Source organism: Populus alba, chromosome 17, assembly GCF_005239225.2.
Source record: "Populus alba chromosome 17, ASM523922v2, whole genome shotgun sequence".
Lineage (NCBI taxonomy): Eukaryota > Viridiplantae > Streptophyta > Magnoliopsida > Malpighiales > Salicaceae > Populus > Populus alba.
This window is the reverse complement of record NC_133300.1, coordinates 17,179,966-17,251,211: the sequence shown is the minus strand read 5'-3', so window position 1 is coordinate 17,251,211 and position 71,246 is coordinate 17,179,966. Positions and strand designations below refer to the sequence as shown.

General features: G+C 33.5%; 6 protein-coding genes, 1 long non-coding RNA gene and 2 pseudogenes across 9 annotated transcripts in view; 7 read left to right on the top strand and 2 right to left on the bottom strand.

Moving 5' to 3' along the window:
* LOC118029671 (uncharacterized) overlaps positions 1–3,352 on the top strand; it is a 3,956-nt gene extending 604 nt beyond the window's left edge. Inside the window, exons 1-5 of one of the 2 annotated variants that reach the window (XM_035033570.2) lie at positions 1–57; positions 1,084–1,120; positions 1,510–1,746; positions 1,828–1,875; positions 2,717–3,352. The exon at positions 1–57 is cut by the window's left edge and continues 604 nt beyond it. In XM_035033570.2, the coding sequence (XP_034889461.1) occupies positions 1–57; positions 1,084–1,120; positions 1,510–1,746; positions 1,828–1,875; positions 2,717–3,112 (775 nt within the window). In that variant the 3' untranslated portion in view covers positions 3,113–3,352. The remainder of the gene's footprint in view (positions 58–1,083; positions 1,121–1,509; positions 1,747–1,827; positions 1,876–2,716) is intronic. The other variant, XM_073405864.1, reaches the window with a different exon arrangement.
* Positions 3,353–10,752: 7,400 nt separating this feature from the next.
* LOC118029784 (LEAF RUST 10 DISEASE-RESISTANCE LOCUS RECEPTOR-LIKE PROTEIN KINASE-like 2.1) lies at positions 10,753–15,121 on the top strand. The gene is made up of 3 exons (XM_073405561.1): positions 10,753–11,473; positions 13,750–13,785; positions 13,863–15,121. Exons 1-3 carry the CDS (start codon positions 10,753–10,755, stop codon positions 14,837–14,839), a joined length of 1,734 nt encoding a protein of 577 aa, XP_073261662.1. The 3' UTR covers positions 14,840–15,121.
* A 5,323-nt stretch (positions 15,122–20,444) lies between these two features.
* LOC118029717 (LEAF RUST 10 DISEASE-RESISTANCE LOCUS RECEPTOR-LIKE PROTEIN KINASE-like 2.3) lies at positions 20,445–24,936 on the top strand. The gene is made up of 3 exons (XM_035033633.2): positions 20,445–21,307; positions 23,480–23,518; positions 23,595–24,936. The coding sequence occupies exons 1-3, from the start codon at positions 20,524–20,526 to the stop codon at positions 24,782–24,784; spliced, it is 2,013 nt and encodes a 670-aa protein (XP_034889524.1). The 5' UTR covers positions 20,445–20,523; the 3' UTR covers positions 24,785–24,936.
* A 7,024-nt stretch (positions 24,937–31,960) lies between these two features.
* Positions 31,961–34,225, top strand: LOC118029718 (uncharacterized). Its single transcript, XR_004684218.2, has 3 exons — positions 31,961–32,880; positions 33,215–33,333; positions 33,426–34,225. It is a non-coding gene; the product is annotated as an uncharacterized lncRNA (long non-coding RNA).
* Positions 34,226–34,797: 572 nt separating this feature from the next.
* Positions 34,798–36,004, top strand: LOC118029768 (PR5-like receptor kinase; annotated as a pseudogene).
* Positions 36,005–37,820: 1,816 nt separating this feature from the next.
* LOC118029720 (LEAF RUST 10 DISEASE-RESISTANCE LOCUS RECEPTOR-LIKE PROTEIN KINASE-like 2.4) lies at positions 37,821–41,637 on the top strand. The gene is made up of 3 exons (XM_035033635.2): positions 37,821–38,688; positions 40,065–40,103; positions 40,180–41,637. The coding sequence occupies exons 1-3, from the start codon at positions 37,827–37,829 to the stop codon at positions 41,367–41,369; spliced, it is 2,091 nt and encodes a 696-aa protein (XP_034889526.2). The 5' UTR covers positions 37,821–37,826; the 3' UTR covers positions 41,370–41,637.
* Positions 41,638–48,914: 7,277 nt separating this feature from the next.
* Positions 48,915–52,119, top strand: LOC118029770 (LEAF RUST 10 DISEASE-RESISTANCE LOCUS RECEPTOR-LIKE PROTEIN KINASE-like 2.5; annotated as a pseudogene).
* A 1,038-nt stretch (positions 52,120–53,157) lies between these two features.
* On the bottom strand, positions 53,158–59,016 carry LOC118029719 (chloroplastic group IIA intron splicing facilitator CRS1, chloroplastic). The gene is made up of 9 exons (XM_035033634.2): positions 58,017–59,016; positions 57,005–57,431; positions 56,533–56,663; positions 55,774–56,115; positions 55,543–55,699; positions 54,594–54,886; positions 54,362–54,421; positions 54,016–54,174; positions 53,158–53,694 (listed from the first exon to the last, which is right to left on the bottom strand). Exons 1-8 carry the CDS (start codon positions 58,932–58,934, stop codon positions 54,124–54,126), a joined length of 2,379 nt encoding a protein of 792 aa, XP_034889525.1. The 5' UTR covers positions 58,935–59,016; the 3' UTR covers positions 53,158–53,694; positions 54,016–54,123.
* Positions 59,017–59,961: 945 nt separating this feature from the next.
* Positions 59,962–64,749, bottom strand: LOC118029721 (delta(7)-sterol-C5(6)-desaturase 1). 2 transcript variants are annotated; one of them, XM_035033636.2, is made up of 3 exons: positions 64,327–64,749; positions 61,941–62,246; positions 59,962–60,555 (listed from the first exon to the last, which is right to left on the bottom strand). In XM_035033636.2, the coding sequence occupies exons 1-3, from the start codon at positions 64,547–64,549 to the stop codon at positions 60,251–60,253; spliced, it is 834 nt and encodes a 277-aa protein (XP_034889527.1). In that variant the 5' UTR covers positions 64,550–64,749; the 3' UTR covers positions 59,962–60,250. The 2 variants fall into 2 exon arrangements, with proteins under 2 accessions (XP_034889527.1, XP_073261890.1); XM_073405789.1 differs by lacking the exon at positions 64,327–64,749 and adding an exon at positions 63,221–63,727.
* Positions 64,750–71,246: the final 6,497 nt, after the last annotated feature.

The following is a 71,246-nucleotide window of genomic DNA, read 5'->3' as shown; positions in this document are numbered from 1 at the left end:
TCAAATGTTTGAGCTTTTTGTTGAATTGAGCAATCGCCTTCGCATTAATCTTATGGGGTTAGATCCTTAACTCTTTACCTTTTGAAGTATTTTTCTTTTAATATTATTGTTTGGTTTGGTTTAGCTTGTTTAGTTCTACTAATTGAAAGTATGGAACTTCATGAGTGTTGGTTTGGTTGATTTGGTGGGCTGGTGCATTTTTATTGGATTTATTGCTCTTGTGTAATTTATTGATTAAGCGTACGGGAGAGGCTTTCCATGTATAGTTTTGGTGTTTGATGGAGAAAAGGTCTGGTTTTTAATGTGTATTGTTGAGTTTGAGGGTTGGCTCTTTAGTAGTGAACTTTGTGGTTGCGACAAGGAAGTAACGTATGACTGTGGTGAGGGTAACGTTTACTCAACTGGTATTGAAAGTAAGTTTGGGAACTCTAATGGTGGAAAGAGAGGTTTAGGTGTGGGTTTTTTTCCTACAAGTCTGCAATTTCCATTTTGAGTATTACCCATTTGTTGGGATTTGGGAGAGTTTGTTGAAAATTAAATGCTAGTTTTAGCAAGGATGGAAGCCAAGTTATCGTTAGGGCAGTTGCAAACCCTAAGTGAATTGGGTCAGTCTTTAATGTAGATATGGCTTTTTTCTGTCTTCTCTTGAATCCGATGATACATAATCACTGCTCTCACTGGCATATCTGAAATTGAATGATGTTCATGGCAGTAAGAATGGTCTTTAAAGGTAGATCTTAGGTTTTAACTTGACATGGTTAGTTTCAAAATCACCATTGGAATGGTTTTTACCTTTCAGGATACGCCTTACAGAAGCAATGTAGAAGTTATGGTATTTACTTGGCTACGCTACATGATAACTAGTGTACTTGTTCCTGTTGTAATATAATGGAGAAATATAGGCGAATAATAACCTCATAATCTCTTAAAAAATCAGAAGTGATGCAAAGAAAAGAAGAAAAAAAAAAGTATTCATATTCTTTATAAATCATGTTCTTTTCATTTCCTTTTCAATTTTATGTTACTGTTGTTTATTTTCAGGTTAGTTTTTAATATTGAATTTATGTTTTTTGTTTTTTCCAGATATGATTACTCTGGCTATGGGCAATCAAGCGGAAAGGTTTATACCAGCTTTCCTATTCCTGGTTGCTAATGATCAAAAGAAAGTTTTAGGCTCTGCTCGAGCTTTAACAATTTCACATGTCCTTGTGGATGTCTTCTTCTCATGCATGCTTAGATATCCTTGTTTCAGAACTTAGATATTCAAATTCAAACATGAAACATGGAGAAGTTCTCCTTATGCTTTTGATTTGCATATTTTCTACTCGTCATCCATAAAGCAAGAATTATATGTTAATTGTTTCCTTGTTCATTCTATTTTACATCTTCAAAATTGTCTATTAATCAAGGACCTACTTGGCATTATGTCTAGTTTTTCAAATGGTTAGTGTTGTTTGCTTGTAATATATGGCATTGCTCTCAACATGTGGCACCTTTCTTTTGAAACAGCCAACTGAATGTAACACATATGCGGACATAGACGCGGCATATAAATGCCTCAAGGAGCAGTATGGGGTTAAAGATGATCAACTAATATTGTATGGCCAGTCTGTTGGTAGTGGTCCCACAGTTGATCTTGCTTCGCGTTTACCAAACTTGAGAGGTGTGGTTCTGCATAGCCCAATATTGTCTGGGATGAGGGTATTGTACCCAGTCAAAAGGACTTACTGGTTTGACATTTACAAGGTATTTTTTTGTGGTGTTGATTCTATTAAATATGCCTGTTTAATTCTCTGTGCGAGCACTTAAGTTATTTTCTCCTTTCAGAACATTGACAAAATTGGTATGGTGAACTGTCGTGTTCTCATAATTCATGTAAGTATTATTTCCCCTGTCTTCAATTTCTTTTGAGCTGTTCACAGTCTCTCTTTGGGACATTATTTTATGCATTGCATGAGTTGTTGGCTAAAGTGAAATATGCAGGTCTTATGGTTTTGATATTTTTCTTGTGCTAGAATACAAATTTTCAGACTATCATTGGAAAAATTAATAGCTGTGTAACCTCTAGAGATATGAATACAGGAAATTCCTTAGCATCACAGTTTCACTGGAAGCTTTCAACAGGATGTAACTATGGTTGCAGTCATAACTCATAAACCAAGCAAATAATACGAGGAAAGAGTCTTGATAGCAACTGCTAGCCTGTATTCAGTGTCAACCTAATTCAATTTGGTTGTTAACAAATGAGCTTTTCCTATACCAGTGATAATATGATTTAATTAATAAAAAGCCCAAGACGGAGTAAAATTACAAAAAAAAAAGGTCTCTTTAAACCTTATTTTTTAATTATTCATTTGCTAAGGGCGTAAAGGTGGCCTGATTGACTTCCTTGGTATGTAGTTTGCAATAAACTGCTTTGACATTTGGGTAATCATGTAGTTGCGTAACCTGGATAGTTTTGCACATACAAGTTCAATTTATATTTTATTTTTGTTTCTATAAATCAGAAGGATAAAACAAAATGTTAATATTTGTTGATCCTCATTTGATTGCTAATTTTTTTTGTTATATTGTTCAATTTGCAGTTATCTGTATGTACACTCATAGTTAATAGTCAGAAATTTATGGCTCATCACTCTTAAAATATCGTTTGTGGAAATTAGAGATAAAATCTCATTGGATATAAGGGATTTTAATATTTTTTTTTACACTTCAGGGAACATCAGATGAAGTGGTTGATTGCTCTCACGGGAAACAACTTTGGGAGCTTTGCAAAGAGAAATACGAACCATTGTGGATCAATGGAGGTGGGCATTGCAATCTCGAGCTTTACCCAGAATTTATCAAACATCTGAAGAAGTATGTTTTGACCATAGGCAAATCAAAAACAGCTACAAATGGTCCTAAAACAACAGCAGAGTCTGAAAATCAGAACAAACCATCTGAGAGTGCAAGTTCAGACACTTTTGAACTGGGTGACCTTCCTGAAATCTCTAGAAATAGCTTAGATAGTAGGCTTGAGAAGTCTAAGAAGCCAAATAAGCCTGAAAAGTCTCGGATGAGCACTGACCGTGTTGATAGATTTAGAAGAAGAAAAGGCTTGGTCTGGTGATTATTTATGCCAAGAGCTTCATAAATAAAATACATGCATTGGTTGACTTGAGAAGGTAATTTAATTTCACCCCTGCTTTGTAATGTGCATTGAGTCTAGTACAAATTATTAGATTGAGTGTAATTTTCCATATAAATGTTGTATCTGTACGAATGCTTAGAACGTGAGTCAAATTAAGCGAAATCTTGTATTTTAACTCTGAGCTGTTCATTTGAAGATAAAATCATGTATTCGCAACTATCACCTGTAGCCATTTTTCGTTTTTCCTTCTGTGTAGATTTGAGAAAGTTTTATATGCTTATCTGGTGCTGACCATTTTCTTTCTTGGTCATGATTTACATCAACAAACTAGAAACGTTTATGTTTTTGCTTTTTGGATTCTTCAACTCAGATTTGTGAAACGTTCTGCATGTTGCTGGACATCCTGAGTGATTTTGATATCAGGGCATTTAGTACATCCAGGAAAGAATCGAAAGATTTCCTGTTTTTCTTCATCTGTGGGATATGTTTCAAGGACAGTGACATCCTTGCTCTGCAAAGCAGAGTCAAAGAATATGCTTATCAACAGTGCGTTAAACTTCTTTCACCATGTCGAGCTATGTGTCCCCGTTCTCCATTTCTCATTTCTCTTCGAACCAAAATCTTATACTGTCCTCAAAGTTTCCACTGAACATTCAAGCAGGTCAAACCTATTTTTTACTGGTAGCCATACACTTCATTTCTTGGCAGCTTGTGTTTTTGTGAAGTAATGAATTAAGTTTTTTTCCTTTTGAACTGCAATGAACACGTCCGTTGGTATGAAAGTCAGATGAAAGGAATACAAATCAGTCAAGGGAGGGTTTATTGACCAACCAATTAAAAGAACAATGCGCCTCGCAAACACTAGCTGCTCTGGTTACCAGTCTGAGGAACAATTTGCATATTGACAAATGAGGGAGACATAAGTGCATCTATGGGCTTCTGGACTAAAATGGAGGAGTCTAATTTGTAAAAATCACTGAAGATGTTCAGGCAACTGAAATAAAAACTCTAGAGGCTTCAATAAAAAAGTCTCCCGTACTCAATTCCGTAGACAATTGCTACCCATGCATATTGGTACTATGTTGAGGGCACAGAAAGATGCAACCGTGTTCATCTTGATCTTAGCTAAATGCAGAGCCTTGATTCTCTCCAAAGGCACGTGCAGCTCTCCCTGCTACGGCTCTTCTTGAGTGATGAAGGCATTACGAGATTTCAAAATCATAATCTGCCCCGCAGCATAGCAGATTAGAGTCCTCCCGCTATCGGATTGAAGCTTCTTACTTTAGACCTAGTCATGCTACATGTTCACTCAGAATTTTACTTTTCAACGGATTCACGTGTGGAATTCTATTATTCATGAGTGGAATTCAGTACGGCGTGAAAAAGAAAAAGAATTGAGATCCATTTTTCTCCAATATCTACAGATTGTCCCTGTAACCTCTCTCCATCTCCGAAATGCAATGCCATCTCTTTCCTACCAATTCTTGGTTCATCATATTCCTAATAATAATCTTTGTCCATGCTCCATCATCTGCCTTTACGGATGATGATGAGCGATATCTGAGCTGCATGAAGTCATAAGATTGCGGAAACATTAAGGGTGTTGGTTATCCTTTCTCGGGATCCGATAGGCCTGATTACTGTGGCTATCCCGGGTTTGAGCTCGGTTGCAGAAACCAAGATCCGGCGATCACAATCATGCGATCGACACTTACAAACTACTTGGCATCAATAACCAGTCGCGGACTCTCAACGTTTCTAGAACAGATTACACAGAAAATCTCTGTCCTACTCTCCTTTTCAACACCTCTTTGAATCCAAATCTCTTGAGTTCCACTTCAGATCATGCCGAGGTAACACTGTACTATGGTTGCCCTAGTCCAAGCCCGCCAGGGTTTTCAGCTCAGTTTACTTGCAACATTAACGACACTGGTATGATGGGATACTTTATAACAGTCAACCTCTCTGTCCTTAGTATGACTGCTCCCAGCTTACTCAGCTACCTGACAGCATGCAACAATAGTGTTAAAAGTTCCTGCCCATCTATCAGCTATAATGCCAATTCTACTCGATCCAACTGTAGCACAGTTGCTTGAAGCTATTAATCAAGGTTTTGAGTTGGAGTGCAAATGATTCATTATGTGATACATGCAAATCTTCCGGTGGTCAGTGTGGGTACAACCAGACCACTACAGCACAGTTAGTTGTTAATGTTTCCGTTTAAAAATAAAAAAATGATCAATAGATATATAATTATGGATAAAATGAAATTAAAGAAATAGTCTTTCCTTGTGATTAAAATACACTCTCCTACCGCTATCAGCACGAAGCTTCTTGCTCTGAACCTAGTCATACTGCATGTTCAGTCAACATTTTACTTTTCAACAGTGCTGTTCAAGAATGAAATTCAGTACGGTATCATAATGAAAACAAATCAGGTTTAGTTTTCTCCAACCTGGCATCGCGCAACGATAGCATTAAAGTTCCTGTACGTGAATCAGCTTTTCAGCAATTTTTTAGTTCTCCAAATGTAACACAGCTGCTGGAAGGTCTAAATCAAGGTTTTGGTTTGGAGTGGAATGCATCTAATAACTTCTGTGATACATGCCAATCTTCTGGCGGCAAGTGTGGGTTCAACCAGACTACTACAGCATTTACTTGTTATTGCAAGGATCAACCTCAACAATTTTCTTGCCAACAATCTCCAACTGAAGCTCAATCCCCAGGTATGTCCTCTTGCCTGTTATTATTTTTCTTCTGCTGATGTCACACTTGGAGTAAATAGGAAATTTACAAGCTGATCTGGTCTTTCTGATAATGTCATTTCTGGTTGTTAAATATTTCATTGTCTTTTTCCCTTTGTAAAATATAGCCTGAAAACTTATATAAGTCCACATAACTGATTATGAGGTTCGTATAAGTTGGTATCAGAGTTAGGCTCCGAAACAAGGTCATATCCTTTTATTATTTTTGTTTTTTTAGTGTTCTTTTAAGTTTTTCAGTGTTTACGTCCATTTTCTTGTTCTTCGTGTTTGCGTCATCTAAGCAAGAAAAAAAAGGTTATATTTTATCTTGTTACTGTCTCTAATCATATCAGTATATTAAAAAGAAAAGGAGAGAGAGAGAGAGAGAGAGAGAGAGAGATTAGTTGAATTTTGAAGGATCATTCAATTTTTACCACATAAACACAACTCTTGGTGAACCATAAGAAAATTACATTGGAATCAATTGAAACTTCATATTCAGTCTATTGGGGGTGAGATCGCTTCATATGTCAAATTTGGGCTTATTCTAATATTGTTTGCTTGAGGTTTTAATTCGAGATTCAATTCTACCGCATAAACACTATTCAATTCAAGGGGTCCATTAGGGTTAATTTTTGGCATAATGATAGTTAATTTTTGGCATAATGATACGGTTCAGCCTTATGACACGAACCAAGCAAGGTCAGATTCAGATTTTGGCGTAAACATTTCTATCGTTCAATTTTATGCTATTAAACATAACTTCAAATTCAACCATTGGATCAAGTTGAAACTTTACCAGAAGATTCTAGAGGTGTTTGTCTATGTTAAGGTACATTTTCAGGAGAATTCACGTTCGTAAAGGACTTTCAATAGAGGTCCGAATAGGCTATATGAATTCTATTATTTCCTTCCTTTTGACTTGTGGACTTCTTATTTGGCAATGATCCTTTTCCTACAAGGATGTGGGAGCTTGTTTTGGTAATTTTTTAGTTCCACAAGGATCTTTAGTGAGCTACAATATAATCTCCAACTGTGGCAAGGATTCATTAATGTTTCAGAATCATTTTCTTATAAGGATTCCTTATTCATCATACCTACACAAGGAAATGAGGGCTGGTGGTATTTAATGACAAATTAGTTATTTTTATTATTTTCTTTCATGTTTGGGCTTAATTAATACTTTGTTTTCAGTTAGGATCTAAGGCTTGTTTAAATTAAGTTACGGGCTTTTCAGTTTAGGGTTTTGCGTCAGTTTTGAGTGGACCTCATATAAGTCCACATAAGTGGTTCATTATGGTTAGTTTTTCAAGAACTATTTAAACTCATGTGAGCCAAAATTTTGGCAATTTTGATGATTATTACTTCTGGATTTTTTAGTTTTAACGTGTGAGAGTGATTCTTGCATTCTTTAGTTCTTGAACAAATTGAATTTGATTTATCGAAGATTAATTGGCTTCGTGGCGTCATTCTACTCATTCCAATAGTGTTGGTGCCTTGGGGCAGGTTTTCATTGTGTCACACTCCTATTAGACCTATTTCGGTTTTCCAGGATCAGATCTCAATCTTGATTATGGGTTGCGTGACTACGTGATCACGAGGTTCGCATCAATTGGTATTAGAGCTAGGCTCTGAAACAAGGTCATATCCTTCTGTTATTTTTGTTTTTTTAGTGTACCTTTAAGTTTTTCCGTGTTTGCGTCCATCTTCTTGTTTTTCGTGTCTGCATCATCTAAGCAAAAAAAAAAAAAGGGTTATATTTCATCTTGTTAATGTCTTTAATCATACCAGTATATTAAAAAAAAAAAAGAGGAATTAGTTGAAATTTGAAGGATCGTTCAATTTTTGCCACAAAAACACAACTCTTGGTGAACCATAAGCAAACCACCTCGGAATCAATTGAAACTTCACATTCAGTTTATTGGGGATGAGATCACATCATATGTCAAATTTGGGCTTATTATGATATTGTTTGCTTGAGATTTTAATTCGAGGTTCAATTTTTTCGTATAAACACTACTCTTAGTGAACCATAAGCAAACCACCTTAGAATCAATTGAAACTTCATATTCTGTGTATTGGGGATAAGATCGCACCATATATTAAATTCAGGCTTATTTTGATATTGGCTTTTGGAGGTTTTAATGGGAGGTTCAATTCTGCCACAAACTGATTATACAAGGGGTTTGGACACCTAAACATAATAAAACGACCTATAAACTGAGATTTGTTGTTTTCTTGGTATCCTAATACTATATATTAAATTCAAGGTCATTTGGATTACTTTTTCCTTAGGTTCCTGAATCGGGTTTTGTCTTACTGTAACGAGTTTGTTTTACGTTGTCTTTCAAAACTTGTTTTGTTTCTGTTGATTTTGTTCCTTCCAGTATATTATCATTGTATTTGGGATATTTGGTTGTTTTTTGAGTTATTCTCATCAATTTCATATTTATTTGTTTTCGATCAGTTCTGGTCCAAACAAAAGTCAGATATATGATTTCAAGTCTAAATCAGTGTTCTTTCTGTCGTAAACTCTATTCTTGTTGTGTCTTCGTCTTCTTCTATTTTTCCTACATGTGTCATGTAATCAATAAGGAAGAGGGAATGAACAAGGATTCTAGCTCAAGGATGCTAAAAACTAAGCCATGGTTTGGGGGTTTTTGAACAAGAAGTTAACAAGTGTAGAAGATTATTCTATGATCTTTAAGCTTTATGGGAAAAAGAGGTACAACACCAAAAAAATGAAAGACAAAGGAGAGTCGCTTTTGTTATCATTCAAAAGCATGTACGCAAGTTGTTAGTAAGGCCTGCTTATTTGAAATTCTTGACAGTCATTACTTCCATACAATGTTGTTGGAGAAAGGTGTTAGCAATAAGGGAATTTCAAAGGCTTAAACAAGAGGCTAATAAAGTTTCTACTGATACTATTCAAGATTCAAGGGTGAATCTTCTTGAAGAGGGAGGGAATGATACGGTTCAGTCTTGTGATACGAACCAAGCAAGGTTAGATTCGGATTTTGGCGTAAACGTTTATACTGTTCAGTTTTACGCTATTGAGCATAACTTCAAATCTAATCGTTGGATTAAGCTGAAACTTTACCAGAAGATTCTAGAAGTGTTTGTCTATATTAAGGTACATTTTCAGGAGAATTCACGTTAAAAAAAGACTTGCAATAGAGGTCCTAACAGGCTATATGAATTCTATTATTTACTTCCTTTTGACTTGTGGACTTCTTATTTGGCAATGATCCTTTTCCTATAAGGATATGAGAGCTTATTTGGAGAATTTCCTAGTTCCACAAGGATCTTTAATGAGATGTAATATAATCTCCAAGTGTGGCAATGATTCATTAATGTTTCAGAATCATTTTCTTATAAGGATTCTTTATTCATCCTACCTACACAAGGAAAGGAGGGCTGGTGGTATTTAATGACAAATTAATTATTTTTATTATTTTCTTTCATGTTTGGGCTTAATTAATACTTTGTTTTCAGTTAGGATTCAAGGCTTGTTTGGATTAAGTTATGGGCTTTTCAGCTCAGGGTTTTGCATCAGTTTTTAGTGGACCTCATATAAGTCCACATAAGGGGTCCATTAGGGTTAATTTTTCAAGAACTATTTAAACTCATGTAAGCTAAAATTTTGACAGTTTTGATGATTATTACTTTTAGATTTTTCAGTTTTAACATGTGAGAGTGATTCTTGCATTCTGTAGTTCTTGAACGAATTGAATTTAACTTATCAAAGATTAACTAGCTTTGTGACGTCATTCTTCTCATTCCAATAGTATTGGTTCTTTGGGGCAGGTTTTTATTGTGTTACATTCCTATCAGACCTATTTTGGCTTTTCAGAATCAGATCTCAATCTTAATTATGAGTTGTGTGACCACGTGATCACGAGGTTTGCATCATATGTCCTCTTGTCTGCTATTATTTTTTTTCTGCTGATATCACACTAGGAGTAAATATGAAATTTAATTACAAGTTGATCCGGTCTTTTTGATAATGTTATTTCTGGTTGTTAAATATTTCATTGTCTTTTTCCCTTGTACGATATAGTCTAAGAACTTAAATTAAAATTTCGTCCAAGTTTCTCACCTCATATTTTCTCGGATCAGGCATTAGGTGTCACATATGACATTCTGAACCATTGACAATATTTACTCTAAGAACACGAACCTAGAACGTCATAACGTCAGATGACCTTTATTTTTATCTGCATATTATACTATATTCTTTGATTTGTCTTACTATCCTGCTTGTTAGCTCGCAAACTTGTTAACTATACATCTTTTCAATATGTTCTATTGATGATTTTTTAATGGTGTTTACCGAGTCACTTGTTAATTTGCTCATTGGAGCTTCTTGGATGTATAGAAGTTCAGACAGGAAATGGGGTTTTGGTATATTCTTACAAAATCGAAAAAAAGTTGCTTCTTCGTCCAAAAAATGGGCATCGTATTGTTATCCTCAAAATTGGCTATCTTCTTGGTACAGTACACCAAGATTGCCGTAAGGCTGTAAAACAGTAATTAAGAAGGTACGAGGCCTGAAACTTGGAAGTCAAATAAACCAAATACTTGAAACAATAACAAGGTCACGGAATCTGACTATCAAAATTGCAAATACACACTAAAAATTATTTTATCTTGCTAAGAAAATGACCTGCTGATTCCCCTAGCCGCCTAAATCCGCGTTGGTGACACCCTTGCCATTCAAATAGAAGCTTCACTTTGACAAATTTGAAACCCCCACTTGGTCAATTAATACCTATTCCATTATAACGGTTGATTGAAATAGCTTCCATCTATTTTGTTTTTCCATTTATCTCAATGATAGAGCAATTTCTCCTCTGAATCCCTCTCTAAGAGAAAATGCAACCCTATGTCTTCCCAGCCATGTCTTGGTTTATCACGCTCATAGCCATGATCTTTATTTGTGGTTCGACAATTGTGTTCGCCAACGACGATGAGCGATATGTAAACTGCAGCAACTCTTTTGATTGTGGAGATATTAAGGGTGTTGGTTATCCTTTCTGGGGATCCAATAGGCCTGATTACTGTGGCTATCCGGAGTTGAAGCTCAACTGCAGTGACCAAGATCTGGAGATCACAATCGAGAAATTGACTTACAAAGTTCTTGGCATCGATAACCAGACACGGACTCTCAGTGTTGCTCGAAAAGATTATGCAGAATATATCTGTCCGACACTCATTCTCAACACCACTTGGATACCCAATCTTTTGAACTACACATCCGATGATCAGAACATAACAATCTACTATGGTTGCCCCACTCAAGGTGCACCAACTTCACTTTTTGTACCTCAGTTTCCCTGTAACATTAACGCCACCGAGATGACGGGCTACTTCACAGCATTTGCCAACTTGTCGGTTCTTGGAAGCTCTGCTTCTAGCTTGACCGGTTACCTGGCAACGTGCAAAGATAGCATTAAAGTTCCAGTACGTGAATCAGCTTTTCAGCAAATTTTAAGTACTCGAACTGCAGCACAGCTGCTGGAAGGTCTAAATGAAGGTTTTGGTTTGGAGTGGAATGCATCTAATAGCTTATGTGATACATGCCAACTTTCTGGTGGTCAGTGTGGGTACAACCAGACTACTACAGCATTTACTTGTTATTGCAAGGATCAACCTCAACAATTTTTTTTGCCAACAATCTCCACCTGAAGCTCAATCCCCAACTAATGATCAATCCTCAAGTATGTCCTCTTGCCTGCTATTATTTTTTTTCTGCTGATGTCACACTAGGAGTAAATAGGAAAACAGACAACTTATACTTGGATTCTGCCCTTTCCAGAACCCAAGATATGTCCTCCTCCAAATTAGGTAATGGTAGAAGTAGGATCTTTGCTAATAGAAAACTGACCTCTTATCGGTCGAGGAAACCAAGCATGAAGAGGATGCGATATTATTGCATCGAATCACCCCAGGAATAGGTGCGAATCACCATTCCTTTGGTTTAAGTATTGAGCCTGGGCAGCCATTAGGAATTATTCAAAGTTCCATGATCCTGAAGAAAACATCTTCCTTGACCTATTACTTCCTGTGTAACAAGGAAGCAAGGACTTCAAGTAATTCACAAAGACTTGGTAACATGGGAATTAATAAAAAAATTTTATATTTGTCGACCAATTCGTTGTCATTATAATTTTTTTGTAAAAATATTTTCTTGCACTTTAAAAAAAGCTGGGTATTTTCTTTCATTCTTTGTCTTACTGTTTCTGTGTCCTTTATTTTTTAGGAAGAATATGTTGAATCCTACAAAATGATCTTATATAAAGAAAATATCTTTAAAAACAGTATTTATACACATCTTGAGTTTTGTTTACTGTTTTTTTTCTTTGTTTCTGTTTTTCGTCATCATATTTTTACCATCAAAACATAATTTACCAAATCAGTATAGTATATAGACTTTATGCTTTATTACAAAAAAAATGAGCTTAGTTATTTTTCAAGAATTTCATTAGATTATAATTGTTTTTTGGCACACACTGAAAAGTCAACCTCTAAATAAAAAGTCACATACTGAAAAGACAACCTCTAAATAAAAAAAATATTATTTTTTATCATATGATATATAAATAAATCTTTAACAATACTATTCCACCATCATCAATCACCACCACTTTTTATATTATGACCACTATTATTATTCAAATCTCAACTCCCACTTCACCAACAATCACCTCTCAACCACCTTTATTTTTTAAACACCAACAATTATCTCACCACCACCATCATTACCACCTTTATCACCACCAAGCTTTCAAATTACTTATAAAATATTATAAATTTTGTAAATTATTTTATAGAAATGTTTTTTTTTTCAATATCATTACTAATAGTACAATAAAAAAAATATCTACTAATTTTAGAATTCATATAAATTGCAAAAAATAATTTAAATATTTTTCCTAATATATTTGTATTTAATTTTAATTAAGTTAAATTGCCCGACCAAATATATATCACACCAATTAATTTTAGAAACTAAATAAACAAACTCATATTAGGGCTATATTAACAATCACACATATTTTTTTTAATGTTACCAATACAATATAGTTACGGGAATAATAATTAATTACAAAATTTATTTTTATTTTTCTAGTTATTATTAGTCATATGCCCCCGACTGCTATGTAGCTATTTTCAGAACCTGTTTTTATTTAATTCTATGATAATTAAAATAAACATCTATAAAAATTAAAATAAATGTATTTATTCACTCAAAATTCTATTTTATTAACAATGCATTTCTCTCTTTCTTTTTGACAAAAGAATTTTTTTTTTTTTACCAATAACATAATTATTTGAATGAAACCTCAATGCAATTAAAATAAATAAATATAAGAACACAAATGATTTAAATTTAAGAAGGAAAAAATGTATTTCTTTTTGCCAAAATCCCCTTTTCTTATTTATTTATTTTTGTTATGATAAAAACCTTTTTTTTTTTTAGAAATATGATTATTTAAATAGAAACTCATCATCACCTGAAAAGAAAATTCCAATTGCAAAAAATAAAAAATCAAGCCTTGATAATTTTTACATAGCAGAATGAAAAAATAAAAATAAAAATAAAAATTGAAATGTATAAAATACCATAATTTTAAATGTTAAAGTAACAAGGATAGTATAATCTTCGCAAATGTTAACACTCGTAACAATCCTTTATCTAGTATATATAGTTAATGAGAAAACTATATATAAGAAAAATGAGTTACTTATATAAAAGATATGTACACAGAACATTAGTCTATAATTCTTGTAGGTTTGAGGTTGTGTTCATCTCGTGACCACAGTCCCAACACGAACAGCTCCCTAACATTATTTGATGTCCTGTTACAGGATCTACTCAGAGGAGGCGATTATGGATTGCTTTAGGTAAGTAAATATAATCATAAGAAAGCTGATATTCTTTTTTAACGATGATATCGATGATGAAGCATCTTAAATTACAGGCACAACAGCAGTTGTGGCAGCGATGATGACTTTTTCCATAATTACAATATATCTCACTAGAAGAGAAGGTTCTTTTGGTGCTGTCATAGCAATGACCTTCAAGCTGAAGAAATCGCAGCATGTTGGTAGGGTTAAAACATTTATGATGGACTATCATTCTCTTACTCCAAAGCGTTATTCGTATTCAGATATCAAGAAAATGACCAACTCATTCGTCTATACACTAGGCCAGGGAGGATTTGGTAATGTATACAGAGGAAAGTTACCAGATGATGGTCGTCTTATAGCTGTAAAAGTCCTAAAAGAGTCCAAAGGTGATGGAGAAGAGTTCATGAATGAAGTTGCAAGCATCAGTAGAACTTCCCACGTGAATGTAGTTACCCTTTTGGGTTTTTGCTACGAGAGGAATACAAGAGCTTTGATTTATGAATTCATGCCCAATGGATCTTTAGATAGTTTTATATCTAATAAAGGACCCCCACATACAAATTGTCGTTTAGAATGGAAAAAATTATATGAAATTGCAGTTGGTATTGCTAGAGGTCTGGAGTACTTGCATAGAGGGTGTAACACTCGGATTGTGCATTTTGACATAAAGCCTCACAACATTCTTCTTGATGAAGACTTTTGTCCAAAGATCTCAGATTTTGGTCTCGCGAAGCTATGCCAGAGCAAAGTAAGTAAGATTTCAATGATAGGTGCCAGAGGAACTATTGGTTACATAGCGCCTGAAATAGTCTGCATAAATTTTGGAGGAGTAACTTACAAGTCTGATGTGTATAGTTATGGAATGATGATTCTTGAAATGGTTGGGCAAAGGAAAGATTTTGATATGGGATTGCTGGAAACCAACGAGTTGTATTTCCCGGATTGGTTTTATATGTATCTTGAGCCAGGAAAGATTTCAACACTTCATGGAGGTATAACGGAAGAGGAAGAAGAGATTGTTGAAAAGATGATTTTAGTGGGTTTGTGATGCATCCAAACCATTCCATCACATAGACCATCAATGACAAAGGTGGTAGAGATGTTTGAAGGCAGTCTTCAGTCTTTGCAAATTCCACCGAGACCTTCCCTTTCCTCTCCTAGAAGGACTGCTCAAGATCACTCTTCCACTGTATCATCACTGCCTCGCGTGTCGTCCCAGGGGGGTGGGGTAAACACATTGTCTGTAAATGAAAGTGACTTGTAATTGGAAATTGGAAATTTTATTTAGCCTTATAAAAATAAAAAAAAACAAACCTTTATTTGTTCTTCATCTAGGTGGTGCTCTTGGTTGAATTAATTTTTTCTATGATATAGCTCATGCACGAGAGGAAACTCTCTCAGTGCTGGTAAGAGACACTATCCTCTTACCTTTATTTTTTTTGTTCATGATGTTAACAAATCCTAGTATGTACTTGTGTTCAATATATGGGAAGTGTAGAATTGATATGTTCTTGCTTGCTTGTCATTGTTTATAATTTCAAAGTTTAGACAAGACTAAGAGGCCGAGCTTTATTATTGCTTATAGTTGATGTCATCAAAGCTTCATTGCAATTTTCATGGCGAACTTCAATTGTCATTATAACAACCATGAACCTGAACAACCAACATAGGAGGCATATAATGAATTCATTTATCGAAGATGAAATAGCAGGAACCAATCCCTGCTTACAAGGCTCTAGGGAAGACGAAAACAAAAGGAAGGGAGGTTGTAATAGCACATTACAAATAGATGTTCCTTTTCACCTGTACTTGATAGAGAAAGAAAGAGTTAAGAAACCTGCTGGTAGTAGAATATAATTCAGTATGCCATCTAACTAGTCAAATTTATATCTTCATGTTTTGATTTCTGCTACAGAACTTTTGAAGAGACACTGGCGACTTGTCATTACAGAAGGTAGTACAGTAATCAAATTTATATCTTCCTCTTCCTCTACCTTTTTCAATAACCAATGGTGGTAACTATTTCATGGTTCTCATATTTTCTTATTTTAAGCCATGTTAGCTCCTGTGGTGTTGTTTTTAGCAGTCTTTATCATTCGGTATGTTTTACTAAAATAGAAGGATTATTTAGTGGCAAGACAATGACCCTCTAACGGAAGAGCACGAAGCAAAATGAAAAGATTGAGGCATTCATGGTGAACTATCACTCTCTTATACCAAAATGGTATTCATTTTCAGATATTAAGAAAATGAACAACTCATTTAACAACAGATTAGATCAAGGGGGATTCGATAGTGTATACGAATTAAGGGAAGTTGCTAGGTGGGTCTTATGGCAGTAAAAGTCCTCACTAAGTTACTGATGGAGAAGAATTTATTAATGAAGTTGCCAGCATCAGTAGAACTTCCCATATAAACACAATTATTCTTTTAGGTTTTTGACATGAGAAGACTGAAAGAGCCTTAATCTATGTGTACATGCCCGATGGATCTCTCGATGAGATTTGGCATGATCGATAAAATAAAACAGGGTAAGAAATTCATTAATTCCTTTTATATATTTTTTTTATTAAAACAAGATTGCTTTAGTTGAGTTTTAAAATTATGATAATAATTATATTTATTCTTACTTTGACTCGGGTCAATGGTCAATCCAGTTTATGACCCGAGTCTAGTCTCGGGTCGACCCCCAAGTAGGGTTTTAAACTATGATGATAACCATTTTTATCTTTATATTGGCCAGGGTCAATGGTCAACTCAGCCCGTGACTCGAGCCTGGTCTTGGGTCAATTCTAAAGTCAGGTTTTAAAATTATGATAATAATCATTTTTATCCTTACATTGACCTGAGTCAAATGTCAGCTTGACTTGTGACCCGAACCTAACCCTAGGTTAACCCCCAAGTTAAGTTTTAAAAAATATAATAATAATAATAATAATACTTTTTTATTTTTATGTTGACTAAAGTCAATAATCAACCCGACCTGTGATCCAGGCCTGGTCCCTAGCTGATCTTGGAGTTGAGTTTTAAAACTATGATAATAACCACTTTTATCCTTATATTGGCCCGGGTTAATGGTCAACCCAGCTTATGACTTGAGCCTAGCCTCAGGTCGACCCCCAAGTTAAGTGTTAAAATTATGATAATAACCATTTTTATTTTTATGTTGACCCGGGTCAATAGTCAACCCTACCGTGACCTGGGCCTAGCCTTAAGTCGGCTATAAAGTTGGGTATTAAAACTATAACAATAACTACTTTTATCTTTATGCTAACTCGAGTTAATGGTCTCGACCCGTGATCGTTATTGTCCAAAATATCAAAAACTACCTAAATTTATATCGTATAAAGAATACAAGCAAATAAAATAGAAAGCATACCTTGATGAATAACAATCTATTTAAGAAAATGCAGTCCTGAATTTAATTTGATGAAAAACTTTGTTTCTCTTCTGAACTTCATCAAGTATGTTTTGATGAAAAAATCAGTTTGATAAAAATCAGTTTTCTTAATAAATTTATTATCCCATACATTCATCAATAGTTATAATAAAAAACCACTTTTCAAAATTAATCATCGAAGAGCCCATTAGCTAATATATATCCATCACATCTTACACCCAGCTTTCAATTTCACGTTATAACCATCTCTTTTTCCTATCTAGCGCGTGGCCCAGTGACTATTAAAGTAAGAAATAATTTGGTGTATAAAGGTCTACCAAAAGTGCTATGCAATTGCTTGTTTCATTTGGCCACATCACCTTCCAATTTAAGCCAAACTCAATATTCAGCTCTTAAATTCTTGACGAAGCCTGTTTTCGGTATTTAGTGAGTTCCCGTTAACACGATTTTCTAGCTAACTTTTAGACTCCATTTGTTTTGCAAGAAAATTATTTTGTTTTAGAAAATAAAATTTGAGAAAAGTAAATATTTGAAAAGTAAATTATTTTTTTATTTTTAGTAGAGTTATAAAAAATAAACTGGAAAATACTTTTCAGTGCTTGATTATATTATGAAAAATAAATTGAAAAATAATTTATTAATGAATTAATTTTTTTTCAAATTTATCTAATATATATAAAATATTTAATATAATATTTAATCACGTACAATAAAAAATAAAATCTAAAAAGTATAATGATGAATTTTTTTATTATATCCTATATTCTTATATAGCTTATTTTATAAAATATAATTATATATGTATCATATTATAGAGAAATAACATTATGAAATATTTTTTAAGTAAAACCTATTAATATATATTTTTTTAATTTTAAAAGCTTAAAATAAGTTTTTATTTTTCATAAGAAGAAAACCAAATTAGTTTATAATAAGAGTTAGATATTTGGGTTTTTTTTTATATGAGGATTTTTTTAAAAAGATAAATAAATATAAAGATATTTTAATGAGTTTTTTTTTTGGATAAAGATTAATCATTGAAGAGCCCATTGACGATTAAAGTAAGAAATAATTTGGTGTATAAAGGTCTATCAAAAGTGCTATGCAATCGCTTGTTTCATTTGGCCACATCACCTTCCAATTTAAGCCAAACTCAATAGTCAGCTCTTAAATTCTTGACGAAGCCTGGTTTCGGTATTTTGTGAGTTCCCGTTAACACGATTTTCTAGCTAGCTTTTAGATTCCGTTTGTTTGAAGAAAAATTATTTAAGAAAAGTGAATTTTTAAAAAGTAAATTATTTTTTGATATTTGATAGTGTTATGAAAAATAAAATAGAAAATATTTTTCAGTGCTTGGTTATGTTATGAAAAATGAATTAAAAAATAATGTATTAATGAATTAATTTTTTTTCAAGTTTATCTAATATATATAAAATATTTAATATAATATTTAATCACGTACAATAAAAAAATAAAATCTAAAAAGTATAATGATGAATTTTTTTATTATATCCTATATTCATATATAGCTTATTTTATAAAATATAACTATACATGTTATATTATATTATAGAGAAATAACATTGTGAAATATTTTTTAAGTAAAACCTATTAATATATATATTTTTTTAATTTTAAAAGCTTAAATAATTTTATTTTTTTCATATGAAGAAAGCCAAATTAGTTTATAGTAAGAGTTAGATATTTGAGTTTTTTTTTTTTTTTGTATGAAGATTTTTTTAAAAGATAAATAAATATAAAGATATTTTGATGAGTTTCTTTGGATAAAGATTAATCATTGAAGAGCCCATTAGCTTATCTATATATCCATCACATCTTACACCCAGCTTCAATTTCATGTTATTACCATCTTGCCATATGACTTTTCCAGCCTTGCTAGAATATAAGCGATCTTTGTTTTTTCTTGCAAGTGTCCTTGACAAACTGTATGTTCCGAGAGAGTGATGTGCAGTGCATAGACTTTATGTTTTCAAGAAAAGCATAGCGGAGATTAATGTGCTCATAGCTTTGCATTCAAGTCACCTGAGCATTAAATATTTTAAATAATGCATTTATTTTTGTTCCTCATTTCTTTATCCTCTGAACTTTCCCAGAAACAACCAAGCCCATTTTGCTAACACACAATTCCATTTTGAAACCCAATGTCACGCAATCGGTTTCAATCTTCTATTTAATTTAATTTAATTTAAATTTCTATGCATCTATTTCTTTGTTTACTATCCCAGTCCATACTCAAAGTGCGTTTTTTTATTTGTCATAGCACTCCAATTTGATGTCCAATTTTTTGAATAAACATTTTACTGACATGACCATACCTTTAAAACAAATAATTCAATTTTACAGATTTTTAATTTTACTCCAAAAGGTTTTCTCAAACTAATCTACAATTTTCTCAGTAGTTGCTAATTATAAATACAAGTTTGACAGTTGGAGGAGGGCTTGTACGTAATAGTTATTAACTAGTTTGTTAATAAAGAAATAATAATAAAAATATTAAAATTAAAATAATAATTATAATTATAATTTAATAAATTATTTCAAATAAAATAAGTAACAATCAAAAGAATGAGGATCAAATTTGATACATAAAAAATTTCAATTAAAAAAATAATAAGAAAAAATCAAATAACAATTTATATAATTGAGGATCAAAGTTAATATAAAAATCAAATTAAATTAAATTTTAAGGGATGAAATTAAAAAAAAAAGATTCAAACAAAATATATATCAATTAAAAGTTTGAGAATCAAATTTGATATAATCAATAAATAATGTAATATTTTTAAAATTTTTACAACTTTTAAAAAGTATTTTCCACTCAAAATAAAAAAAAATATTTTCTATAAATCAAGTCAAATTAGAAAGTATTTTTTATTGATTAATTTTTTTTATCGGTATCATTTTCTCTTAATTTTTGTTATTAGGTACGAGCGAGACCCGATTTCATGTAACTATCATCCACCACATATATAATTTTCCAAACTATGCGAGGATTTTTTTGCGTGTCCTTTAATATATTTGACCGATTCTGTTGTCTTCTTTTAGTCCCCAAGACAGTGATGCATCATAGCATACAAAGACTTCATTTTGCATATAGAGGCCTCGTAGAAAGAAATTAATGTGGTAGCCCTTTCCCAATAAAAAAATAAATTAAAAACTTTTAGTCCACCAAGCATTTAAATCCACACAATTCCATTTCTCCTATGCTACTTCCTCCTGCAGAATGAATTGATAAGTAGCACGTCAAGACTCATCTCTTTATCCTCGAAACAACCAAGCCCATTTTGCTAACACACAATTCCATTTCTCCTATGCTACTTCCTCTTGCCAGAATGAATTCCTCGGCCTTTTCTTTTCTTTCAGATTTGGTTCTTGTATTGTTGCTCTTCATTCATGTCCCTTCATCCTCGAGCTACGATGACCTGTTCACTGCCTGTCGTAAACAGTTTGTATGTGGGAATATCTCCGCGGGTTTTCCATTCTGGGGAAATTATGACAGACCACGTGCCTGTGGCGTTCCTGAATTGGAGCTCAGGTGTGAGAATAATATCACCAAGATGAATATCAATCAGGTTGCATATCGTGTTTTGGGAATCTATCAGGATGATAGAATTCTCAGGATTGCAAGAGAGGAGTCCTTTGCTGGATTGTGTCCACCGCAATTTATGAACAGCACGTTCAATCCTAATGTTTTCGAGTCTGATATTGAGGATTACAAAAATCTTACAATCTTTTATGGTTGCAAGGATGCTCCTCCAACCATACCTGGTAGAATACCTGTTATACCTTTCACTTGCAAAATAAATGAGGTTAATGATCAAGGTGGTTATATCCAATTAGAAGGAGATACTGGTCCTGGTGAATGCAATCGTAGTGTCTTAGTGCCAGTTTCTATAACAGATTGGCCACCAATCAAGGATCTGCCAGGTTGGGAAGAACTCCTGAGAAAAGGATTCGAGGTAAGATTGAAGGTCGGTTGGAAGGCGTGTTTGGAATGCTTCACCTCTTCAGGAGCTTGTGGTATTGACTATGCAACTAATCAAACAACTTGTTACTGTCCAAATCAATCACGTGGATCAAAAACATGTGCTCGAGGTATGTACCTAACTTCTCCTCGAATCAGTTGATGATGAACTCCAGTCACTTGTTGATGCTTCACACCTTAATTAGTTCCGTTCCTGTTTTGTTATTTTAATTTTATTTTAAATAGACTTGGACAGAAGTAAACATCATAGCTAAGAATTTAACATTAAAGTCTAGCAAAATTTTTAACATGTTACGAATTTAAAAGTTTAATTTAAGAGATTCTTTTAAAAAACTAGATTTTTATTTTATTTTTAAATGTGTTTCTTAATTAAGTACTTTTGTTTTATTTTTTTTTATAATATCCTCTTTTGAATTAAAATAAATTTATAAGTCTCAATTTGATTTAAATCTTCTCAATATATAGATATGTGGATCATATATAATTTTTCAAATTTTTTTATTTTTTTAAAAATAAATAGATGGTATATTTTTTCTGTAACATAATAAATAGGTTACCCCTAGAAAAGAGACTGTAATTGCGGAAGGATCTCATCCGATAAACAATCTAATCAATAATGATGTTTTTCAGTTGGGATTACGAAAATCTAATCAACATAAAATTACAGGGAATATTAGTTCGTTTAAAAGTGAAGAAAATAAACATAATATATCCTTGAGTCATGTCAAGTGAGGCTTCGTCTGAAACCCAATGTCACACAACAGTTTCAATAAACCTCATAAGAAATAAATTATAAAAATTATAAAATTTAATTTTCAATAAATATAATTTTAAAAGATATAATTACAAATTAAAAACAATACTGTTTTAAAAAATAATATTTTATAAAAAGAGATACAGTTAAATCACCTTTTCGTTTAGTCAAGTCAAGTGAGGCCTCGTCTCCATCACTAAAATCCAATATCACGCAATCGATTTCAACCTTCTATTTAATTTAATTTAATTTCTATACATCTATTTCATTGTTGACCAGCCCAGTCCATACTCCAAGTGCGTTTTTTCTATTGGTCACCTGTGGGATATCACAGTACATTTTACTTACATGACCGTAGCTTTAAAACAAATAATTCAAATTTACGGACTTTTTAGTCCAAAGGATTTCTCAAACTAATCTTCAATTTTCTCGGTACTTGTTAATTATAAATACAAGTTTGATAGTTGGAGGAGGGCATTGCAATAGTTATTAATTAGTTTCTTTCGATCGGATAAAAATGTTTTTAAATATAAAAAGAATTCTCAAGCTACATTGAAGTCACATTGTTACCAGTGCGGTTGGTTTTTTTTTTTTTTCTTAGTTTTTTTTTTGCTATGTTTTTTTTTTTTATTTTTTTTCAAGTCCATAAGTTAGATTGAAACTATTGTTGATGATAAATTATTTTTTTGTAGTTTTTATCATAAAATAAAATAAAAAAAATAAATTGATCAAGTCGAGTTCATAATCTTGACTAAACATTAATAAAAAAGTCGGGGTTTGGGTTTTTTTTGGTATTTTTTTATATTTTTGACAATTCTATTATTTAATATGGGGTTTTTATTGAATTTTACATTTAATATTGAATTAATAATAAATTAATCTTGTTATTTTCAATCATATAATAAAATAAAAATTAATTCGACTCAAAGAAGTCCATAATCCAGATTACAGGGTTGACAAGTTTACTAAATATCAATAAAAAAATTAGATAGGAATTTTTTCAAGTTCAAATCATTGTGCCGAATTTAATAATAATACCATAAAATTTTTAACAATCTAAGTAAGGTTTCTAAAGTTTCAAAAAATTTGTGTTTAACCTACAACGAAAGTGCAGGTGGATAAACTAGTACTAATCAAATCGATGTAGCATGGTTCATTTTTTAGCTTTATGTCTCATTTTGTATGTAAATTAAAATTTGCAATCTCATGTAATATTTAAACTTTATGCTTTATAAAAAAAATGAGCTTTTTATTTTTCAAGGATGTAATTTGATTATAATTGAAGTTAGGGGCGGAGAAGTATATATTTTGACATTGAAATATAATATCGTCAACTTTAATGTAGTTTTAGTTTGAAAGTACAAGGTTACATAGTAATAATTCAGCCTCTAAATGAATATATTGTGTCATATATATGCCATATAAATAAATCTAATAATTACATTTCCTATAAATACACAATCATCATTCCAACAATTGACGCAGTCCCAACACGAACTCCCTAACATTATTTGATTTCCTCTTACAGGATCTTCATGGAGTCGTAGGCGACTACATAGTGCTATAGGTAAATATTATCATAATAAATCCATTTTTTTCGTTTGATGATGATGGTATTGATGATGATGCATCTTAAATTACAGGCATATCAGCAGTTATGGCAGTAATAATAACTTTTTTCATAATTACAATATGTCTCACTAGAAGAAAAGATTCATTTAGTGCTGTCATAGCAAAGATCTTCAGGTCGAAGAATTCACAGCATGTTGACAGTGTTGAAACATTCATGATGGACAACCATTCTCTTACTCCGAAGCGTTATTCATATTCAGATATCAAGAAAATGACCAGCTCATTCATCAATATACTAGGTCAGGGGGGATTTGGTTATGTATACAAAGGAAAGTTACCAGACAGTTGTCTTGTGGCTGTAAAAGTCCTAAAAGAGTCCAATGATGATGGAGAAGAGTTCATGAATGAAGTTGCAAGCATCAGTAGAACTTCCCACGTGAATGTAGTTACCCTTTTGGGTTTCTGCTACGAGAGGAATAAAAGAGCTTTGATTTATGAATTCATGCCCAATGGATCTCTAGATAGCTTTATATTTGATAAAGGATCCCCACGTACAAACTGTCGTTTAGAATGGAAAAAATTATATGAAATTGCAGTTGGTATTGCTAGAGGTTTGGAGTACTTGCATAGAGGGTGTAACACTCGGATTGTGCATTTTGACATAAAACCTCACAACATTCTTCTTGATGAAGAATTTCGTCCAAAGATCTCAGATTTTGGTCTCGCGAAGCTATGCCAGAGCAAAGTAAGTAAGATTTCAATGATAGGTGCACGAGGGACTGTTGGTTACATAGCACCTGAAGTATTCTGCAGATCTTTTGGAGGAGTAACTTACAAGTCTGATGTGTATAGTTATGGAATGATGGTTCTTGACATGGTCGGACAAAGAAAAGACTTTGATATGGGATCGTTGGAAACCAACGAGATGTATTTCCCAGATTGGTTTTATATGTATCTTGAACCAGGAAAGATTTCAACACTTCATGGAGGTATAACAAAAGAGGAAGAAGAGATTGTTGAAAAGATGATCTTAGTGGGTTTGTGGTGCATCCAAACCATTCCATCACATAGACCATCAATGACAAAGGTGGTAGAGATGTTTGAAGGCAGTCTTCAATCTTTGCAAATTCCACCGAGACCTTCCTTTTCTTCTCCTAAAAGGTCTGTTCAAGAGCACTCTTCCACTGTATCATCACTGCCTTGCGTGTCATCGCAGGGAGACGAGGTAAACAAATTGTCTGCTGATGAAAGTGACTTGTAACTGGAAACTGAAAATTTTTTGTCCATGATGTTAACAAATTCTAGTATGTACTTGATGTTCAATATGTGGGAAGTTTAGAATTGATCTTTCCCTGCTTACTTGTCATTGTTTATAATTTCAAGGTTTAGACGAGACTAAGAGGTCGATCTTTATTATTGCTTGTGGTTAATGTCATCAATGCTTCATTGCAATTTTCATAGCGAACTTCCATATGTTTCTTACTCTGGTCATTATAACGACCATGAACCTGAACGGCCAACACAGGAGGCAAAGAGTGAATTCATTTATCGAAGATGAAATAGTAGGAACCAATCCTTGCTTACAAGGCTTTGGGGAAGACGAAAACAAAAAGGAAGGGAGGTTGTAATGACACATTACAAATAGATGTTCCTTTTCACTACAGTTGACAGAGAAAGAAAGAGTTAAGAAACCTGCTGGTAATAGAATATAATTCAGTATGCCATTTAACTAGTCAAATGAAGTATTACTAAAAGAAAAGGATTATTTAGTGGCAAAGACAATGACCCTCTGATGAAAGAACACAGAGCATAATGAACTATCACTCTCTTATTCCAGAGTGGTATTCATTTTCAGATATTAAAAAAACAAACAACTCGTTTAACAACAGATTAGATCAAGGGGGATTTGATGGTGTATATGAAGGGAAGTTGCTAGATGGTCGTCTTCTGGCTGTAAAAGTCCTCACTATGGAGAAGAATTTATTAATGGAGTTGCAAGCATTAGTAGAACTTCCCATATAAACACAGTTAATCTTATGGGTTTTTTCCATGAGAGGACTGAAAGAGCCTTATAGGATGAGTACATGCCCGATGGATCTTTGGATATGTTTGTACTTTATATCTTATAAAGGACTTGCACAAATAAAGCTGTCCATGTTGTAAATAATTCTTAAATTCAAAAAGAATAATTAAATATAAATTTTAATTTTCAAATAATTATTTAGAAGAAGCATACCATGTCAATAACAAGCTTTTTAAGAAATTAAAATCCTAAATTTAATTTTCTTAATTAACTTTTTTATCTCACCTGTTTATCAAATGTGTACTTATAATAAAAAATAACTTCTTAAAATTTACCAAATATTTTATCATTCATATTTATTAAACTATTTAATAACCTATTAACTAATCTATATTAATTATGTTTTAGAAACCGTTTGTTTTTGTGTTTCAAAAATAATTCTAAGAAAATAATTTTTTTTCTTTGCCTTAAATTAATTTTATTTGTATTTTCATATCATTTAATTGATATACTAATATCAAAAAATATATTATTTCGATGTGTTTTAAAAAAAAAATACATTCTAAAAAGCAACTACTATCATAGGTTACATGACTTTCAATTTCATATTATTAACATCATGTCATATGACTTTCTCAACCATGTTAGAATCTTAGCAGTCTTTGTCTATCCATATATATAGTGTTTGTTTATTTTTATAATAATTTTTATTTTTAAAGTTTTTTTTATCTAAAAATAAATTAAAATAATAAAATATTTGTTATTTTTTAAAATTTAATTTTAATATCATCACATCAATTCAAAATCATAAAAAAAATTAAAATATTTTAAAACGCTTTTTGAACCTGAAAACTATCGTACCCTTGGTCCCTTCACCCACTGTGTTCTGTATGTTTCATGAGAGTGATATACAGTACATAGACTTCGTTTTGCAAATAAAAGCGTGAATTGGATGTACTGGAATCAAATAACAGATGTATAATATACACTTGAATTAGTGTCATTGTGAATTGGAACAATAAAAGATGATTTAGCCTCTGGCAATAGCACACAAATAGCCTTGGTAACAGGCCTTCACACGAGCCCTTTTTAAATGGGTTAAGCGCTGGCCTGATCCTCCCTTTTTTTTTTTTTTCTCTCTTTCTTTTTCTTCTAATTTTTCTTTTTAAAAAAAATCATGATTTTTTAAATGTGTTTTTTTTAAATCCATATTGAAATTAATTCCCTTTCTCTTTGATTTTTTATTTTTTGTATTTAGTCTTTTTTAAATAATAGTTTTTTTTTAATTTTTTTTATGTACTTAACTTTTCAAGAGATTATTCTAATTCATTTTTTTTTTTTAATGTTTTATATAATTAAAATTTATTTTTAAAGATGAAAATATTTAATTGGATAGTATTTATAACAAGTGCAACCTTGTAATATATATATTTTTGGTTTTATTTAATTACTTTTATATGTGTATTTAATAAATAGAGTTATTAAAAACTATTGAGTGAATGAACTTTATTATGAAATAAAATATATTGATTTGTATTTGTTTCTTGATTTTTTTATATGTATATTTAGTTATTGTTAATGACTTATTTTTTTCATTTAATAATATAGATATTTTTTAAATTTATTTAAATAGATATGTGTATAAATATTTTATTTGATATTATTTATATAAAAAAATGTACTGTAATTATCTTAATGTTTTTTTTTTTTGAAAAACAATTATTAGGCCCGTGAAAGACAAGCATGATCTGCTGGCCATGGTAGAGTTCTTTATTTTCTTTTTATTGGAAAGTTCAATGGGCCTTGTTCTTGACATTTGAGCAGCCGTCCCTCGTGCTCAATCTCTCTTATGTCGGATTTCAGCACCTTTCAATTTCATGTTATTACCATCATGCCATATGACTTTCTCAACATGCTAGAATATAAGCAGATTGATGGTCTCCTTGACCAACTCTGTTCTGTATGTTTCATGAGTGATGTATAAATAAAATAAAGTAAAATAAAATAAAATTAATAGCTGGTTGGAACCCTTTATTCTGTTGGGTATACGTTCAAAATCCTACATTGGCTAGAAATGAGGAGGATCAAGAGTATATAAGGATGAACAAATATTTATATTGGTATAAAGTCTTTTGAGATATAGCTCAAGAGCAAATTCATGAGAGCTTAAACCCAAAATAGATAATATCATACCAATGTGGAGATAGGTGATGTCCATAATCACTACATATTCTCCCCAGTAAAAGAACAAAAGAAGTGCCAATTTCGTCCTTCATGGCTGAAATTTCATCTCCAAGACTCTTGAATGCTCCAAGTTACAAGTGTTGAACGAGTAAAAATCTTCCTCGAGGTCAAAACATGGCAAGCATAGTTTTCCCTGGGGAAATTTCATAGAAATTCTCAACTTGGAAAAGGAAATTGAATTTACATTCTTGTTTTTTTTTTTTGAAGAGATCGACATGGACATTGACTTTCATCACAAGCTATATTTGACCATCGCAGCTTTGATTCCTCCTCCCTGTTTGATTACACACTTGGAATCTATGTGAAGACAACCATGACAATTTCATTTCCCTCTACGTACGAAAAACTAAATTTTACTTAGTTTTGTGTTCCGCAAGTTTTTTTTAATAAAAAAATGTATTTTTTTTAATTTTTTTAAATGATTTATTTTGTACAGAACCGTGATCTTTTAATTTTGAAATTTTAAAATGTGTACTATAGTTGTTTTTTAAAATATTTTTTATTAGAAATGTATTAAAATAATATTTTTTAAAAATTATTTTTGATATCAACACATTAAAATAAATTAAAAACATTAAAAAATATTAATTTATATAAAAAAACTTTTTAAAAACTTTTTAAAATTATTTTTAAAACACAGGAACTAATTAAACCTTTGCAAAATCCAAACACAGCCAGTTGCATCATCAAATGCGTACTCCTTTAAACACATGAACTTCTCTGCATTGATTGTGCCCAGAAACAACTATCAACAAATTAATACGTCATCAAGCGACAATCATATCAGCTTATAACAGAAATGTGGTCTCAGAATTAACATGGATAGTTGAATGTTCATGATCGACTGTGCTGACCACACACCCACACAAGCCGTGTAAAAAATTAATTTTTTTAAAAAAAATTATTACAGTAAATTTAAAGTTTTGTTAAGATAACATTTCTTGTTATATTTCAAAAAATGATACTTAATAAATATTATTATTTATAAGCATATCAATTCTTTTTAAATTTAATTGATATTATAATTCAAAAATATAATATTTAATTAAATATCACAATTTAAAACAGTGACATAAAAAAGATTATATTTTTATTCCCGACTCTAGTGCCTGTGAATAAAATAAATAAAAATATATTTATTTTTACACATGCATATATTTTTTTATTTTTCTAGCTAAATAAAATAAAATACAACAAATAAAAATAATATAAATTTAAACCAGTATTTTTATTCCTGACTCTGGCATCAATGGATAAACCAATAAATTTATATTATTTTTTATACTGGTTTAAATTTATATTATTTTTATTCGTACATACACATTTTTTTATTTTTTTTCTATCTTTTTTTTATTTTTCTGTTTTTTTTATTTTTTATTTTTTTTATATTTTGGGCTAGGCCCAGCTCAGCCCATAGGGGCTGGGCTGGACCCAACCGGCCCGGGTCACTGTGGCCAGTGACCAGGCAATTTTCACCTGCAAGCGTGCGTGAACAATTCACGCACGCTTTGCTATAGCCACCTCTTAATTAAAATTCTAAAGCACAATTTAACGAATTGTCTTGCAGAGCTGGAGATACTTGCCTGGGAGCAGAATGAAGGCGATGGTCGTGCTGCGTTGGACGGACGGCGCTGCCTCCTCTTGCTCTATTTTTTTCTTTTGCTTGCTTTCCTCTCTGTTTCCTTTTTTTCCCCTTTGAGATTGTGTTTAGGAAGAAAAAAACTTTTGGTCTTTCCTTTCGAATTCCATTGCTCTGGACGAAGACTATGATAGTAAGGGTCCTGGTGCTGCTGGTTGGTTGGACCCAAGCTTTCTCTGGTTCTTGCCCCTTCTGCCTTTCTCCTCTGTTCTTTTTGTTTTAGTCTTCTGTGTTCTGGGTTTTTTTCTCTGGCTTTCGTCCAATCGCCCCTGGTTCTGTTTCTCCGTCCCTTGTCCAGTGTGTTTTCCTCTGTTTATTTTTCCTCTGGGTTTTGCTTCAGTTTTCTTTTCGGTTGCTGAGGCCCTTCTCCTTTGTTTTTTTTTAGCTCTGGATCTTCGTCCAGTCCCTTCCCCCCTGTTATCTTCTCTGGTTCCTAGCCTCTCCCCCTGTTTATTCCCCCCCCCCCTCTGTTCCCTTGCTCCTCTCTGCCTTTTAAAAGGCCAGAGAGCTTCAACAACCATTACCCCCACGAACAGGATCGTGGTCCACAATTTGCTGCAGATTTCCTGTTGAATCGATTTTCTCCGTGCGAAACGGAAGGGATGGTGAACAGTAGGATCAAAACGGCGTCATTTGGCATGAAAAATGACAGATTATGGATCGGTCCCTGATGTTTTGAAATGTATCAATTGGGTCCCTTAATCAATAAATTTTAATTTTACCCCTTGGATTACTTTCAATTAAATCCCTGAATTTATTTAATTTATCAAATCAAAGTTTAATTAAGTCCGTAAACTTATTAATTCTTCAATTAAGCTCTTGATTTCATTGATTAAACTAATCTAAATTTTAATTAAATTTTCAAACTTATTAATTCTTTAATTTCTAACCAATTGACTCTCAAATTTGATAATTTCATCCACGAACTTTGAATTTGTGTTGTTTTAACCCTATTCTCAAATATATTTATTTTTTAATATCTATTCAAAAATTGGATTATGACACTAACAAATCATGGTGGAGAGTATAACTCACATGAATTTGTAATTTTTAGTTAGACTCATGAAATTAAGAGACAACTTATTATAGTTTATACGCCTAAACAAACTATGTTTGTAAAAGGAAGATTCACACTATTATGGATATTGTATAAAGTTTTTTTAACAAGAAGTGACTAGCCAAAATCTTATTGGTTAGTAGCAGTAAATTCAAGTATTTATATTTTAAATAGAAGTCTCACACACGCTATTTAAGATAAGACGTAAGAGAAAGCTTGGATTGGATGAAGACCGATAATAGATTATCTCAGAGTTTTTCGGTGCATTGCCTATACTTATATTCCAAGCCAAAAAAAAAAAAAAACTAAATGATAAAAGGGAAAAATATATTTTTCTTGTTATTAGTGATTATTCAAGATCTTATAAACTATGTAATCGTAACACTAAGATATTTGTTATTAGCCGAGATGTTATTTTTTTATGAAGCTATATTTTGAACATGGAGCAATGATGGTGCCAAACAAAACAAACAAAATATTCCAATGTATTTAAATGGTGATAGTAGTGAAAAAAAGAAAAAAAAAACACCACAAGTGATGGATGATCAAAGCATAATTTAGTTTATAAGAGTTTTTAATATCCCTCTAAATACAAGATTCAATGTATTCATAGCTTCGGAAGAGAGTTAAATCAATCCATAAAAACTTGGTATTGAGAAATATAACAATTGATTTATTGAGAAGTTTCCAGATGGGGGCAAGGAAGATCTTGCAATTCACAATCGAAGACTTGAATTTTGCCATGAACCCTTCTCGGACAAATACTAGTAAAAACCATGCATGGAACACAATGGTACGTGTCCCATGACTCCAAACGGAAAATATAATGCCATTTCCCACTAGCAAAGCTCTTAGACCAGTCTCCTGTTTAATTGAGAAGAGGAAAGATAATTTGGACGTTTAATAAAATAAATTACAAAATATATAAACTAATAAATCGAAAAGGACTTATTAAAGCTAATTAAATACAAACCTATACGGGATAGCCACACAAGTATTTAAAAATACATTCTTTCTTTCTCTCAGTTCATTATTGGTTAGAGCAACTATGAATTCAACTGTGGCCAGCAGCTACTGCTTGTCTTCTATACAATCTTTATTTTCTTTTTGTTGGAAAGTTCAATGGGCCTTGTTCTTGACAATTGAGCAGCCGTCTCTCGTGCGCAATCTCTCTTATGTCAGATTTCAGCAACTTTCAATTTCATGTTATTACCATCATGCCATATGACTTGCTCAACCATGCTAGAATATATGCAGATATACAAGTCTTCTTGGCCAACTCTGTTCTGTATGTTTCATGAGTGATGTACAGTACATAGACTTCGTTTTGCAGATGAAACCGCGTGGTGGAGATTAATGTGCATGACCTTTGAAATATATATATATATATATATATATATATATATATATATATATATATATATATATATATATATAGAAGACTTTTCAAGTCAACTAAGCATTCATTACTGTAAGGAGTGCATCTAGCTATATCGATCGCCTTCCGATGTATTTATTTTCCAAATTTTGATGGCTATCATGTCTCTACTCAATTCTTTATTCTGTAAACTTTCCCGGAAACAACCAAGCTCACTTTACTAATTACACAACTCAATTTCTCCTATACTGCTTCCTCTTTGCCAAAATGAACTACCCAGTTTTTTCGCTATCTCCTTTCCCTTCAGTTTTCGTTATTGTATTGTTGCTCTTCGTTCAGGTTCCTTCATCTGTCGGCAACGGTGCCCTGTTCGCTGACTGTAGTAATAAGTTCGTGTGTGGGAATATTTCCGCGGATTTTCCTTTCTGGGGAACTGGCAGACCGCCTGCCTGTGGCATTCCTGAATTGGAGCTCAAGTGTGAGGATAATATCGCCAAGATGAATATTAGTCAGGTTGCATATCGTGTTCTGGACATCAATCAGGATTGCAAGAGAGGACTACTTGGTTGGATTGTGTCCTCCTCAATTCGTGAACAGCACCTTCAATCCGAAGGTTTTCGAGTCTGTTGAGGGTTACACAAATCTTACATTTATTTATGGTTGCATGGCTGCTCCTATAGCCATGCCTGTTCCTGGACTGTTCACTTGCAAAATAAACGCGGTAAATTATCAAATTGGTTATATCCAAGGAGGAGCTACTGGTCCTGGCGACTGTTATGGTAGTGTCTTTGTGCCGGTTTCTATTGCAGAGTTGTCACCAGTCGTTATTATGCCAGATTTGGAACACAGCTTGAAAGAAGGATTCGAGGTAAGATGGAAGGTCGATGGTGAGGCGTGCAGGGAATGCAACAGCTTTTCAGGAGTTTGTGGTGTTGACTCTGTCACTAATCAAACAACTTGTTACTGTCCGAATCAATCAAGTGGATCAAGAACATGTGCTTTTCTTCCAGCTCCAGGTATGTACCTCAATTTCTCAATTCAGTTCATGAACTCCAGTCACTGCTTGATGCTTCACACACCTTAGTTCCGTTGATTGCGGAAGGATCGGACGAAAACCAGTTTCTAGCAGGGACGAAATCTGGATTGATGTTGCTGTTCTTCTCTGTATCTTCTCTTCTTTTCTTTTTTGTGTTTTGTTTGCTCTGTTTTTTTTTCTGGGTTAATTACTCTGTTTTTGGGTTCTTTTTTTGGTTCGGTTTCCTGTTCTTAGCTCTGTTTTTCTGGGTAAATTCTGGGTTTCTCTTTCGTTTCTTTTCCCCCTCCTTTTTTTTTTAATAAGTTAATTGTCAGGTATTTATTGGGACCAATCCTCCTCTCCCTCAACCTTATGTGTCTCCTCCTGATAAGCACGGCTGAAGGAGACGGTTTCTATTAGGATTCAGACGCGAAGTGTCATCCTTATCTCGCCGGTTTGTAATTATCATGAAGATAAATACTGCTTTTATGTGTTTTGAAAGGACTAGGATGCTGGTGTTTCACACTTCCGTTTCCTACTTTGCAGGCGGGCGTTCGGTGCTTTGAAGATAAAGATAACGGACAGCACCTGCTTAAAACGGTGCTGTTTTGGGGCTGAGAATGATTATTTCCAATCTGGTCCCTGAAGTTTCTAAATCCTTGCATTCAAACCCCTAGTCTTTTAATTTTCAAGATTTACCCTCTTTAAAATTAATTTAAAAATAGATGGATTAAAATTGAGTTACGACAGAGATCAAAAGGTTACAGGTGAAGGGAGCTCTAAAGCTTCCAGTCATGATTGGCATACTCCCCACCCTCCAACAATCTTTTATGGTGATAGTCATAGCCTTAGCCTATAATGCTATGATAGGAAGACCTCTCCTCCACAAGATCAACGCTATCATCAGTAAATGGTTACGCTTGAAAAAGTGTATTAAACTTTCATAAGTTTACTTTTGTAATTATATAAATTTAGGGATATGCATCATTCGAAGTTTTATATTTCCAAATACGTGCAAATAAATTTACTTTAATTTTTTTCCATATAAATATATGTGTGGGGTTTGAGATTTTTATTTAAAAAATGGTGTACTTCATTATATTGTTAATGCTAGTACGAATTTCTGCAACGATTATTAGGTTATGCATGACAAATATGGAGTCTCCATCATATGCTCCTCCTTAAATCTCCTACAGAGGGTATATGAGCATCTATATTTATTGAAATTGAAAGTTACATGACTAAAGAATCAAATTAGCATTAAAATTTCTAAACTAAACAAATCCTTGTAAATTTCAAAAATTAAATAAATATTACAATAAAAATGATTATGCCAAAAGATTAAAAAATAAAATCCCATGCCAATATACCCTAAAGCTGAGGTATTGCAACTTTATTAATATACATAATTTTATAATTTTAACATCTTGTTAGTCATTGAATAAAATATAATGTCAAACCTATAAATAATTTATTTTTTTTTGTTGATATTTTTTTAACTTCAACTTGAGGGTGTAAAGTATTATAAAGTTATTAAGTTGATGATGTAAAGTGTAATTCTTTGAATAACAGGGATAATGTGAAAAAGGGATCAAAGAGGCTTGATATAATTTTTTATTATTAAAAATTGAAAAGTATAAAATACTATAATTTTAAATCTTTAAGTAACAAGCATTTCATAGTCTTTGCAAATGTTAACACTCATAACAATCTTTTATCTATAGTGTAGAACTGTAGATAATGAGAAAAATGAGTCTGTAACCATAAATTATTAGTCTATTTGTTTGGGTTAGTCTATTTATTTGGGTTAGAGACTCTAACTATCTTTGTATACAAGTTCTTTTCAGTGTACGTAGTTCTAACTTGGACAACTCCCTAACATTATTTGATGTCATGTTACATAATTTTCTAGGTGGTAGGCGACTACAGATTGCTGCAGGTAATAATATAAATTATATAATTATAATAAATTCAATATTCTCTTTTAATGATGATGATGCATCTTAAATGACAGGCACATCAGCAGCTGCGGCAGCGATATTAACTTTATCCATAATTACAATATATCTCACTAGAAGAGAAGGTTCCTTTAGTGCTGTCATAGGAATGACCTTCAGGCTGAAGAAACTGCAGCATGTTGGTAGGGTTGAAACATTTATGATGGACTACCATTCTCTTATTCCAAAGCGTTATTCATATTCAGACATCAAGAAAATGACCAAATCATTCGTCAATACACTAGGTGAGGGAGGATTTGGTAATGTATATAGAGGAAAGTTACCAGACGACGGTCGTCTTGTAGCTGTAAAAATCCTAAAAGAGTCCAAAGGTGATGGAGAAGAGTTCATGAATGAAGTTGCAAGCATCAGTAGAACTTCCCACGTGAATGTAGTTACCCTTTTGGGTTTCTGCTATAAGAGGAATAAAAGAGCTTTGATTTATGAATTCATGCCCAATGGATCTTTAGATAGCTTCATATCTAATAAAGAATCCTCACATACAACACTCGGATTGTGCATTTTGACATAAAACCTCACAACATTCTTTTTGATGAAGACTTTTGTCCAAAAATCTCAGATTTTGATCTCGCGAAGCTATGCCAAAGCAAAGTAAGTAAGATTTCGATGATAGGTGCCAGAGGAACTGTGGGTTACATAGTGCCTGAAGTATTCTGCAGATTTTTTGGAGGAGTAACTTACAAGTCTGATGTGTATAATTATGGAATGATGGTTCTTGAAATGGTCGAACAAAGTAAAGATTTTGATATGGGATCATTGGAAACCAACAAGTTGTATTTCCCGGATTGGTTTTATATTTATCTTGATCCAGGGGAGATTTCAACATTTCATAGAGGTACAACAGAGGAGGAAAAAGAGATTGTTAAAAAGATGATTTTAGTGGGTCTGTGGTGCATCCAAACTATTCCATCACATAGACCATCAATGACAAAGGTTGTAGAGATGTTTGAAGGCAGTATTCAGTCTTTGCAAATTCCACCGAGACCTTCCCTTTCCTCTCCTAAAAGGTTCACTCAAGAGCACTCTTCCACTGTATCATCATTGCCTTGCGTGTCATCGCAGGGATATGAGGTAAACAAATTGCCTGCTGATGAAAGTGACTTTTAATCGGAAACTGAAAACTTTTTGTCCATGATGTTAACAAATTCCGGTCACTGCTTGATGCTTCACACACCTTAGTTTCGTTGATTGCGGAAGGATCTCTTCTGATAAACAATTTACACCGAGTTGAAGTGAATTTTAAAACTATAATAATAATAATAATAATAATAATAATAATAATAATAATAATTATTATTATTATTATTATTATTATGTTGATTCAAGTTAATAGTTAATCCGATCTATGATTCAGGCTCGGTCCAAGCCGACCCTCGAGTAAGGTTCTAAAATTATGATAATAATTACTTTTAGCCTAACATAAACCCGAGTCAATGGTCAACCTGACTTGTGACTCGAGCTTAGCCTCAGGTCGACCTTCAAGTTGAGTTTTAAAACTATAATAATAATCATTTTTTATCTTTATATTGACTCAGGTCAATAAACCCAACCTATGACCTATGCTTGGTCCCGAGCTGACTCCTGAGTCAGGTTCTAAAATTATAATAATAACCACTTTTATTCTTATGTTTACTCTGGTCAATGATCAACCCGGTCTATAACCCATGCCCAATCCCTAGCCAAACTTCGAGTCAGGTTCTAAAACTGTGATAATAACCATTGTTATCTTTACATTGACTCGGGTAAATGGTTAACCCACTCGTGACTTGGGCTTGACCTTGAGTCGACTTTCAAGTCGGGTTTTCAAACTATAATAATAATTACTTTTATCCTTACATTAACTTGGGTTAATGGTCTTGACCCGCAACCCTGGCCTGGCCCTTGGTCGAGTTTTAAAATTATAATATTAAATACTTTTATCCTTATGTTAATCTAGGTCAGTGGTTTGACCCACGATCCAGGTCTAGTCCCGAGTTGACCTTCAAGTTAAGTTTTAAGACTATAATAGTATTAATAATTATTTTTATCCTTACATTGACCCGAGTCAATGGTCAACCCGACCTGTGATCCAAGCTTGGCCTCGGTTCGACCCCCGAGTCGCGTTTTAAAATTATGATAAAAAATTTCTTATCCTTAAGTTGAGTCGGGTCAATGATCAACCTAGCTCAGGACCTGAAGGATGATAGGATGTAATCTAGTTCACCTGACGGGTTTAAAAACAAATCAAGTGATTAATAAAAAAGTATAATTTGGATTTAAAAAAATTAGAGTTAAAATTTTTTGTAATATTAAAACACTGATATATTAGGTTAACTTAAACTTCATGTTTTTAATCGCTAAACCCGTGATGTAGATCATGAATTTTAGGAAGTTTAATAACTTTTTTAAGAATTTTTTTTTTTTTTAATAACACAAACCAACTTGTGCTACCAATTCTGTACTGTAAGGTTTTTTTTTTTAACCATATCTGAAATTAAACCAGCGCAAAGGGTCTCAAACCATAGATAAAATCTTACTATACAATATTCTTGATTTTATTTCATTTTTTATTATTACATATTTAGGCATAATTGAATACAAATATTTCAAATTTTTTCTTTTTTTTTGGGAAGTTTTATTGACCCTTGGTTTGAACAATTGGACAACCCTATCATTCTCTGAATATCTCTTATTAGGTACGAGAAAGACCGCATTTCATGTAATTATCATCAACCACATAATTTTCCAAACTATGCGAGGATTTTTTTGCGTGTCCTTGGAATATATTTGACCGATTATGTTCTCTTCTTTTAGTCCAAGACAGTGATGCATAGCACACAAGACTTGATTTTGCAAATAGAGGCCTCGTGGAAAGAAATTAATGTGGTAGCCCTTTCCCCAGAAAAAAATAAATTAAAAACTTTGAGTCCACTAAGCACTTCATCTCTTTATGCTCGAAACTATCCCTGAAACAACCACGCCCATTTTGCTAGCACGCAAGTCCATTTCTCCTATGCTACTTCCTCTTGCCAGAATGAATTCCTCGGCCTTTTCTTTTCTTTCAGTTTTGGTTCTTGTATTGTTGCTCTTCATTCAAGTCCCTTCATCCTCGAGCAACGATGACCTGTTCACTGCCTGTAGTAAAAAGTTTGTATGTGGGAATATCTCCGCGGGTTTTCCATTCTGGGGAAATGACAGATCACCTGCCTGTGGCATTCCTGAATTGGAGCTCAGGTGTGAGAGTAATATCCCCAAGATGAAGATCAATCAGGTTGCATATCGTGTTTTGGGAATCAATCAGGATGATGGAACTCTCAGGATTGCAAGAGAGGACTCCTTTGTTGGATTGTGTCCACCTCAATTTATGAACAGCACGTTCAATCCTAAGGTTTTCGAGTCTGTTGAGGGTTCCAAAAATCTGACATTCATTTATGGTTGCAAGGATGCTCCAACAACCATACCTGGTAGAATACCTTTCACTTGCAAAATAAATGAGGTTAATGATCAAAGTGGTTATATCCAAGTAGGGGATACTGGTCCTGGGGAATGCTATGTTAGTGTCTTTGTGCCAGTTTCTGTAACAGATTGGCAACCATTCGGGAATATGTTGGAAGAACACTTGAAAAAAGGATTCGAGGTAAGATGGAAGGTCGATAGGGAGTGTTGGGAATGCAAAACGTCTTCAGGAGTTTGTGGTATTGACTACGCAACTAATCAAACAACTTGTTACTGTCCAAATCAATCAAGAGGATCAAGAACATGTGCTCCTCCTGGTTTCACACCAACTTCTGCTCCTGCTCTTCCATCTCAAGGTATGTTCCTCAACTTCTCTCGAATCAGTTTATGATGAACTCCAGTCACTGCTTGATGCTTCACACACCTTAGTTCCGTTGATTGCGGAATGATCTCATCCGATAAACAATCTACACCCTCAATAAATAATGATATTTTCAGTTGGGATTAGCCAATCTAATCAACATAAGATTACAGGGAATATTAGGTCGTTAAAAAATGGAGAAAATAAACATAATATATTTTGACCTCTGAAACCCAATGTCACACAATCAGTTTCAATAAACCTTATAAAAAATAAGGTTTATTGAAACTAATCTTCAATTTTCTCAGTAGTTGTTAATTATAAATACAAGTTTGATTGTTGGAGGAGGGCTTTGTAATAGTTATTAACTAGTTTCTTTGTATCGGATCAAAATGTTTTTGAATATAAAAAAAAATCTCAAGCCACATCGCAGTGACATTTTTATTATTGCGGTTGGGCCTTATTTTCTTAGCTATTTTTTTTTTATGTTTTAATTTTTTTTGAAGTCTATTATTCAAAAATAAAAATTTTATTCAATTGTATTCTTATAAATGTTAAAAAATAAATTAATTAAGTTGAAGCATAATTTTAATTACGAGTTTGACATATTAATTAAACATTAATAAAAGAGTCGGAGTTAGGGTTTTTTGGCACTTTATATATATATATATATATATATATATATATATATATATATATATATATATATCTTTTGGTTTTTTCTTGTGCCATTTATATTATTAAATGTAGGGTTTTTATTAAATTTTATTATTAAGTGTTGGGTTAATGATAAATTAATCTTGGTATTTTCTATAATACAATAAAATAAAAATTAATTAGATCCAATAAAGTCCATAACATATGTCACGGGATTGACAAGCTGACTAAATATCAATAAAAGAACTAAATAAGAATTTTTTTGAAGTTTAAATTATTATGCCAAGTATAATTACAATACTACAAAGTTTTTAACAATCTAAATGTGGTTTTTAATGCTTCAAAAAATTTGTGTTTAAACTGCAGCTTTTGCTGCGGTTGAACTAGTAGTAACCAAATGGATGTAGCATAGGTTTGCTTTACGTCTTATTTTGTATGTAAATTAAAACTTGCAATCTATTTAAACTTTATGCTTTATAAAAGACAATGAGCTTTTTATTTTTCAAGGATGTAATTCGATTATAAATGAAGTGAGGGGAGGAAAAGTAGATATTTTGACATTAAAATATAATATCATGGACAACTTTAATGTAGTTTTAGTTTGAAAGTACAAGGTTACATATTAATAATTCAACCTCTAAATGAATATATGGTGTCATATATATGCCATATAAATAAATCAAATAATTAACATTATTTGATGTCCTGTTACAGAATCTTCTTGGAGTCGAGGGCAACTACATATTGTTGTAGGTAAATATTATCATAAGAAATCCAATCTTCTCGTTTGATGATGATGGTATTGATGATGATGCATCTTAAATTACAGGCATATCAGCAACTGTGACAGCGATAATAACTTTTTCCATGATTACAATATGTCTCACTAGAAGAAAAGGTTCGTTTAGTGCCGTCATAGCAAAGATCTTCAGGCCAAAGAATTCGCAGCATGTTGACAGTGTTGAAACATTTATGATGGACAACCATTCTCTTGCTCCAAAGCGTTATTCATATTCAGATATCAAGAAAATGACCAGCTCATTTGTCAATATATTAGGTCAGGGGGGATTTGGTTATGTATACAGAGGAAAGTTACCAGACGGTCGTCTCGTGGCTATAAAAGTCCTTAAAGAGTCCAAAGATGATGGAGAAGAGTTCATGAATGAAGTTACAAGCATCAGTAGAACTTCCCACGTGAATGTAGTTACTTTTTTGGGTTTCTGCTACGAGAGGAGTAAAAGAGCTTTGATTTATGAATTCATGCCCAATGGATCTTTAGATAGCTTTATATTTGATAAAGGATCCCCACATACGAGCTGTCGTTTAGAATGGAAAAAATTATATGAAATTGCAGTTGGTATTGCTAGAGGTTTAGAGTACTTGCATAGAGGGTGTAATACTCGAATTGTGCATTTTGACATAAAGCCTCACAACATTCTTCTTGATGAAGAATTTTGTCCAAAGATCTCAGATTTTGGTCTCGCGAAGCTATGCCAAAGCAAAGTAAGTAAGATTTCGATGATAGGTGCACGAGGGACTGTTGGTTACATAGCACCTGAAGTATTCTGCAGATCTGTTGGAGTAGTAACTTACAAGTCTGATGTGTATAGTTATGGAATAATGGTTCTTGACATGGTCGGACAAAGTAAAGACTTTGATATGGGATCGTTGGAAACCAAAGAGATGTATTTCCCAGATTGGTTTTATATGTATCTTGAACCAGGAAAGATTTCAACACTTCATGGAGGTACAACGAAAGAGGAAGAAGAGATTGTTGAAAAGATGATCTTAGTGGGTTTGTGGTGCATCCAAACCATTCCATCACATAGACCATCAATGACAAAGGTTGTAGAGATGTTTGAAGGCAGTCTTCAATCTTTACAAATTCCACCGAGACCTTCCCTTTCCTCTCCTAGAAGGTCCGCTCAAGATCACTTTTCCACTGTATCTTCACTGCCTTGCGTGTCGTCCGAGGAGGGTGTGGTAAACACATTGTCTGCAAATGAAAGTGACTTGTAACTGGAAATTGCAAATTTTATTTGGCCTGATAAAAATAAAAAAACAAACCTGTATTTGTTCTTCATCTAAGAACTGCTTTTGGTTGAATTAATTTTTCTATGATATAGCTCATGTACGGGGAGGAAACTCTGTCAGTGCTAAGAGACACTATCCTCTCACCTTCATTTTTTTTTTTTGTCCATGATGTTAACAAATTCTAGTATGTACTTGATGTTCAATATGTGGAAAGTGTAGAATTGATCTGTTCCTGCTGGTCATTGTTTACAATTTCAAAGAGTAGACAAGACTCCGAGGTTGAGCTTATTATTACTTGTGGTTAATGTCATCAATGCTTCATTGCATTTTTCATAGTGAACTTCTATGTATTTCTTACTCGTATTCTTATTTTGCTTGAGCAGCTGAATTAAAATGGAATCGTCTAACTTCGAAAATTTACCAGAAAACTTCAAGAAACTGAACATAAATCTTCTACTCTTCATCAACAAGTTTCCCGTAGTCATTCCTGTGAAGAACTGGTGCCTGTGTATGGAGCATAGAGGGAAGGTCTTCAAAGGCATGTGAAGATCTTTCAGCTGTGTCTATAGGGTTCAGAAGGGGTCGTTCATGATGAAGGCAGTTCGAGCTTTCACAATGAGCCAGCATCTTATAGCAGCCTGTGACAGCAGGTGGAAGAATGGTCGGAAATGGAAGGCTTCTAATTTTCCTCCTAAGAAAACTACAGAGACCTTTAGGTTACCAAACTGGTCATGAAATGAATATGGGATGCTCTAGGTTTTCTTCTACTAGTAGCTTGACCACTATGGAGCTTCTCACCCTAGAACAAGTCACACAACGTATTTGGTAACCATTTTATAATACTATGTGATGAGTGGCCTTTTAATGTCTACTTGATTATGACAAAAAAAAGGCCAATTTGCTCTAACACCTGCCAATTGTCCCCGTATTCTCTCTTTATCTGTGAAAATGCAATCCCAGCTCTTTCCAGCCATGTCTTTGTTCATCATAATCATAACAATAACCTTTGTCTTTGTTCATCTCTTACCCGTCACTGTTTATAGCTTCAAATTAATTTAGACAAGAAGACATGGAGTTTAAGCTTTATTATCACTCATGATCAATGCATATATCAGCGAGGATAATTAAGTTTTCACATGGTTTAATTCCTGTCATATCTGATTTTCTGTTCTGCTGCATCTGTGCGAATCCTCACTTTTTTTCTGCCTCTACTGTAAATGCTGCATTTCTACAATTAATCCGTCACTGCATATCTGAAATTCTGTTATCTCAAGGCTGTTTTTATGCAAGTTCGCAATTCTCTTCTGCAATAATCCAAGTCTTGTAATTTATGAAACTATAACTTTTTTTGCTATTTTTTTTTTTAAATCAAAAAACTTCCTTAACGTGGATGAAATTGTGTATTAGACCTGTCGAGAACTAATATGTAATGAATTCTTTCCATTAAAAATAAAAAGTGTGTCAGGATTCCATGGATGACGTTTGGATAAATGAAAGAAACACATGTAGTACCAAGAACAAATAAAAAACGTTAGCTGTCAGGCTCAGCAGCATTAGAAAAGACAGTAATCTGCGTGTTTTTAGCAGTAATATCATTTAAGATGAGTAAAACCCAAGATATTAAAAAAAAAAAAGAGCAGCACAGAGTAGCATCAGTGAGAAAGGAAATACAGCAAAAACGTAAACAGTGAAGAATCAAGCAAGCCGACTTAGTTGCAGCAATAACAGGTTCTTAATTAACTGCTTCATGTGTCAGGATTTAATATCTCTGTAAATTTGGAAGATAAGATGACACCAGAAAGAGACTTTTCTTTTTTCCACCAGGAGCAATACCAAGTGGCTCTGATAGCATCATCCATGTCATTAGCAGAATTGTACTTTAATCGAGCCAATTCATACATAAAAACTATCATTTTCTTGTTCTTCTTTTGACTGAATATTTAAGGATTGTTGACCTGAATTCTGATCAGGTGGCTGGTTTGAATCCATTGCTTGCACACAACGCCAATGTATGAGCTCTCAGATTAAAATGTGTTTTGTAAGTGAATTTGTGGAGATTTTTATTGTTTGATTCGTTTTTATCGTTTTACCACGAATTCCATCATAAACTATCTGCTACGCTTGTAGTCAACAACGGAAGAGTGATTTTTCCTTCCCAGTAAATTGGTGAGCCAAGTTCTAGGATAGGAATGGCAAGACAGGAATCTGAGTTAACATTTTTCTTTACACTTGGAATTCGGTCAACCGGTTCGAATATAGCAACCAGTTAAATTAAATAATTTGATCAACCGGTTCAGAAAATGATCGACTAGTTAAATCGGTAGAACTACATTTACTTTGCAGATTATAACTTCTTTTGAGTAGTTTAATTCCTTGTTTGTTCTAGAACTTAAGACCCATAATAGGCTTGATGTTGTCGCATTGAGAGTTGTTTTTTAAAGAATATATTTGTAAAATGTCCACATAAATATACTATTTATGTAAACATAAAAGAGAGTGGTGATAATTTTATTGTATGTCTGTATATGGATAGCATGATCTTCACAGGAAATAATCCAAAGATGTTTGGAGACTTCAAGCTAGCAATGATCAAGAAGCTTAAGATGACAAATGTTGGTCTTATAACATACTACTAAAAGATTGAGATCAAGTAAGAAGAAAATAGAATCTTTATGAATCAAAAAAAGTTTGCAAAAGAGATTCTTAAGAAATTCAAAGTGAAGGATTGTGCAAAAGTGAATACTCTAATTGAATATGGAGTGAAGATGTCAAAGAATAATGAAGAAGAGAAGAAAAAATCTACAACATTCAAGAGTCTAGTTAAGAGTTTGAGATACTTGACATGTACCTGTCCAGATATTTTTTTTGGAGTAGAATTTGTGAGCAGATTCATTGAGACATCAATTATAACACATTTCAAAGCATTGAAGCGAATCCTTTAGTATCTCAAAGGTATTGTTGATTTTAGTTTGTTCTATGGATACTCGTAACAACTTTGAACTTGTGGATTAGAGTGATAGTGATTGGGTTGGAGATATGGATGATAGAAAGAGCACTATATGTTTTGTTTTCTACATAAGAGACACAACATTCACATGGAATTCAAAGAAGCAACATATAGTCACATTATCAACTTATAAAGCTGAATATATAGGTACCACAACATGTATTTGTCATTTCATATAGCTAAGAAAATTATTGAAAGAGATGTGAATATCACAAGAGAAACCTATGGAAATTTATGTGAACAACTCCGCAGTCATTACTTTAGCTAAGAATTTAGTATTTCATTATAGAAATAAACACATTGATACAAGATTTTATTACATACAAGATTGCATTATAAACAAGAAAGTTGAAGTCAAGTTTGTAAAGACTTAAGATCAAGTCGTGGATATTATCATAAAACCACTTAAATATGATGTTTTTGCCAAAATGAGAGATATGTTGGGAGTTATAAAGAAATCAAGTTTAAGAAAGGATGTTGAAAGTAAACTAAATTTTTGAAGAATTAGTTAAAATAGTCGACCACTTGGGAACTAGTCAACTGGTTGGAATAGAGCAACCGGTTGAATTAATTAGTTGATCGGTTCAAAAATAATCGAACGGTTAAGTTGACAAAACTATATTTTCTATTTAGAGTAGGATTTCATTTAAGTAATTTAATTTTTTATTTGTCTGTTATTTAAGTCTATAAATAAACTTGTAATTAAAAGCTTAATTAATAAGTATAATGAGGAATACACAAAAGAAAAACACTTAATAAGATTTTCTTCTTCTCAAACCTTCTTGTTATTTAGTTTTGCTTTTGCTTATTGCATTGTTGTCCATGAGTTTCTACCACACTAATTTTCTTTCAACACTCCAAACGATCTCTTTACCTATCATACTCGTAATTACCATAATCACAAGTCACATGCCAATATGAATCTGGCTACCTGATGAGAGATATCTAAACTGAAGCAGTTCATTTGAATGTGGAAACATTCAGGGCATTACCCATCCTTTCTGGGGAATGGACCACCCGGCATACTGTGGGCATCCAGGATTTCACCTTGATTTCAGCGGTGATGCCCCATTTATGAAAATTTCAGAACTTTCTTAAAATAACGTGTCACGTACTCTGAAGGTTGCTAGAACAGATTACACAAAAAATGTGTGTTCTATCTTCCCTGTCAACTCCCTTTTAAATCCAGAAATTTTCAGTTATGCTCCAAAAACTACAAGAATATAACACTGCTGTGGATGTCCAATAATTCCAAGTTAAATTTCACAAACTATAGGTATTTCAATAACCATCTCAACTCAAAAATTTAAATATGTTTCAAGAAATTATTTTATATTACTCTGTAGCAACTTGAAGTTGTGTAATATAAACACTATTCTTTCGGCATCTATATCTGCTCTTCAGTCTATGGAGATGAGGCCAGACATAGAAAGTTTGAATTTTGCTCTCGAACAAGGATTTAAGTTGCAGTGAGCTGCAAATGATTTCTTTTGTGACGAACGTAAACATTCTGGTACAGGGCAATGTGGATACAGTACCAACCCAAGCAAATTCACTTGCTATTGCCAAGATCGGCCTTATCCAACCGCTTGTGAGAAGGTTATGTGCTTTCCCAATTATGTTTGTGATAGAACATTGATATTTAAAAAAAAAAAAAACTGGTCTTAAATGATTATATTAAGTGATCTTTTGAAATTTTATGGCCCTAAATTGGTTAGATCGTTTTTCATACATTGCAAAATTCAGAAATGTTTATGCCATGCCAGTTATGTTTTCTCTGCAGTTTCTGATTGACCAACACATTATCTTAACTTACATTTTCCATTTGTGCGAGAGAAACTTCAGGACTACTTCCTCTTGATAATGTAAGACCCTTTTTGTTAATTAACATGGTCTTGTATGTTATCTGTGAATGAGAATAAAGTATTTAGTATTGGATGAGCTGTCCATAAAAGGCCTTTCCTGTATTCTCCTACAAGATCACCTGAAATGGAACTTTACTCAACATTTTCAACACGCTGCACATTTTCACAAGTAGATAAAGGATCTTCGTAATAGATACATGTTTAAACTGTAACTATCTGCTTGATTTCCCATGATTTTGTGTACCAATTGTTGTTCCTATTCTTATAGTTCAATCTCCATAAATTGTGATCTAGGACTGCCATTTTAATGTCCTTGCTTTTCTAGTTTTAAATCATAGACAAGAGAGCTTAAGCTTTACAGTATTTAAGAATATTACAGAGCTCGAAAATATAATAATTTCTTACTATGATCCAGCACCTGAAAAATTGGAGCTCGCGGAATAGCATTTGTAAAGTAGAGCATCTAGAAACAATAGAGGATAGTTGGGGTGGCACAGCCAGAGAGATTAATAGTGGCAGCGTAGAAATAGAAGAGCACCAGAGTTAATATATTCAGCAGAAGCAGTACGCAACACAAGGTTTTTATCGTTATAATAAGCTTCAAATCAGCATCATTATTTGCCTGATGTTTCTCACTATACAAATTTATTAGTCATGTGGAGAAAAGAATTCTTGTGGTTGACTATATGCATAAATAACATAAGTTTTCTATGTTTCCTTGTCATTTGCTAAGATGGCACTGGAAAAGGACTGGCTTTTATATATATATATATATATATGGCTTTTTGTCAACTCAGAACATGATCAAAATAACTAAATATAACACTGTTTATGCCATTGACATTACTATATAAATTATTTCCTATAATGTAACATTTTCTTCATTTTTCTTGCTGGAAAATTTAACCAGTGTGGACGAGGAAGTTGAGGAATATTTAGACAGAACATTTTTTTTTCAAACTAGACTCAAGAAAGAGTGTTTTCACAAAGCTATGCATTCTTGCTGAATTCTCTTGTCTTGATAGACAAGTAAATCATAGATAATTGAATTTGGCATGTTTCAATGCAAAAAGAAATCTGAAAGTATACTAAAGAAAATGCGAGTCTTGTGTCATTCGCATTAGAACTCCAGTGAATGAACAGGAAACTTCTTGTTGCAGACTAAGTCATATTACTGAGTCAAGAGTCAAGACATCTGATTATCTTATGTTTAGAAATAAAACCTGGTTAACTCCATCTGCTCTCTCAGGATTCGAGAGTTCTATACCTGCAGCCCCTTCCCCTCACCCGTAATCTCCAGAAATGCATCCACATCTCCTTCAAACCATCTCTTTATCTCTCACAGTAATTACCATCATCATTATTGCAATTCCAATTTCTCTATGTGAACCTGATGAGCGATATCTAAGCTGCAGCAAGTCATTTGAGTGTGGAAACATTCATAATATAATGTTGGGTCAATCCACAACTCAATCACACATAAATTTACGTGGTTCGGCAACTTGCCTACTCTACGGAGCTATTGGTTTGTATTAAACATTCAAAGGAAACAATACAAACAAAGAGGAGAAGAAATCTCTTCTCAACAATACAAACAAAGAGGAGGATAAATCTGACCTTACGGATATGTCCGGAACAGCCAAAAATGTTGGAAATGACACTGAGATCACCAAAATCGGACTTCGGATGGCTTAGATTTTAGCAATCAAAGTTTTGGATCAACAAACGGTGCAGATGAAGCCGCGTGTCAGCCGGAGTAGCGCCTGCGTCGCACCAAATCAAAACTCAAAAACGGTGCAGATGAAGCCACGTGTCAGCGGATAAGAGCATGTGTCACACCAGATCAAAACTCAGAAACGGTTCAGATGAAGTCACGTGTCCGCGGATAAGAGCCTGCGTCGCACCGGATCAAAAATCGACAACGGTACTGATTAAGCCACGTGTCAATATGACATGACAGTTGACTGTACGGACTTGCTGACGTGTGTGATGACTTTGCTAACGTGGCGGGTCAAACCCGACCTGTTTTGCCGGAAGCCGGGTGAAGAAGGAGCGTGGCGCGCGTACGGCGCGTCGTTGCGCGTGGGCAGTCTGGACGTCGAAGCGTGTCGGTGCGTGCGGGCATGCAGGATGTCGGTTCTTCCCCGGGTTTTCACCAGTGGATTCGTCCGGTCGTTCTCTACATTATGGTATGTTCAAAAACACGTTTTGAGAACTTTTATTTTTTAGTTTGGATCAAACATCCTCTTTTTCAAGAACAAGCTCTGATACAAGTTGTTGGGTCAATCCAGAACTCAATCACACACAGATTTACGTGGTTCGGAAACTTGCCTACTCCACGGAGCTATTGGTTTGTATTAAACATTCAAAGGAAACAATACAAACAAAGAGGAGGAGAAATCTCTTCTCAACTCAACTCTACACTCAAGCTCTCTCTACTGCTCTCTCTTCTCTTCTGTCTGTTCTTTCTGTGTTTTTGCACACTTACAGCGCACACACACACGCAGCTATACTTATACATATTAAGAGCATGGGGCATAAATCATGGCATGATTTATGCCACTATTAATGCCTCCATTATATGCCAAGTGGGAGAGTAGGTATTCCCACTTGCATATAATGGAGGTGGGACATTGTTTGTCTCCATAATGCCAACATATAACCTATCCTTTCTGGGGAGTGAATCGTCCTCAGTACTGTGGCTATCCAGGATTTCATCTTGATTGCAGTGGTGACGCCCCAGTGATTAAAATATCGGAAGTAGCCTACCAAGTCCTAGAGATCAAAAGCATGTCTCGAGTTCATCTCATTTCAACAGAGTACACAGAAAACATTTGTTCTATCCCCCCTGTCAACTCCACTTTTGATTCCGACCGTTTCAGTTATGCTTCAAATACTAAGAATATAATGTTGTACTATGGATGTCCAACGATTCCAAGTCAATTTTTACCAACTTTAGGGCTATCCTATCAGTTCAGTTGCAACATAAGCAGAACTGATATGGTAGGTTACTATCTGACAAGGAACCTGAGCATGTCAGCCACTGGTAGCTTTGCTGCTAACATAAGCAGTTACCTGGAAGTCATGTAATCACAGCGTTCTCATTCCAGCATATGCATCCGCTGTTCGATCAATAGAGAGCCATCCAACTGCTGCAAATTTGACAAATGCTCTTCATCAGGGTTTTTGGTTGCAGTGGACTGCAAATGATTCCTTGTGTAACAAATGCAAATTTTCTGGTGGGCGGTGTGGATACAATACCGATACTAGTAAATTCACTTGCTATTGTCAAGACCAGCCTTATGCAACTACTTGCAAGAAAGGTATGTCGTGTAACCTTTTAATTTTGTGAAAGAAGATTAAATGTCCTGATGTAGACAAAAATTGGCCCAAGCAAGATTTGTTGGATTTCTTTCCATTATCGCAAAATTGAGAAGTGATAATGCACTATTTTCATTTCCTCTATTTTGCTGGAAAGAAAATTCATAACAATTTCCTTATTCTTTATTTAATTAAGATGACCTTATATGATATGTGATTGCATGTAAAATATAGAACAAGTCTGTACTTAAAATAAGGTTGCTTTCCCTTGCAAGTTTCCTATTTTTAACGAAGATAATTAATATTTAAGAATTTTCTTTGTTTTAAATTTCCATTTCCAGGGAAAGAGTACTTGACAAAAACCTTTTGAGTTAAGAAATTAATCAATTTGTTCTTGTTTTGGTCAATGGTTGGATTTTGCATCTATTGTTCACCTAACATTTTGGATAAGAGGGATCCTTAATAAATTGACAAGACCAGATGACCCCGTTAATATTCTACTTGGCACCTGAAATTTGATTTCAAGAAGCTGAATTTTCATGTTTTAACGTACTGCTGTAGCAGTAACAAGATAGTTATGCTCTGTCGTGCGTGACTGTAATTTGGCATGGGAAAGTAAATGTATTTAATTCTGTCTTCTTGGGGCTACTGAGTGTTGATATGATTTGATATCTTGTCATAGATAGAAAAAGATAACTAGACACTTCAAATATAAATCATGGGTAATTTCATGCTTACTATGTCAGGAAACTGAGTTATTTGCTGTTTGTCTTGCAGAGTCTTATAGATGGGAATATAAGCTTATTAAAGGTAAGAAAACCATCAAATACTCTTCTTTTCTCCAATCATTGCATGAATATTTAGTTATGAGATGCTGTGAATATCTATGCTTCTTGTTAGCACATAACATACAACTCACATGAATCAACTGTGATACTCTTATTTCAGCTGTAACGTTAGCTATGTACACGATGATAGCAGTCACCATCATTGTGCTATGCTCTAGAAGAGGATTATCTAGAGGCCAGATGACTAGCTTTTGGAGGCAGAATGCTCAACATAATCTAAATATTGAAACGATCATTATGAACTCGCATTCTCTTACTCCAAAACGCTATACATATTCAGAAATTAAGAAAATGACCAACTCATTCGTGGATAAACTAGGTCAAGGCGGATTTGGAGGTGTATACAAAGGTGAGTTACCGGATGGCCGACCTGTGGCAGTAAAAGTCCTGAAGAATTCCAAAGGTGATGGAGAAGAGTTTGTTAATGAAGTTGTGAGTGTTAGTAGAACTTCTCACGTAAATATAGTTACCCTTTTGGGGTTTTGCTTTGAAAGGACTAAAAGAGCTTTGATCTATGAATACATGTCGAATGGATCTCTAGACAAGTTCATATATCGTCAGACCTCTCTTCATGGAAACCATAATTTACAACGGGAAAAATTATATGAAATTGCTGTCGGCATTGGTAGAGGTCTTGAGTACTTGCATAGAGGTTGTAACACTAGGATTGTTCATTTTGACATAAAACCTCACAACATTCTCTTAGACACAGATTTCTGTCCAAAAATATCTGATTTTGGTCTGGCAAAGCTATGCAAGAGAGAAGAAAGTATGGTTTCAATGACAGGTGCCAGAGGGACTGCAGGGTATATAGCTCCAGAAGTATTCTGCAAAACCTTTGGAGGAGTTTCTTACAAGTCTGACGTGTATAGTTACGGGATGATGGTTCTTGAAATGGTTGGAGGAAAAAGAAACATTGATATCGGAGAATCTCAAAGTAGTGAAATATTCCTTCCAAATTGTATGTATGAATCAGAAGAGGTGTCTAGTCTCCATGGTGTTATAACAGATGAAACAGAAGAGACGATAAAAAAGATGGTTACGGTGGGTTTGTGGTGTGTTCAAACCAATCCATTAGAGAGACCATCAATGACAAAGGTGGTGGAGATGTTAGAAGGCAGTCTTCAATTCTTGCAAACTCCACCAAAGCCTTTCCTGTATTCTCCGACAACATCACTGGAAACGAACCTCACCGCATCAACCTCAAGAGCATGTGCATTGTCACAAAAGGAAAGTGAGCTTGGCTGCCATTAGTTAAAGAAGCTTCATAACAGGTGCCCTAATCATGTTGTAATCCATTACTTGATTTCCAATTATTAAGTCAATCATTATTGACTCTTGCTTAAAATTTAATATGCTGGAAGTGTGGGCTTGATCTGTCACTTTACTGGTCAACACTGGTCGACATAGAAAAGAAGACAGATTTTAATGTTTTCTGCAAAAAACATTTTCCAGAATCCTTCAACATAATACTTCGGTTATATTTTTTATCATTGTAAAGCTTTTTTGATGTACTTGTGATAGTATAATCTTATGCCACCCAGTGTATCAAATTGAGAGTTCATAACATTTACATGTATTTTGCTGTTAATTACCCGATGCTACTAAAGTGGTCAGCAAGTTCACAGGGAATTCAAATTCAAGTTTGTTTTCTTCATCATCTTTTTCTTACTGATTCTTGACTTTGCAAATTCAGATCCCTGATCCGTTGGAGCCTGAATTGACCCTGTCGGCTTTTTGCACTTGGTTTTCAGTAAATAGCAGCTTGGAGATGGCCATGTCCTTTATAACCTTAATGATTTTGAATTTTTTACTTTATAAACTTTATTGGATCGTGGAAACCAAGTGCAAAATGCGATGTGACTCTGTTGGCTTGCTTTTTATTCTTCTGGAGTCGTTACAAAGATCATCAAGGGAAAGTAGTACAACCTTTGGAGATGGCCATGTCGTTCTAGTACCCACGTACAAGAATGTTGTTGCTCACTTGCCATATCCTTACACGATACATTTCTTTGGTAGAATTTGCTGCACAGTTTATTTAATCTAGGAAGGGCTTGATCCTTCTTAACTTATTCATGTATAATTTATTTATTTTTCTTTCTTTTTTGTTGATGAATACAAAATGAAATTCCAATAATGCAGAGATACAAAACAGATTGCAACATGGCGTAATTAACAAACTGAGACATAACAAAACAACCTGAACTTTATGAAACATTTATGCATGTTTCTCCAAAAGGACCAAACTAAATAATGACGCGGCCACATTAAAGAATAAGAATCAAAGAACAAGAATGATGGAATTTTCGAAAGAAGGATCACTAAAAACTTTAATTCGAAGTTTTATTACTGGATAATTATTTTCTAGTAATTTACAGGGATTACAACCTCTTGAAAAAGCCTTAACCAATCTCTATAAAATAGGAAAATCATAATTCAAAATCAAAAAAGAAAAACAACATAAAATTAAACTAGAAATCTGAAATATAAAAAAATAACAAAATTAGCTCGAGTAGCATATATTAAACCAACCCTTGTGGAACTAAGTATGTAGAACCTCCTGACCAAATTTGAGAGCTAGTCGTTTCACAAGATCTAGCCTCGTTTAAGCTTAGTTTTATCTCATTAGTCCATAAACGAGTCTATCGGGCTTCCTACATGATTTAGTTGTGGCAGACTGTTCATAACCATCAGATCCTTCAAACCTGCCTACATCAAACAATATGCAAAAATACTCAAAAATGAAAATTTTGATTCAGAAGCAACTAGCAGAGTCAATCCTGAAAGCTGCCTTTGCTAAGAATATTTTTCTAGCTAAGTTCTTCAAATCTCCTTAGCCTGCGTTCCTGTTAGTACATAATGTGTAATTTAGTTTTTTTAACCAGTTAAGATGTGTTAACGCATCCAAAAATAATCAAGGGACTGATTTATCTTCTTGAAATCCAGCATTGGCTGTAACCTTCGAGAGTCTCTAGATTGTTCATTTCTATCGCTTTATCTATCCAATTCCCCAAAGAGTAATCATCTCAGTTTCCTCCTCATTCTCTCATCTGTCTCGGCCGTTGATGTTGCTGTCATGCTGAAACTAGCTAATTCCCTGAACCCCTTGCCATCAGGCTGGTCCAATGTGTCCTCAAAGGCTTCTGCACCAACTGGATTGGTGTGCAATGTGATACCTCTGGCAAAGACTCCTCAATAAACCTCTCTGGCAACCTGCCTTCAGAGTTGTCTAGATTGACTCTTCGCATTTACTGAGGATATGGCATAGGCTGCAATGAAAGGCAAGTTTTCTTAACAGATGATGCCATCAATGAATGCACATCACATATTTTGGCCTCAACTTTAAACAATCTAGCTTACCCTTTCATTGTTCCATATCAATTTGTTAATGAAACAAGCCATCAATTCATGTAAAGCATTACATGAGTTAACAAGCAAATCGACCTAACTTGTCTATAAGATCTGACTAAGCTACAAGTCAAATGGCGATGCATACGTGTAAATATTAGGGCATTAACCATCACAATTGAGAAGAAAATTTAAGTTTGTAGACTTCATTAACAAACTTCCAAGATGCCAAGAAAGTTTACCAGGATTTTTTCTAGTATGATATTGAAGAAGTGGGGAAGTCCTCCCTATCGAAAATCTTCACTGCACGGATTATATCATGAGGAATCACTATGTGATCCACTATTAGCTCATAGTGTATCACTTTTAAGATGTTTTTCCTTGGATCTATGAAGCTCTGCCTGCAAATTCATCAGTAGACAATTGGTTAGGTCAAAATATGAGGCCATTTTATTCTACCTCTGTTTCATATTTTTTAAGGATCTATCTTCGTGGAAGATAAGACCAAGCTCCTGACAAACCATTTTAAGCTGATCCAGTAGAATGATTGAAGAAATATTCGTAGGGAGAGGAAGGATAAAAATATACCAGTTTGAGTTTCAAATCTGAGATCACACGCTCTCTCTGATTTGCAAAATACTTCAACGACTGGGAGCCACCACGAATGCACCCATAAAAGAAAGAGAGAAGAACAAGGAGAGGAAAGAAGAGAGTCAGGCTCAAACTCATCTAGTAAGAAATGATGGTGCAGGTTGGTGCAAAGCTAACGGCAAAACAAATGCAAGTGACATATTAGCAAGATGAGAAGAGTTTTACTTACCCCAACTCTCTGAATTAGAAGAGATCTCTTTAATGCTTCTCTTTTGGTTAAAAGATTCTTCTTTAGAAGCCTTAGAGGGCGTTTGTAATTTTTTCCACGGTAAATAATTATGGCATGACCTTCTTTTAGCTTGTCCACTGAAACTAGGATCCCGTCACTTTCTGCTTCAAGCAATGTTGCAGTGTGAATGACCTGGGAAAACACTCTCTGCATTGTAATCACCTTCACCACTTCTCTGTGCTTCCAGTGCTGATGCAGACCTTCCATAACACCCTCAAAGACCCCACGCCTCCCTGAACCCACCATCAAAACAAAAAAATCTGAACCACATCCACACACAGATATAGAAGGGAAGGGTAGACTAAGCAGAAAAATAAATGTTATTCGTGGATGGAAGCGTTGTAGTTCAATTCAAACGTGATTAACCAACACTAACCCCTTCCCTTTTCTGGGAGAAATTATTGCATGATCCCGGTTCTGACATAAATGATGTGCAACCTACCATAAAATGACTGTGAGACCCACCACTTTGTGAGTGTGCATTCAAGGGGAGCCAGGCTCATGTAATAGTTTCTCCTTTTCTGGACCACTGACAGCCCTACTTCATTCTTATGCAACAAAACTTGAGGCAATTCTGTTTCAGCGTATGAAAGCCAATGCTCTCACTGCTATTTCTCAAAAATGAGCTTCTTCACACAAAACACTTTTTAACGGGACCAAGGTAAATTAAAGGGAGAAAGGGGAAACCAAGCAACTCATCTAGCATGCAGATCAACCAAAAGAAACAAATGAAAATAGTGTAATCAATGACTCAGATGTTTGAATACCTAACTGAGAGACAACTATGCAGAAAAAATATGGCATGATAAAGCTATCTGGAAACATTTATTTTTATAAAAAAAAGAAGCAAGATTTCAAACAGGGTTCATAATGATAAGCTTTTCTTTACCAAGCACTAAGCTACCACGTAGCTTCAGTCCTATCTTCCGGAAGCATTCTCTTTCCTCTTCTGTCATTATTCCTTGGTCTGCATCCCGTGGACTAGGTACCCATGCAGAATTCAACTTTAACAAGTCCCTCGCTGGCTTCTCTATCTTACTTTTAAGCTGCAAAATCGATGAGGATTATTTTCCAAACCAGCATTGCAGTGATCCTGATAAGATAATGAATTGAGTCTTACAATGCGAAGCCTGTATTCTTGATTCCTCAATTCCCTCTCTAGTTTTTCCTTATAAGCTTCTAATTGAATTTCAGAGTCCCCTTTTGCCGTCTTCTGAAATTTGATTTGGAATTCCTGAAATTCATATAAAGTTCCACTTCTGCTTGTGTTGGTTGGTCCGCCAGGCATATAAGAAGTTTCAATTGCTTTCATTCTTGCACCTTCTTCGTTGGTTTGGCATTTTCTAAGTGCAATTTCTCTGTCCATTATTACATTTGCGACTTGGCCAGGAAGAAAGTCTTTGCCTCTATAAAGTATTATAAAGAACTTATTCCGAAGCAGCAGAACTCCTCCAGTGAGACTCTGTGTATACAACATCAACATTAGAAAAATCTATCTCTGAGATGTCATTTATAGATAAGCGTGCCCAGTGCATGTTCAAGGCAACACTAGTAAGTGTGCCCGGTTGGGCACAGGTCCATATGCAACTCCTCGGACATCAAGCTTTTGAATTAATGATTCAAATAATATGGGTGATCTACTTTACTCAGATCACCATATCAGTGTCCTGGCAACAAATGATACCAGAAGATGTGGTGCTTAAATCATAATGAATTTCAACTGAATACAATCAGAAATGGCCCACCTTGCTCAAAAATCCAGGCTACCAAAGCACATAGAATAAAAATAGGACAACTTCCATACAGACATAACATAAACAAATAATAATTCAGCAAATCAGTAAGTATGATATATGTTGCTTCTCGGTATAGAACTTGCCTTAAGCTCATCTGCCATTTGCTCATTGTTGGTATTTGGAACTCCCCACTTCACAGCAATTTTAGCTATAATAGTCTTTTCCCACAACTTTAAGATAGCAGCAGCTAGGCCTTGAAGTCTTCTGTTCCTCCCTACAGAAAATAAGCAAAACTTTAAAAGCCTTCATGATGCAAAACATTCCTACATGCACACAAGCCTCTAGCATAGCCCAATACATATAATGTCATGCAACATTTCAACCAAATAACTGTTCATGCATGCCAGACCCCTTTTTTCTCAATCAATTCTCAAGCACTATTTAAGAATGTTGTTTCTTAATATGATAGCATATTTCTCTTTTCTCCTTGTTTCAGTTATCTTATGCATGTGATGTGTTCGTTGTTTGTCTGTACTCTATGTATTCGTATGAGTATGTCTGCTTTTGTTCATAGGGAAAAAATGCAATAGAAAGCTTTATACAGTAAGAAAATACCAAGGACAAAATGTGTGGGTAGAGATTGAGCAAGCTTTCTCAAGTATGTCAGTTCATCATCTTTCAACTTTGATCTCATACATGGAGGACAAAGCCTTGATGGAGACCTTAATCCTTTAACCACTTCTGGAAGCAAATCTGCATCTACTGGCAATGGCTTTCGCATCCACCAGTCAACAAAACGAGGTCCTAAGCCATCTAATAATCTATCAGTTTCTCTCTCAAACAGTGATCCATTAATTGGTTGTGTATTCAAATCTGCTTCCATTAAGATGCCAGCTGATATAGACTCTTCTTCTCCACCATTTCTGGGGAAACTTTCCTCGATTGTAGCTGTATTAAAGTTTTTCTTCCACTGATAATTGCATCCTCTATAAACAATATGAAAATCTTTTCTGGTCCAAACAACCAAGCCTCCTGTCTTCATCTGTTTACAAAGGAATGAAAAGAATGCAGTTGTTGCATTTTGATTGCTCCAGGTATACCAGCAAATTTTAAAAAAGAAAAGACAACCCATAAACAAGTAGCCTTATTTTAAAGTTGCAACAAATACAAACAAGAACATCCGAGATAGCATGCCAATCTCTACAATATGAGCAACAAAGCATTCACCCCTATACTAAGCAGTACAGTTTACACAGATCAATCACAAATAACTCTTTTCCAGGCAGAATACTTACATCGGCCCAAAAAAGGGTCAATGAAGCTTTGCATAGAAAATGTGCTAAAAGCAGCAAGATGAGCAATCTGAAAGGAATTATTACTGCATAGTTTAGAAATTGATCTTCTTTTCTTAGGAAAATAAGTTTAAAATTTGATCTTCTTTTTCTTATGCAAATACGGTCTTTTAAACACAAGTTCTTAATCAGGGTGGAAATCAAGCTTCTGAACAGAAAGCATGTCTTTCCATGAATTACGAACACTTATCTCCAAAGTAACTTCCAAAAAAGAAAGAAATTGCAAGAATCAATAAACCAGCAAAAAATTAGTACAAAAAAGTAAACCAACTAACCTCAACAATATCTCTTGCTCTATTCATATTTCTACACAAAGGCATATAGAATTTAATCATAGCCAGCTCACTCGTTCTCCAAGTCAATCTTATCTCATCAACTACACTCTGTGTCACCCCAGCTTTCTTCACCTTTACCCAAGTCCTCATCTTTGCAGCCTCTCCTCTCAATCTCTCAAGTAACTCCTTATCAAGACTCAACTCGGCCTTGCTAACCACCTTCTCTTTTTTCATTCTCCAATTCCCAACTCTCTCTTCTCTCACCCATGGCAGCTTTTTTTCCCTAAACTCCAAAACCCCATCTCCGTTAAGCTGTTTTAAACCCTCTCCAATCTCAAAACCCCCAGAATTTTCTGGGGTTTCCTTCAAGTTTTGATCTTTTTGGAGTTTTTCAATACTTCTTACAATCCTTTGATCACCGAAAACACTTAAAATCCTTTCTTTTCCGAGCTGCTTTAAACTCTCTCCACTCTCAGAAACCTCTTGGGTGTCCTTCAAGTTTTCATCTCTTTGCAGTCTTTCAACACTTTTAACAATCTGTATCATTGCTTTATTGCCTCTAACCCCACTTTCTTTAGCAGTCAAAGCCTTGTCATCTTTTTCAATCTTGTCATTCTTTATTGGCTTCTTGTTTTTGGGGTTGGTGAGGTTAAGGAGTTCGTGGGGTTGGAGAATGAGAGGACCCTTTATCCATGGAGGTGTTGGCACTTTAACATTGGTGGTGGCATTGGATTGCGAAATGGGGTTTGTTAACACCGCAAGTTCTTTGTTGTTGTTGTTTGCAAACATAAATGAAGGGGTTGTTATCTGGGCATTGTTTAAGGTAGTATTACTGTGCTTTTTTGTTGTTGGGTTTAAGGAGGATGTTATGGGAGTGTAAGAAGAGAAAAATTTGAGACACAGAGCTGATGAAGCCATGAGTGGTTGATTCACTTGTGAGCGAGCGAGCGAGCGAGAGTGGATTCTTTTCAATAATGAGAGGATGCCGTTTTCTACAGTAAAAACGCTGCTAAAAAGATTCGTCATTAAATCATAGGCTAATCAGTCGAGAGACCCCTGAGACTTTTGGTCAAATCCAACTACGCCCCTGAACTATTAATTTTCTGATTTTAATCCCTTAATCTATCAAGTCAAGGCAGTACACTCCCTTTTTTTGGGTCCTTTAGGTTTTTTGCATGAAAATTGAGAGGTAATAGTCATAGACGTTCATATAACATGCTAATTAATGGGGTCTAAAGGATGGAAGCCTAAGGAACCCTATTGCCTTGACCTGATGATTTGATGGATCAAAATCAGGAAATTAAACGTTCAGGGATATCTCCTCCAAAGTAGCATAGAATACAGCTACAGTTCACGAGCTGAGATGTAATCCGAGTCCAAATGTTTTTATAATATCCAGTACCGACCTATCCAATTAAAAACCTGCGATTAATTCAAGATAAAAAAACAATTCAAAAATGTATTTATCTTAATTTAAAAAATTTAATTAAATCACAGTTATTTTAAATTTAAGAAAACAATCAAGGAAAATTTTCAAGTTAAATTTTAAAATTATAATAATTATTATTTTTATTTTTACATTAATTCTTGTAATATGTATCAACGCTCTAGCTTGATGTGAATCTTATTCTAAATCAACTTTCAAATTAAATTTTAAAATTATAATAAATTTTATTTTTATTTTATAATTAGATAATTTTCAAATTAAAAGTTTTGAAAAAAATATTTTAAAAATAAAAAATAATATATATTATCTTTAAAAAAAATCCCAAAATATAAAAATTCATTCTAAAACGCTATCTCCTCCTCATTTCGATTTCCACTCCTTCATCCAGCAACCCCTGAACACTTTGTAATCTCAGTACATAACCCATATCTTTAGTTTACAACTAGCATTAGATGGTTTTAACTTTCAAATATTGTTAATAACATGATACACATCCCATAAAACATAAATGATTATTAGCGTTATTATTTCTTAATAGGACTGATAATTCCTGAATGGCACAATGCAAATGTATAATGGGAAAGAAGATGAAACTAATGTCAAATTGAGCTACAGCTTGTAAAACAAATTTGACAGCATAAAACCAACCTCCTAGTCACTTCATAGCTGCTGCACTAGTCTCCCCATTTGAATACAAACATAAACATAGAGAAGATGTAGAAAAATTAACACTTCTAGGGCACAGTTTATTGATTGAAATTATAAAATCCAAATACTACATGCATGCCTACTGCACCTTCTGCGCTTTCTGGCGTGAATCATCCTCAGGATCACGAAGGGTTCCCAGCATCCAATCCATCCATATGGTATAATGGCCATAGTTATGCTTGTATGTAGTATGATGAATTGTGTGGTACCCAGCACCCATTATGGGCCATAGGTTGGCATGGATGCAATCGTGAATGTTGGCTGTCCATACACCCTCGATGAATAAGAGGGCTATGTGTGACCTAAAATGGATTGGCACAAGAAAGAGAGCTACGACATGTGGTACAGCTTGTAGAATCCCATCCAGTGGGTGAAATGCCAGACCTGAAATAGACAATTACTTCTGCTTCGTGATCCAGATTAAAAATTCTGATTATAATGGTACGTTAATAGGGATAGCTCACTAAAATAAAAGTAATTCCAAGTAGTTAACAATGCTATAACATGACTTGATTCAAATAAAAGCAATTGCTTGATGTGAAGTCAACAATACCTTCCCCTCAAGGGAAATCTTTCACTAAATTCCTCACAACCACCACGCTGAATTCTGATATTCAGTAGTATAGTGACTAAATAAATATCATATTCCTTGACCACATCACCAAATGATGGAACAAGATTTCAACATGTCGTCAAATGTATGCGACAAAAGTCCCAGAAACATAGTGTTTGCCCCTGTATAGAAGCCACCTGATGTTGATGCAATTATCAACAAGGTTTCAACAAATTCATCAATGATTTAGTTTTACACTCTTCTAATAGAGGGCAGCTTCTACGTTTTAAACTAACTTTTTGGAACTTTGATCCCACAGATTCATTAACTGAATCATACAATGTGGAATTTTTTTCTAGCACACGTTCAGTGAATTGATCACACAAGGTGGGTTTTTTCAGTTGTATCATTACCAAAGTCTGGAATTCAGTGCGGTGTTTTAGTGAAATTCAATGAAAAGTTGGTCAAAAAACACAATTTGCAGCAAATTAAGTGCATTTCGAAGGTCATGCTAATAGAGCAAAAGAAAAAAGGTAAGTAGTCAACATTAGCAGAAGAATAAACTTGTATTATAACCTAATCCAGTTATCTTGGTAAATAGTTAAAGTTTTGAATTTGTACCCAAACATGAGAGCAAACCAAGCAAAGCACACCTTATAATAAAAGCTTTCAGCCAATAAGCTACAACATTTGTTAACAGCAAATTCTGCAATGCCTTCCCTGTACGCCTTTTCCAAAAAGATCACACTTTATCCAAAAAAAATTTCACTAAATTCTGTAATTTTTACACTACATTACACTGGTGATCCAAATATGTCCACATAGTTGGTACCGATGTACAATATCAGGTCACCTTCAGGCCAGATATGGATTGCTTATTGCTGAAATTCAGCAACAAAGAAGGCAGTTCTCTAATAGTCACATTTTCTTTAATTGTCACAAAGTACCGTAACTATACTTTTCAAGGGATGGAATTATTTTTTTTTCAGTGCCAAATTTCCACTGTTACAAAATAATATCCAGCACAAACCTCATATCCAGTCTAGGTGTTACTGGCTATGGCCATGTTTGGTAACACTTGCAAACTGGCATTGAACCTCTTGCAAAATGAGATGAGAAATAGCATGGGGGAGCTAGATTTGGATAAGGAGTTTTAGGGTATTGTAGAATTTGTTTCATAAACAGTGGAACTAAATAGACTGGATTAAGAACATACCAGCAAATGGAGAAAGAGTGTTCTGTTTGTTGTAGATGTGATGGGTTGCATGAAGATGCTTGTACAAAGGTTTTATATCATGTAATTCTCTATGCATCCAGTAAATCCCAAACTCCACAATAACAAGATACATAGCCAAATACGTGATGTAGGCAAACCAGCCAACTTCAGATATGCTAGAGAAACACTTTGTCCAGCCATTTTCAATCATGTATTCAGAAACAGTTGGAAGCAGAGTGTACCATGGCATCGCCTTCATAGCAACATATATTTGTAAGAGCATGGCTCTATTTGAAGGGATGGCATCTGCAATGGGAATATGCAAGAGATCAAAAAAATGTGTAATCTTGAGCTTGGTAAGGAAACTAGCACAACATCTTCCCAAAGTGAATGATACAAGATTCCAAATGAAACCCAAATAATACCTTACATATGAAAACCTAGTATGACCATCTTACATAAGAAAACTCTACCAATAAATCAATCAACAACTTTTAAAAGTCAAGCTTATTGGTTGAAATAGCAGAGCAGTCTTATTAAAGAGATACGCACATGCTATGGGCAAATAGGAACAGGAAAAAAATTTAACATAAGAAATAAAAAGTGGTAACTTCCCTGCAAATAGGGACAGATGGCAGAAAAACATGAAAGCAGTAACTTCTATACACATCGTAACTCCTGTTGTCATAATCATGTAATGAAGTAATGTTATTTTATGTGGCATTCGGGCTTCAGCACATCATGCAGAGCTTGTTTGGCAGCGTGGTTGCGGTTACTTTTCAAATAACTTTTCATGTCAAAAAACATGCTAATTATGTTTTTTTATTTTTTAAAAATCATTTTTAACATCAGCACATCAAAATGATTTGAAAACACTAAAAATATATTAATTTGAAATTAATAAAAAAAAAATTAAATTTTTTCAAAGGCACTTTTAAAACGCAGAAACAAACAGGCCATAAATGGCTATGTGAAGCTCAAAATAAACAAAAGGGAGCAATTGCAATGAATATAACTTGCAGAAAAAGAGGTGAAAAATATTACATATTTCCAAGAAAGTTAAAAGAGGTAAGCATGGGAGACAAGAATATGGTATAATATGTGGTTATGTTTAAAAGCAAAGTAAGGAAAGCAAGCAATGTAGCTAAGGAAACAAAGGCATGGGATGGCCTTTAAATTGACAAAATATGCATCTTATGGGGGGAAACATTTAGAAGGTTGACATAAAGATCGAAAACTAATAAATAAAGAAACTCAGATTCACATTCAGGAACATTTACCCTCGAAAAAATTAGAAACATTTGATATCTATATCGAACACTTGAAAGTTTAAGAGGAGGCAGGTATTCGCACTGCATCAATCAACTTAAAATTTTCATTGCAGATCTGGAGGTGGGAAAAAAAAGGAAGAAACCCCAATATAATACAGTAAATAGATCATTAGATAGAACACAGGCATTAAACAACTCAGACATAAACATTAATTCACAATTGAGATACCTTCAAAATCCAAGTGAAAAAAATTCTTGAAAAGTTCAGAATAAGAACAGACGATACAACAATCAAACTTGACAGCAAAGCAGATACTATAAATAAGCACCTATGCAAAAGCAGCCAAAAATAAGGTCATCAGTGGACTATAAACAAAGACCCAAACTTTACAACTAGCCATCCACTGTGTGTTGAGAAAAGCAACAGTAACAGTACAAATGATTCGAGCAATACCAACTCATCAAATCTTCTAACCACATATGTATCATCTCACAGTGAAATTGCAAAGCTTCAACAGTAACAAAATTAAGAATCCAGGGAGGAAAAGGGAAAACAGCATGATACCAGTTAGGGGTGTTCAAAATAACCGATCCGAATATTTTAGTGTGGCAATCCAAAACCTTCAGATCAAAAATTTCTGTGCCTTTCATGCAATTTAACCGAACCCCTGAATCGGTTCAAAATTAATGTAACTCGGTTCGGTTGAAGTCTAAACCGAACCGAACCGAACCGTGAACACCCCTGTAACATCAATTGTCAGCCATGAAAAAGCATGACAAAAAAAAAAATCCAGATTCAAAATCAACAACTGGATCGACCCATTACTTATCAATCATAAACATCACAAAAGAAGAACTTTTAAAACCAAAAAAAAAAATCAAACCATATCTATTAATTAACTAGAAAAACTAAGACAGTTATTACAAAGAAACATCTAGACAAAAATAAATAAATTCAAACTCCAGAAAGAAAGACAAACAAATGGACCCAAAGTCAACAGTAAACGACGAAATAAATTTAAAAAAAAAACCTAGATTCATGAATTCAACAAGTGAGCAAAACCCATCTCACATCAAGAAAAACATCAAACAAGAAAAAGAAATGTGCCCATTACCTTTAGGAACATAAACGTTGCGTTTCAAGTAATAAATATAGAAGCACCAGAGAAGTCCAGAGATGAAGTAAAGAAGAGTTCCACCAACGAAGTTACGAAGCCAAGTCTGCAAGAAATGAGGTAGCGTGACCCACCAACTGGAGGGTAACAAATGACGCAAAACAATGTTGTTGAACATTGCTGTCTCGTCCAAGAACTGCTGCCAGTACTTGTCTCCCTCCATGTTTATGGTCTTTAAGATTCCCGACGACACGCCGCCGGAGATATAAGATTGAGAGAGAGAGAGAGAGAGAGAGAGAGAGAGATGTGTGATATAGATGTCTGATGAAACAAGGAACTAAAACGTGCGTGTGCGCTGTTACAGTGAAACTACCAGGAAAGTAGGAGTTTGGACTTTGGTGTAGGAGAGGGTTTTTGTTTTTTTTGCTGTACTGCACTGTGCTGTGAGACTATTAACCACATCCTTGCCACAGCCTCACTTTTCCTCTTCTTCTTTTTTCCTGGGAAATAATTATTTTTAAAAAAATAAATTTCTAAAAAATAAATTATTTTCTAATATTTGTTAGTGTATAAAAAATAAGTAAGAAAATAATTTTTAATATTTAGTAATGTTATGAAAAATGAACTGAAAAAATAGCATATTAATATTTTATTTTTTTCAAGTTTATTAAAATAATAAAAAATAAATTTTACAAATTAAAATGTTGAATGAGATTAAAATTGAAAAAAATATAATTTCATAAATTATCTCAAATAAAATAAATAATAATCAAAATAATGAAGATCAAATCTAAAAAGTAAAAAAAATTGAAAAATAATGAAATTAAAATAATAATAATTACAATTTCATAAATTATTTCAAATAAAATAAGTCAATCAAAATAATAAGGACTAAATTTAATAAATAAAAAATTTTAATTAAAAAAATGAGAAGAGAAAAGCAAAATAACAATTATAAAAATAAAACCAAAGTTGATATAAAAATTAAAATTTAAGGGATGAAATTAAAAAACAAAAATTCAAACAAAATATGTATCAATCAAAAGTTTGAGAACCAAATTTGATATAATCAATAAATAATATGATATTTCTAAATTTTTCACAACTTATGAAAAGTGTTTTTGCCCAAAATAAAAGAAAAATACTTTCCTAAAAATCAAGCAAGAAGTGTTTTCCATTAACTAACTTTTCTAATGATAAACAAACACATGAAAGTTTGGAGAGTGATTTCCAAAAAATCAGGTTTCTGTGCAAACAAACACACTTTTAATAATAACATAAATAGTCCAAATTATATTATTATAATTATATTATTAACTATAAAGTAAAAGAGAAAAAGGGTTTTACTTGCCACTTCTCATAAAACATTTTTTATTTAAAAAGTACTTTGCTTTTTTTTATCTTTGATTTTTTGAATTATTTTTTTATTGTTATTTAATATTAAATTTTTTTTATTAAGATATCACACTCTCATGGCATGAATTATTGATTTAGTAAATTAACTCGATTGACTTTGTTTTTCTCTATTTTTTTAATTAATATATTTTTAAATTTTATCATTAATATTGGGTTGATTAAGAATTAAACTTTATGGTTTATTTTGTTTACTTTCTATTATGTTATTTCAACCTCAAGGCCCAGGAATAGTGCTTAACATGTTAACCCCAGATGACTCGGGTTATTTTTTATGTTATTTTTTAATTAATTTTTTTTTATTTCATTATTCAACCCAAGACCGGTTGGAAATTTAGCTTCATAATTTGTTTTATTTACTTTTTATTGGATATCTTAGTCTCACAATCAAGGTCGCGAGTTTTGGCATTTTAATTTTGGTTAAATAGAGTCATTTTTTGTTTTTTTTTCTAAGAGATTATATCAGTCTCATAACCCAGATCAAGGGTCCTTCAACATTGAATTTTATTTTTATTGGGTTGTTTATATCTAATGATCTAAGTCACGAGTTTAACAAGTTAGTCCAAGTAACTTGTTTTTTTTAAAAAAAAATTATTGGCTTTTTTTCCTTCCAATTTTATCGTCTAAATTAAGTTTTATTATTAGTTTCAGTTTGCTTTTTATTAAGTTATCTTGACTTTATAACCTAAGAACAGTGTTTGATAAGTTAACCCATATTGACTTGCCTCATTTTTTGTGTCTTTTTTTTATATATATAAATTTCATTGTTCAACATTGGTCACGATAGGAGTAATTAAGAATTGAGTTTCATAATTTATTTTGACTTGCTCTCCTTGGGGTTATCTCAATCTCACAATCAAATTCATGAATTTGACATGTTAATTCATGTTAAATTAAGTTGTTTATTTATTTATTTTCTATAAAGTTATCTCAATCTGATGACCTGAGTCATGAATTTAGATGATTGATTTTGGTCATTTTTTATGTTTTTTTTTTAATTGCATCTTTCAACATGGGCTACTACGGATTGGAATTTGTAATTTCTTTTGATTTGCTTTCCATTAGGTTATCTCGATCTTATAACTCGAGTTACATGTTTTATAGGTTAACTTGGGTTGTTTTTTAGGTTATTTTTAAATTGAATTATTTTTTTTAATTTCATCAAATAATGGGTTGATTGGAAATTACGTTTCATAGTTTATTTTGATTTGTTTTCTATGGAATTATTATAGTCTTATAATCTAGGTAACAATTTTAATTAAGTTAACTCTGGTTGACTTAAATTATTCCAATAAAATTTTTTCTTGATATTAAAAAAATATAATCTTTAATTTTTTAAATTAAACTATATTTTTACAAGTTGTATGAGTTGTTTTTGGACCTGTAAAGAAAAAAAATTAGCAGTACCTGAATATTTTTTTTTATTCAAAAACAATTTGACCTAAACCTAGTTTGAGTCAATGTTATAATTATATAAACTAAAAGAATTAGGTGAAGAAATAGTGTAATTCCCGAAATTTTTTTCTATTAATAATTAATTGTATCTTTTCTAAAACAGATGTGTTATGGATATGGTTTTCGTGTTTAACAATCCTAAAAAAAAGGGTTGAAACATTAAAAGTTCATTTAGAATAGTTTTAATTGTTAAGATAATACTTAAAAAATTATCCAGTTGTGTTTTTATTTTTAAGTAAGATTATATCTTTTATAATAATATTAAAAAAAAAATTATGAATAATTATATATGAGTATAATACACATAATGTTTTAAGAAAATCATGAATATTTGATAACAATAAAATATTTTTTATTATAATTTTTTTATATAATGTTTTAAAATTAATTATTCTTTTTTTTATATATATATAATCTTATAAAAAAAGTATTTTAGTTATCCTTACTTTCAATTCATAAAACATGATATTAATAATAAAAAAAACATTTTGATAAAAGATGCATGCATAAGAAAATATAATATATTTGATAAAAAAAAATTTTAAGAGAATTTAAATAACTATCTATTTAAATTATAAAAAAAAACTAAATAAAAATAGATTTTAAAAGCTATACACCGTGACAACAAATAGTAATTTTATCAAATGAAGATGATGATTTATTAAATACTGATTCAATTGATAACTCGACAAAATTATTCGTAACTACAATCGGCTACTGTTTTCTTTTTAAAAATAAAAAAATAAAATTGAAGGGGAAAGAAAATACTTTTTTAATTTAAGAAATCAGAGTATTCAGGTCGTCGTGCTGCCGTACAGAACAGTCTCTAGTAGAAGCCACATGTACAGCTCTCCTGACAAAGAAACAAAAAATTAAAAAAACAAATATCAGCGAATTATTCGAGGCATGTCTGGTGTCGCAGCAACCATAGTTTTTATAACAGGTCTGGTTCAAGATCCAGAATCTATATTTTAACCGGTTATTAAGTTTTTTTCAGGTGACTGTATCGTTTGGAATAATTTTTTTAATAAAAATTAAAATAATATTATTTTAATAAAAAATAAAAATCAACTAGTTATAATTAGATTTTGTAGAGTTAATCTAGTTATCAGTCAACCTATTAAATCAATCAAGTTATACAATATATATATATTTTTTTTTCAATCCAAGTCGATTCCCAATCAGCTGAATTTTAAATTTATCGAGCCGGATTGATTTCAAAACTACGAGGACAACCATGCCGTGAGGAAACATAAATCATTAGAAAACAAAAAAAAAAAAAAACTTCGCAGATTTATGTCTAGAGACAGTCAACGAAAGAATAATTTATTTTTCCAGTCAAACTTGAACAACCAGTATTTTTTACAGCCACATGGGTATGGCACTTTTCTAGCCACGTGTACCGTGTCCAAGCCGCTAGAATTTTCTAGCCTATCAGTGGACTCGGTGTCCAACCTTATGGGCGTTACTTTATATTATTGCAAGCGTGTTTGTGAGGATATTTGCTGTTATTTTTTTAATATATTTTATTTAAAAATATATTAAAATTATTTTTTTTATTTTTAAAAATTATTTTTTAACATCAATATATTAAAATAATTTAAAAATATAAACACAATAATTTTGTCAACAAATTATCTGCAATGGCACGTGAGAACAAATTAATCTACACAATCAAGCAATTACCTCTGAACTGCATGTGAGTTTGCCAACAAGAGTCATTCACAGTAGAGTCCGGACTTTGAGCGTTCGCTTCGTCGAGAAATTTTATTGAATTACCAGTTATTTTATGTCATTCATTTAAAAAGAATCCTAGTATATTAACATATTAAATTTTTTTTAAAATATAAAAAAATATATTAAGTGTATAAAAAATATTTTAATCATATGAAATCAGGGCCAAACTCAAAAGTCTTGAGGTTGACAATTGACAAATATACTCGACTCAAGTGTCTTGAGTCTGACAATCATGCCAGACACAAACGTCTTAGGTCTGAGAGTCATACTAAACCTACGTTACTTGGATCTGGCGGCCAAGTAATTTGGGTCTTGCTTGTTTGTCAGATCCAAATAAACGTTGATCCAGTGTAATTTTTTGAATTTAAAAATAATAAAATAATATCAAAATATCCCCAATGATTATAGAAATTGCATAAAAAAAAGTGTGAAAAAAATACCTTTATATGTAAAGCTTCTTTTTTTTTTTAATCTTTTTCAAGGCTAAAGATGTATTTTAACTATTTAATAGTTTGTAAAAGATCAAAAAAACCTCGGGCAATAGATCTTAATTTTGTTAACCTTAGGGATATAATAATATTTTTACTATACAAATAATCATAAAAAGATTACCATACCTCTGCATAAACATTCCCCACAACTAGGGCTTCAATTTTTTTTAACTAAATGGTAAAATGATAATTTAACTTTATATGAAAAGACAACATTAACCTCATTTCAAGCCTTCAAAGCTTGAAAAAATCACTATGAAAGTCCATAGTGTACTGTGTCTTGGTCCACAGTGCACTTGTACAGGGTTGCAAACCCCATGAAGCCTAGGTCTAATAATTATGGCAAACTCGCGCTTGGGTCTAACACTAGACATAGTTGACAAACCTAAGGCTCTTGGGCCTGGCATTGTTACCAAACTCAAGGACTTTGGGTTGTCGTTGTAGTCAGGCCGAAGTACCTTGGGCCTTGCATGTTTGTTATATCCAATGTGCTTGGGTCTGGCAACTCTATCAAACCCAAGTAAATAGCACATAGGACAATTGTGCATTTTAGTTGTCAGTAGAGAGAAAAGGAAGAAAAAACACAATCAATTGATCACCGAGCAACAATCCAACCATGATATGTCTACATACATGCGCCATACTATGTGGAAGATGTCATGTTTGTGCATCTAGTTATACAGTAGATAACTAGATTTGGACACTAGAAAGCATAGTTATTAAACCCGACCCGGGGGTTAACCCGGTTAAAGAGCCGGGTCCCGGGTTTTATGGGTCAACCCATAATACCCGGGTTATTTAGAGGTCAAATGGGGCTAAAGATACGAAATGACAAAAAAAAGGCACTGAAGGGGTGAAATGGGACCCAATGTGGCAGGGCATGAGAGAGAGATGAACATAATGTTGTCGGTTGTTTTGTGCAGAGAGAAAGGCCTCTTGATCTCATCACCATCTCCTCACAAAATTCATCTACCCTCCCTGCTTCGTAACTCCCACATGCTTTAAAGCTTAAAAACATCACACAAACCCTCTTTTTTACATCTTTCCCCTGCAAACATTAGCTAGAGAGGATGAGAATCATGGCTACAGTGCTCCTTGACTCTCACATCACACAAACCCTCTCTTTTACATCTTTCCCCTGCAAACATTAGCGTGGTTTCTACATGCTTGAAAACATTAGCTAGAGAGAGAGAGATGTTAAAGACTTGATGATGGTAATAAAGCATATGGTGCTGGCAGTGCTACAGTGCTACCTGTTGCCTCTCTCTCTTAGTGTTAATAAAGTTTGCTATATGTCAAACATGGATTCCATAAAGTAAAGCCGGCTCAGGTTCCAAAGACGTTCAAATTCAATTCCAATCTGGATAAAAGAAAGAAAAGGATGAGAATCACGGCGGGGGCTACTACCACTAGAAGAAGAAAGCCTTTAGTACCTGATTCCTCGCTCTTAGTCATTGCTCTGTGAAGGAGTGGGTGAATAAACATCCAACTGCAACGGGACGTATTTGACCCTGTTTTGAAGCAAAGCAAGGAAAGGCCTCAAGATCTCCAAACCCAGATCGACTTGCAAATTGAAATCATCTCAAGCGGATCCAATTACAAAACGCCGGGTCTCGTCCGGGTTTGCCCGGGTCGCCCGGGTTTTGCCGGGTCATTGCATCGGCCGGTCTTTTATTAAATCCGGACCGGTCCAGCCACCGGGTCGACCTGCCAGGCCGGTCCGGGTTTAATAACTATGCTAGAAAGTGTCTGACGCGTCTCCTTAATAGTGCGGGCACCTCTTACTTGCTAGGACGTGTAAAACATGCGTCAACAGTTTTTTTA

Coding starts and splice junctions, on each gene's coding strand:
- LOC118029721 (XM_035033636.2), bottom strand. CDS start 64,549: ATGGAGGGAGACAAGTACTGGCAGCAGTTCTTGGACGAGACAGCAATG. Junction 62,247..64,326: donor CAACGTTTATGTTCCTAAAG/GTAATGGGCACA, acceptor TTCCCATTGCAG/ATGCCATCCCTTCAAATAGA. Junction 60,556..61,940: donor CACTCTTTCTCCATTTGCTG/GTATGTTCTTAA, acceptor TGTCTATTTCAG/GTCTGGCATTTCACCCACTG.
- LOC118029717 (XM_035033633.2), top strand. CDS start 20,524: ATGCTACTTCCTCTTGCCAGAATGAATTCCTCGGCCTTTTCTTTTCTT. Junction 21,308..23,479: donor ATCAAAAACATGTGCTCGAG/GTATGTACCTAA, acceptor TTCCTCTTACAG/GATCTTCATGGAGTCGTAGG. Junction 23,519..23,594: donor GCGACTACATAGTGCTATAG/GTAAATATTATC, acceptor CTTAAATTACAG/GCATATCAGCAGTTATGGCA.
- LOC118029719 (XM_035033634.2), bottom strand. CDS start 58,934: ATGGCTTCATCAGCTCTGTGTCTCAAATTTTTCTCTTCTTACACTCCC. Junction 56,664..57,004: donor ACCCACACATTTTGTCCTTG/GTATTTTCTTAC, acceptor TATTTTCTGTAG/GGAGGAACAGAAGACTTCAA. Junction 54,175..54,361: donor CAGATTTGAAACTCAAACTG/GTATATTTTTAT, acceptor ATGAATTTGCAG/GCAGAGCTTCATAGATCCAA.
- LOC118029784 (XM_073405561.1), top strand. CDS start 10,753: ATGCAACCCTATGTCTTCCCAGCCATGTCTTGGTTTATCACGCTCATA. Junction 11,474..13,749: donor TACATGCCAACTTTCTGGTG/GTCAGTGTGGGT, acceptor GTCCTGTTACAG/GATCTACTCAGAGGAGGCGA. Junction 13,786..13,862: donor GCGATTATGGATTGCTTTAG/GTAAGTAAATAT, acceptor CTTAAATTACAG/GCACAACAGCAGTTGTGGCA.
- LOC118029720 (XM_035033635.2), top strand. CDS start 37,827: ATGCTCGAAACTATCCCTGAAACAACCACGCCCATTTTGCTAGCACGC. Junction 38,689..40,064: donor TCCTGCTCTTCCATCTCAAG/GTATGTTCCTCA, acceptor GTCCTGTTACAG/AATCTTCTTGGAGTCGAGGG. Junction 40,104..40,179: donor GCAACTACATATTGTTGTAG/GTAAATATTATC, acceptor CTTAAATTACAG/GCATATCAGCAACTGTGACA.